Raw genomic sequence first — 72,089 nt, forward strand, 5'->3', positions numbered from 1 at the left:
GATTTTACTTTTGTTGTAGAAGACGGCCTGTCAGACCTACACTACCCTAACCTTCTGTTAGGGTGTCTGTTGAGCAGATTATCCCCCTATGGTTTAGAAGGAAAAAAAAAAAAAGAAATGCCGACTGGAAGTTGGCAGCGTGTTTTGTTATGAATGAAACATACAATAATTGGATGAATTTTATCAGATACTCTCTAAAACGCCTAACAGTATGCAGTTATGCAATGCGCGTACACCCATTCGTAACTCCACAGAGAACAGACATTCAAGTCTGTGCAGAAGCGTCCAGAGAAGCACAACTTACCTCGGAGGCGGTCGTCCAAAGAGTGTGACTATTCATTGCACGTGTCTTAAGCCTCCCCCAAGCCGACGCGACTGTCGCCGGCGACAGCGATTTTTCAGGTGAGTAAACATTTAAGCCAGGAAGCGCATTTTCAAAAGCACAACTTGGAAAAACCAAACACCGCCTTGAGCTGAAATTTTGAACGGTTGATCCACAGACAAACAGACGTAACTCTTAGAGGAAATTCATCAAATACTTTTGCCCGGTGTCATTTTCATGAGCACACTGCCACCTGTTGGTAGAACCGCGCGCAACACTGTCGGCCATGATGGATTTCGATTTGACGTTTTGCTGACACGCACACTACTTCACAAATTGCCTGTAATTTTCGTTTGCATCATTCAGCAACGTGTACACTGGCAAACGTCAAAGCGATCGAACACTAGCGCATCTGGTGGAACGATCGCGCAAATCAAATGAAATTTGAATTGATCGTTAAATGGATGTGCCAAGCCGTTTTGAAGAGTGTTACGTCTGTTTGTCTGTGGTTGATCACTTACTGAGTGTATATAATTGATTAAATTGTCAGCACGATTTGATATTTACTTTTTGTAATTTGTGCTTTTGAAAACGCGAGGATCGGCTTCAAAGTACCTTCGCCTGAAAAATCGCTGTCGCGGTCAAAAATCGCGTTGGTTTGGGGGAGCGGTAAGCACAACTTAAATACCTCGGAGGCGGTCGTCCAAAGAGTGTGACTATTCATCACGGAGAAAAATATTTGGTAAGTACAAACAAAATTTAGCATGATTCAACCAAATTTCAAGGTTGATTTTTGCACAAACAAAATCTTAGCTTCATTGAACTGGTGGCATTGGTTAAAGCAAATTAAAATCTTAGGTAACTGTTTTGAGGGTTCGATACTTCACGGAGAAAAATCAAGCTTATTTGAAGCAACCAAAATTTTAGTTGATGTTCAAAGTCTGATCTTGGTTACTTCAAGGTAAACAAATATTCATTGCCACGTTGGGGTTCCGTTTAGAACAAATGATTTTTTCAAATATTTTTAGCCTATGTGATTTTATTCTTTCAAAGCAATGTTTACTTAGATTCAAACTAAAAAAATACCTTATATCAACTGCCGGCCTGCTTGTTAATACCAAAATTTAGGTTGACAAAAATCTTCATCATTGGCAAATTCAAACTTGATCTCAGGTTGGAATGAATCAATTACCTCAGTAAAAATTATCTAAAAAATTGGTTGGGTGAAAACCAATCTAAAACATGGTTCGAAGCAAACTTAATCATTAGTTTGTTCATACCGCCAGCTGCGCCGCGTCAGCCGTACTCATCATACAATAGTCCCATTGTTGTCAATTTGCTGCTGCTTGGCTCCCTCTTGTTGGCGTTGATTTGGTGATTGAAAGTTAATTTGACTAGTGATCTGGACAAGTGTTTGCGGTCATTTCGCAGCTCGGATCATCCGAATTTCACGATCTCCGGAAGGCAAAGAGCCACATAAACCATCATCAGCATATGAGTAAGTTTTTTACTTCAAACATACTGTTTTTCCTTATTAGCAATGTATTTTTTTTGCCTTTCTCGTACACCAAAGTGTACTGAAAGGCTATATGTTCACTCAAAAAACGAATTTTCGATAGAAGGCTCGGAGGGTCAAGTCACATATACCAATCAACTCAGTTCGACGAATTGAGATGATGTCTGTATGTGTGTATGTGTGTATGTGTGTATGTGTGTATGTATGTCTGTGTACAAAAAAGGTCACTCACTTTTAAGGCACTTCCCATTGGCCGATTTTTCGGATTGTAGCTCGAATCGAACCGGAATTTTACCGCATTGTTTGCTATTTAAAATGGTTCAGATTGGTCAAGGCGTTCCGGAGTTAGGGACAATTTAGTGATCTGGACCACCATTTTTCACCCGAGCGACAGGTGTAATTTGGTTAAGCAGGCTCTTGGTGGATGACTACCGCGACGACGCGACGGCCGCCACAGCACACCACGAGAACGAGAGTAAGAGAGAATGTGAGAGAGACAACGACGACGAAAGAGCGGCGCTAACGTGCTACAACCTACAGAGGCAGAGGCGGTTCGGTGGTTCATCGATTATGGTTACGTTTACGTTGTACCCTGGGCGGCGGTCGTCAAAACCGTTCTCGAACACGCGTAGGTATGCCAGGGTATTTATTTACGCGCTTCAAGATTCTTATCTGGCTACTGTGGAAACGGGTAGCTTCAGATTCCGCCAGAACGCAAACATAAGATCTACGCAAACTGATTTAGAGAATTACAAAAGGCTAACATTATGAAGCAGCAAAAGACATATTCATTTCATACAGTTTCCATGCAGTTCATAATGGTTTTCAAAATATTACCTGATAATCGTGGTCTAAGCTTTTTTTATTAATAAAGAGCTCGAAATTCATAACGAACTACATGAGCAGTTCCACCACGTCGGAAGTTTAGCCACATGCCTGCAACAGCTGGTATAAATCAGTTCGGAAAGCCAAACCTGTAAAAGATACCTATATCCGTATGTATCTAGGACATTGGAAATTCTCGATACTTAACATAATTTCTGGCATTTCTCGGATTTTTAAGGTTTCAGAAGTTTTGAATTGTCGCGAATATTCAAAGAAATTTAAAGGAAATTCAAGCTGAGTAATTTAAGGAAACTAATATTCAAAATTACATTTTATTTAAACCACGTGGCAAATGCGATTCTAGTACATACAAATTCAGAGTCAAATTAAATTTAGATAAAAAAATAATTGGTCCTTGTATTCCTTTGATTGTCATACTAGGACAGTTTTAAATGTCATCATTACATTATATGAATTGATCACATTATATATATGATTCATCTATTGATCCGGTTCTAGCGATGGCTAGACCCACATTCAACGGCGGCCGCTGATTTGCTGCGTTAAAAAAAAATCTAATTCGTGCATCACTCTTACGAGAGGCGACTTCATGTGCAGCAAACTTAAAGTGATATCACAAGAGAACGTCCATAAATTTCGTCACGCGAATATTGCCGATTTTCAAACCCCGTTCCCCCTATGTCACACTTTTTGTATGAGAACTCTATAAAAATGCTCACACTTTCACACTTTGCTGAACCACCCCTCCCCATCAACGCGTGATGTATACGCTCCCCAAGAATTTTTTGCCATGTTCCCAAACGTGTATCTGGCGAACAGTCATCATGGAGCATCCATTAAGTACGTCACGCTTAAATTGGGAATGTACATCCCCACCCCCTCTTGCACGGGTTTTTCCTTGCGTTTTTACGTGACAAACTATCCCAAACCCCCCTCCCTCTGCAAACGTTACGTTTTTAATGGGTACTCCTTCATATAATTTTTCTTATAAGAGAAATAATGTTCTTATTGGCCGTTGGGTTTTAAGAGGTATTAAGAGAAAAATTTCTACTCAGTTACTGAGATGGACTTATTCCAAATTATTTTTTTTCCTGCTCAGTTTCAGTTAGAAGTGAGACAACTCATTGAGTTGTCTCAGTTTTAACTTAACGGAAATTAAGTAAGAAAACAAAAGTCTTTTCTATTTCTGATTAGGACCAACTCAGTGACTGAGTAGAAATTTACCTAGGTGTATGAATGTAGTAAGGCAATGGCACGTCAAGTAACGGTAAGTAATAACGCTAAGTTGCATACATCTGGGCGTTAAATTGGGTATAAAGTAAGACCAACTCATTGGCCAAGTGGAAATATTTCTGCATGAGTGCACGTTTTCATTTTCAAAAGCAAAGGCATAAGCCGAATGTTTTCTATTCCACAGGTTCGGCCCATCAGACGAAGTGGTATTTGTGATGTGATATTTCAGGCCAAACATTTCAATAGGTCCTATCTGCATTTGAGAGGCTCTCTTTGTTCACTTTCTCTTTCAATTATTGCAATGTAATGGTACACTTTTCAACTATTCTTACAGTACAAAACAAAAGACGATTGTTTCGACCATCGTTCAATGCAAGGAGACAATCATAAAACAAATAAACAGCTGAGATATTAACGAAAGAGAGGTAAACCAAAGAGAGCAGATAGGACCTTTAGACATGTTTGGCCTGATTTTTTAAAGTGGCGCAAGGCATTTTTTTTAATTTAAGGGTTATTTAAGGGTCATGCGCCAACAGGCATAACGGAGCCGAATTCAGTTAAAACTTTTTACAATTTCATGTTTTTGACTTATAAACTATGATAGTTTTGGCGGCTCCGTGGAAGAAGCCAAATTTGGGTTATCTTGACTAAACCCAAATTTGCGTCAAATAAGGCCTCCGCTGGGTGAAAATAACTTACCACACCACTGGGTGAAAAATTTTGCAGCAATTAAACGAGAACTACCTAGTGACCACTATCGGTGTTTGACGCAAATTTGAGTAATTCTACACAGCAAATAATTTTGTAATATCCAGGCGCGTAATTTCTGGCGACGTATCCAATTTCGGACGTAATTTCACTCGGTTACATCGTTTTCCAACAATTATCACACTCACCATGCACACCCTGGTTGGCACCGGAAAGTATCAACAAACCCATTCCAGCAGATACCTAGAAGCAGTATCATATTAATCACCATCCTTCTAACTCGGTGAAATAGCCGAGAGGTAAGGGATATGTCTCACAATCAACGGATCAGTGTACGAATCCATGCCAATATTTTACTTATATATGATTCAACTATAGATCCGGTTCTAGCGATTGCTAGACCCACTTTCAAGCTGCGGCGGCTAATTTGTTGCATGAAAATGATGTAATTGTTTACATCACTTTTACGACGCGACTGATGTGCAGCGAAAATGATGTGATATCACAAGAATTTTTTTGCTGTGTACGGAGGTGCGGGATTGCGAACTTAAACTTGGGTTGATTTGTAGTTCCGTGAGTAAACAAATCTGTGTACATTGTACACAAGCCTGTGTTGTTTCGTTTTAGGGTATAAGTGTCATACGCCAACAAATAACGTGATTTGGGTGTTGCATGCATCACGGCGTTTACTCGACGTTAGTGCTGCAGCTAATAACGCAATTAATGCACATTTGAAAAGTTCTGATTTTCGTCTGTGTTACTGCAGTCATAATTCAAATACACACAGTAAATCCGCCATAGCACTAAAATGTGACCTTCTCATAAATGCAAAATTTCCATACCACTCATGGAATGTGTAAGAGTTACATTTTCACAAAATCTGCTCATGCGTCCACAAAATCGTTAAAGTTGCATTTTTTTGTATGGCTACCTAGCTAGGTTTACTAGTGACCTTGGCGAACCATATAGCCACCCAGGTAACCACTAAGCACTGTTGTAAGCACTACAAAGGACATTTAACAGCTTTTCAGTGTCAATAAGCTCTGCACGAGATTTTCAAATGCATAAAGGCTTTGCAACCCATGAGCACTAGAGTAAACCGTATATAGGTATATAACGTTATCTTGTAGGGCTTGCAGGTCCTGTGCCTATAAGTCGGATAAGACAGCTGTCAGTGCTGTTGGACGGCTTGTCGTGCATGACATTTATGTCAATGGAAATAGATGCTAAACAAAACAAAACTAAAGAGGAAGGATGGGAGTAAAACTCAGTGGAAATTGTATCGCTAGCTGGTGGCAGCATTAGATTAAATGACTAGCAGCATCTAGGAGTTTCACCGAGGATGCATGAAATCTGCCTCAAGTATAACTAGCTGCCTGCGGTCTGAAACTGAAATGGAAGGAACTGCAATGGCGTGGGTGTTTCCTGCATTCCGAGCTTCTAACTAACAGCTAGGAGTTTCACCGAGGATTTTATTTTTCTGGTACCGTCATGGATTCCCCAGGAGATTCCCTTTAATAAATGAATCTGTGCTAATAAATAATGCATCCCACCTTGGTTCTCTCCTCCAACCGTTCATGGCTATTTTTGATTTTCAGATTGATTATGCAGGTTGAGACGAGAATTCCGCAAAATATCGTGTTTTCCCCGTGTTTTCCGACCGGATTTTTAATAAAATCAGGCAACATGTACGAAATTCGAAGAATCATGGAGTAAAGGCCATAAGTCTGATCTCCGCGGATGTTTTGTAAACGATTTGAGTTCATATTCGAAATATAAGCTATATGATAAGAATGAATTTCTGACAATAAAACAATGTTAACACAGATTCATCAGTTTATTTCCATATTATTTATTTGCAATTAAAAAAAAAACATGATCAGAAGAAAGAGGAGGGTTGGGAGGGATGAACTATCAAAGTAATTTCAACAAACTCTTTGTTTATTTTGAAATACTGTGTTTGTATGTTTTTAACCATCTTTTGTTAAATTGAAACTAAACAATTTTATTGAAATAACTAAAGTTTAAGTTTGTTTCCATAGCTGTCAAAACTGAATAACCAAAACAATGATAAATTTAAACAAAATGTGGTTGAATTAAAGTATCGAACCCTCAAAACAGTTACCTAAGATTTTAATTTGCTTTAACCAATGCCACCAGTTCAATGAAGCTAAGATTTTGTTTGTGCAAAAATCAACCTTGAAATTTGGTTGAATCATGCTAAATTTTGTTTGTACTTACCAAATATTTTTCTCCGTGTTTAATTCAACCAAATTTTGTTTAAATTTATCATTGTTTTGGTTATTCAGTTTTGACAGCTATGGAAACAAACTTAAACTTTAGTTATTTCAATAAAATTGTTTAGTTTCAATTTAACAAAAGATGGTTAAAAACATACAAACACAGTATTTCAAAATAAACAAAGAGTTTGTTGAAATTACTTTGATAGTTCATCCCTCCCAACCCTCCTCTTTCTTCTTATCATGTTTTTTTTTAACTGTAAATAAATAATATGGAAATAAACTGATGAATCTGTGTTAACATTGTTTTATTGTCAGAAATTCATTCTTATCATATAGCTTATATTTCGAATATGAACTCAAATCGTTTACAAAACATCCGCGGAGATCAGACTTATGGCCTTTACTCCATGATTCTTCGAATTTCGTACATGTTGCCTGATTTTATTAAAAATCCGGTCGGAAAACACGGGGAAAACACGATATTTTGCGGAATTCTCGTCTCAACCTGCATAATCAATCTGAAAAAAAAAAATACATTGCTAATAAGGAAAAACAGTATGTTTGAAGTAAAAAACTTACTCATATGCTGATGATAGTTTATGTGGCTCTTTGCCTTCCGGAGATCGTGAAATTCGGATGATCCGAGCTGCGAAATGACCGCAAATACTTGTCCAGATCACTAGTCAAATTAACTTTCAATCACCAAATCAACGCCAACAAGAGGGAGCCAAGCAGCAGCAAATTGACAACAATGGGACTATTGTATGATGAGTACGGCTGACGCGGCGCAGCTGGCGGTATGAACAAACAATAGAGTTAATAAACTATAGAGGACGAATGTCGCTGCTGTTCCCTTTGTTCTCGTTCGCAAACATGTCGGGTACCTATCTGTCAAACTGCATACTTTTTCGCTTTGACACTTATAGCCCGGCCTATCTCCGCCAGCAAGAGATGTTTCGGCAGCGACGTCAGCGACATTCTTCCTCTATAGTTTATTACCTCTATTGAACAAACTAATGATTAAGTTTGCTTCGAACCATGTTTTAGATTGGTTTTCACCCAACCAATTTTTTAGGTAATTTTTATTGAGGTAATTGATTCATTCCAACCTGAGATCAAGTTTGAATTTGCCAATGATGAAGATTTTTGTCAACCTAAATTTTGGTATTAACAAGCAGGCCGGCAGTTGATATAAGGTATTTTTTTAGTTTGAATCTAAGTAAACATTGCTTTGAAAGAATAAAATCACATAGGCTAAAAATACTTGAAAAAATCATTTGTTCTAAACGGAACCCCAACGTGGCAATGAATATTTGTTTACCTTGAAGTAACCAAGATCAGACTTTGAACATCAACTAAAATTTTGGTTGCTTCAAATAAGCTTGATTTTTCTCCGTGAACTTAATTCACCACTTCAAATGTTTCAATTCACTACTGACTGTGGCAATAGTGGTAATCACGTTCAATTGTATGCGTGCCTTTTTTGTAGATGTAGTCGTAAAACTGTGAGGAAAACATTTGCACTCCTACCTCGGATGTTAGTTTTATCATTATTTACCCGTTTTATCCAATTTGATTGGGTAATATTTGCATATGCAATCTGAATAGCCTTTGAATTAACGTGTATTTTTGTGTGAGGAAAAACTCGCGCTAGTGTTCGTGTGTTAAAATGTCTCTTATCTCTATTGAGATCTCCAAATGTTATCTCACGAAACCTATTGCAAGCCTATCCATATACGTGGGAACAAAAAATGTTGACAGAGTTCTTACAGTTTTTTATGCACGGGAAATTTGAACACAAATCACTACCACAGAGGCATTTGGATTGATCAATATGGTGTTTGGTGGCGTTAGTGTTGTCACCGTGTATAGGCTTGCAACCTTACAAGTGAAGTTTCAAATTCTTACACTAAATAATTTCTGAATGAAATTTGTTCTAGTCTGGATGTCTGTTCTCTGTGGTAATTCCACGTATACGTATTATAATTCCCAGTATTTATTTCGCCCCTAATCGACTACAACATCAACATTCCTATTTTGAGTAGATTTTGATCGAAAACAAAATACTTCATCCATTGCCAAACCCGAGTGTCTATGCAGATAAGGTAATATTTTTTTATGGCGAAGACACTCAAACGCTCGCAATACCTTATTTACCGTTGCTTTAAAATTGTAAGAAATCTACCATATGAAGAATAAATTTTAATTTCAAAGATATTTTGGTTATTTTGAAAGGGTATAAATGGTACCATTGAAAAATAGAACATTGACTTGTTCCATCAATCTTCTACATTCATTTTTTAACGTAAATTCAAAGGTATACAACATGCAAAATACATGCCTGACGATCATGCACATGAACCAAAACATCTAATAAGAACAAGCTGTTAGGTACATTTATCGGCAAAAATAACCCCATAGGTCACTACACGATCAGACTTACTCCACACGCATAGGTAGATTCATGTAGAATCTACCTATGTACCTATCTTCAAGCAGTATAAAAGCTAGACGAAAAATTAGATCTCCATCATAATCGTGTAATCGTTTGATTGACTCAAAGCTAGCCAAATAATACCTGCTCAATATACGCCATGGCTCCAACAGTTCACCGCTACATTTCTCGAAGCACTTGCTGCTCTATTACCGAGGATGTTTGTAAGCAAAAACGGAATAATTTGCATTCAGTTATTCGAAGGATCGTCGAGGGACCGGACGCTAAAAACAACGAACCAGCAGTACGATCACCTTCTCCAACACCTAGCACCACCAGTGCATCATCAGCGACTTCGTCAGAGCGATTGGTTCGCAAGAGGGTGGATCGACTGCCTGAACGGATGTCGCACTTGTCGCTTCCACCCGGAACGGAGCTGGTTGTTCCCGTCTGCTATAACCCGAAGATGGCACGATCGTTCCCGGAGCGGCCGAACCAAACGGAGAAGCAGAAGGCTCGTCGTCTCCGGAATACCATAGCGGCGCGAGAAAGTCGGGCCAAGATGAAGCTGTTGAATGAACTTCTGCAGAAGGAAAGTAACGAGGCTGAGCTGAAGTATGGGGAGCTGAAGCGAAGTCTCGCTACTAGAATGACTTATGCAAGACAACTTCTGCAGAAGTTGAGTTTCCCACAGTATGATTTTTACGACTTGTGGGAAAAGGCGAAGGAAGGTAACACCGGTGTTCAGCCGATTGATGAAGACATGGTTGAATGTGTCCTAGACGAAGGTTGTCTAGCAGATAAATGACAATCGTAGTATGTCCGAGGCGGAACTATGAAATTCAGTTTTATTATTTGTAATCCAAGTTCCTTAAAAATCAATAATGTTTAGCTGTTGTTCGACGAATATTGTAAAAATATGAATAAAATTTCAAATAATATGTTCAAAAATAAACATGTTCTTTTCGTTCAAATTCAGTTACTAAAAACTTCGAATATTCATGTGGCTTCACAGCGTTTTCGGTTCACTTGTGGTCTCAAAAATTCTTCTTATCTCTTCCAAGTTTTTCAGTTAGGTATATTCATACGTATCGTGTAGTTGGCGATTATCTAACTAGGAGGAAGAAGTTACACCGTTTCTATCTTAAGCTTTGCTGATTTTTTTTTATTTGTTGCTATAGCATTGCCAGCTTAACGTACGAATTGCGTACTTACTTTTAAGTCCTGGGCACCCACGGTGGTGCAGAAAGCCGAATTGAAAGATTTCCATCCTGGGCGATTGCCAGCCATCGCCTTGGCCAGGTCAAATTTCTGTCCACATGCTTGATTTCGTTGTGGAGGCTGCGCCGCCATGAGCCTCTAGGTCTGCGATGATGACACCATGAGGGGGTTCCAATCTAACGCTTGCTTGCAGATTTCGTTTCCGCCCCTGCGTAGAGTATGGCCGACCCACCTCCACTTTTGCTCCCGAATTTCTATCGCTTTCGGCTTCTGATGATTCATGATTTCGACGATGGAGCTCCACGTTGGAGATCCAATTGTGAGCTCACCATGCACGAATTATATACCGCAGGCATCTATTGATGAAGACCTTCAGCCGTTGAGTGTTCTCCACTGATACACACCAGGTTTCACTGGCGTATAGCAGCAAAGATTTCACGTTCGAGTTGAAAATTCGGATTTTGATGCGTAGACTAATCTGGTTGTTTTTTCATACATTTCTTAACCTTAAAAGGGATACCTGGGGTCCATTGGACCCCAGGCGCCTTTAAGAGCTCGTCTTTGATGAAACACACTCAGCGAGGTGACGAAACTGAGGCCATGAAGATATCCCTTTTAGGGTTAAACTCGCAAAGGCAGCCCTCGCCTTTTTAATCCATGCACCTAATCGATCTTGGTGCCACCATTTGGCTACCAAGACATTGGAAGCTTTCACCATTCTCCACTGATTGCCCAGCTACCGTAAAGCCACAGAGAACAGACATCCAGGCTAGAACAAATTTCATTCGGAAAGTTGTGTAAGGATTTGAATCTTTACTTGAGTAAGGTTGCAATCCAATACACGATGACAACACTAACGCCACCAAACACCATATTGCCACAGTCAGTGGTGAATTGAAACATTTCAAGTGGTGAATTAAATTAGTATGGGAGATTAACCGATTGCAGCGCCACGCTATTGCCACTTCTGTTGCCGATTTTAAATGGTCGTTAAATTCCTTACACAGTTTCGGAACTGGATTTGGATGTCTGTTCTCTGTGGTAAAGCTATTGACAAGATCATCGAGCTTGCTCTGCATAGCAGAGCGCAGTTGAGCTAGGAGAGCAACGTTATCAGTCAGTTCAAAGTAATTTAGGTTCTCCATGGTAATGGGCTGCCAAAGTAATCCACGATTTGGTTCACGGTCAATCGCACCTATCAGGATCTCGTCGATTACGATGAGGAACAGTAGCGGTGATAGGATAGGATACATCCTTGCCTCACTCCAGGAACGACCCGGATGGGATCGGACAAAACACCGTCGCACAGAGAACAGACATCCAGGCTAGAACAAATTTCATTCGGAAAGTTGTGTAAGGATTTGAATCTTTGCTTGAGTAAGGTTGCAAACCAATACACGATGACAACACTAACGCCACCAAACACCATATTGCCACAGTCAGTGGTGAATTGAAACATTTCATGTGGTGAATTAAATTAGTATGGGAAATTCACCGATTGCAGCGCCACGCTATTGCCACTTGTGTTGCCGATTTCAAATGGTCGTTAAATTCCTTACACAGTTTCGGAACTGGACTTGGATGTCTGTTCTCTGTGACCGTCGTGCAGTACTCTGCACGAAAATGCTCTGTACTGTGCTTCAATCAGGCCGATGATTTTCTCAGGGAGACCCTTGCGCCTGAGGGCTTCCTACATGTGTCCGTGATTGAGACGGTCGAAAAGTTTTTCGTAATCAATGAACACCAGGTAGAGAGACTCTTGGAATTCATTGATTTGCTCCAGCATGATACGGAGCCGGAGCGTGACATTATGGTCCACACAGGATCGTCCGGCACGGAATCCTGCTTGCTGCCGTCGAAGAGTTGCGTCAATCTTCTCCAGTATCCGGTTTAGGATCACTTTGCAGAGGACTTTGAGATCGATATACAGTATCATGATGCCCCGTCAGTTATTGCATACAGTCAGGTCACTCTTTTTGGGAACCTTTTCTAAGATGCCTTGCATCCAATCGACCGAGAATATCGCGGTTTCCCATATGTTGCAGAATAAAGGATCATTGAGGCCGACTTTTCTGCTACTCACCGCATCAAAACAAAAGCACAGAGAACAGACATCCAGGCTAGAACACAGAGAACAGACATCCAAGTCCAGTTCCGAAACTGTGTAAGGAATTTAACGGCCATTTTAAATCGTCAACACAAGTGGCAATAGCGTGGCGCTGCAATCGGTTAGTTTCCCATACTAATTTAATTCACCACTTGAAATGTTTCAATTCACCACTGACTGTGGCAATATGGTGTTTGGTGGCGTTAGTGTTGTCATCGTGTATTGGTTTGCAACCTTACTCAAGTAAAGATTCAAATCCTTACACAACTTTCCGATTGAAATTTGTTCTAGCCTGGATGTCTGTTCTCTGTGGCTAGAACAAATTTCATTCGGAAATTTGTGTAAGGATTTGAATCTTTACTTGAGTAAGGTTGCAAACCAATACACGATGACAACACTATCGCCACCAAACTATAGACACTATAGATTCCATAGATTCGCGGAGACATGGTTGAGCAATACGATTTTAGTGTGTTTTGCCGTGAATTTAGAGTGTACCGAGCGAATATGACGTCACGCAATCCACTGTCCTTATTGGAATCGTGACGTCATGCTCGTTTGGCTACACGAACTGACAGTTCGTTTGGCTACAGTTGTCTTCACCTCCGCGAGTCTATGGAATCTATAGTGTCTATACACCAAACACCATACACGCTAGTGGGTTAAGCCACTTTAGTTCGAAATGGGTATTAAAGTACTCATTAATGGGTATTTCCACAGAGAACAGACATCCAGGCTAGAACAAATTTCAATCGGAAAGTTGTGTAAGGATTTGAATCTTTACTTGAGTAAGGTTGCAAACCAATACACGATGACAACACTAACGCCACCAAACACCATATTGCCACAGTCAGTGGTGAATTGAAACATTTCAAGTGGTGAATTAAATTAGTATGGGAAACTAACCGATTGCAGCGCCACGCTATTGCCACTTGTGTTGACGATTTAAAATGGCCGTTAAATTCCTTACACAGTTTCGGAACTGGACTTGGATGTCTGTTCTCTGTGGTATTTCCGAACTAGCGTGTATAGCCACAGTCAGTGGTGAATTGAAACATTTCAAGTGGTGAATTAAATTAGTATGGGAAATTAACCGATTGCAGCGCCACGCCATTGCCACTTATGTTGCCGATTTCAAATGGCCGTTAAATTCCTTACACAGTTTTGGAACTGGACTTGGATGGCTGTTCTCTGTGACAAAAGCACCACCGTATATGGACGGTAACACAGTGACAGCAGTCGAGTTACGTCAAACACACAAGGCTACGGTAGCGCAATCTGTTCATTTCATAGCGGCCGTTTTAGTTATTCTTGTGATCCATTGATGCAGTAGTTGTGCTGATACTACGTGGTCAGCTTTGAGCATCTCGGATGATACGAACGGACGAACACAGTTCGCTAATCGGGGCGCAGTCAAGACCCAACCAGCGAATCCAGGCTGTACCACAGAGAACAGACATCCAAGTCCAGTTCCGAAACTGTGTAATACCCCGGACAGACATGTGATACGAGTGTGATTCCTGTACAACGGTACGCAGTGTCAAGAAAATTCTGACAAGAATGACTTGAACTGAGAGAATTTTCAGTATGGCACTCATTTCAAGCGCAATTGTACAGTGATTCTTGTATCACATGTGTGTCATAAGTATAAGGAATTTAACGGCCATTTGAAATCGGCAACACAAGTGGCAATAGCGTGGCGCTGCGATCGCCTTATTTCCCATACTAATTTAATTCACCACTTGAAATGTTTCAATTCACCACTGTCTGTGGCAATATGGTGTTCGGTGGCGTTAGTGTTGTCATCGTGTATTGGTTCGCAACCTTACTCAAGTAAAGATTCAAATCCTTACACAACCTTCCAAATGAAATTTGTTGTAGCCTGGACACAGAGAACAGACATCCAAGTGCAATCTGAATTGTGTGTAAAGAATTATTTCATCGGCAACACAAGTGGCAATCTGGTGGCGCTGCAATCGGCGAGTTTCTCATACTAATTTTATTCACCACTTGAAATGTTTCAATTCACCACTGACTGTGGCAATATGACGTTTGGCGGCGCTAGTGTTTTCGACGTATATTGGTTTGCAACCTTACTCAAGTAAGGATTCAAATCCTTACACAAGTTTCTGAACGAAATTTGTTCTACACGCTAAGAAAATGTTACTCTAAAATGAGTAAGATTCACACAAAACTGAGCTAAACTGGAACAGCTCAAAAAATGAGTAAATTGCATTTCCAGCGATAGCGCTGGCCCAAGTGCAAAAATCACACTGGTTCAAGCCGTATAATATTCTTCGCATCATCAAGAATATTATACGGCTTAAATTGATGAGATTTTCGCACTTGGGTCAGCGCTATCGCTGGAAAAAAAATTTACTCAATTTTGAGTTGTCCCACTTTAGCTCGAAAATGAGTGAATTTTCTGACCGTGTAGCCTGGATGTCTGTTCTCTGTGGCCTGGATGTCTGTTCTCTGCACGCTAAGGTCAGTTTACCCAAATATGGGTAAAGTTTACCCATAATCGCCGAAAAGTGCACATTCGCATTTTATGGGTAAATGCCCTTTACTCATAAATAGGTAACGACGCTTTACCCATATATGAGTAGATCCAATTTACCCATAAATGAGTTATTTTGCCATGTTTTGATTTGCATTGGAAATATTTAATTAAGATTGAGAATTAAAATATCTGTTGTCTTATAATACTTAATAAAAAATATAAACTACGGTAAAAATCACTTAATTTATTCAACATATAATTGGATACCAGTGCCACTAACTGTGCCCCACCCTAAGACGTTCAATAACTTTCAAAGCAATAGCTGGCACATTCCGGTCCGATGCTTGGTCCGATGTAATGCCTCGAAGTTCCACGGTTCCATCGTCATCTGTTGATTTCGCCTGCTTCTTTCCGGCGGTTCTTCCAGCTCGACTTCCAGATAGTTTCTCCCCTCAACCACATTGCTCAGTTTCGTCGTAGAAGCCTTTCCTTTTTCTCACTAGGTTCCAACTTATCACGGATTCTTCAACGGATTCTCGGCATACTTGTCGCTATTTGTGGCCACATACTGAAACTCCTCTTGTGTGGAAGAGACATAGACTTGGACATAGATGATTTGCCTGTGGGAGAAAATTTAATAACGGTGAGGTCGTGAGGTGCTCTTTTGTGAAGAATCATCACTAAACTTACCTTCCCATATATTGACAACACTTCTGTCGGTTCAAATATTCCTAGGCCAATTTCCCTGCGCTGAGAAAGCTGATGGTTTTGTCAAGAATATATTCCTGAGTCCGCAACGTATTTTTTTCACTATTCGCTATTGAGCACGATCGTCTATCGATAGAAAACTTGAAAATTAGTGGAGTCGGCAGTAGTCACTCTTTTTTTTCTATCGCGATGTTGCCAACAAGGAATATTTTTCATCCAAATATGGGTAAATCACTTTACCCAAATTTAGGTAATCTCTGTTTTCACATAATATGAGTAGACTTTACTGTTTTTTCTTAGTATATTTTACCCATAATATCCACTTATACGCGAGCGGTAATGGCGGCGGCGGGCACAAAAAACCGATTCGAATTCTGAAGTTTCGTGGGGATCGCAATCGGTTGGCGCCAACAAATGGTGGGTGAAGGGGTGAGGAGGAAAATGAAACTGTTTTGACTTTCCCCCAAGAAACGTCAAAATTCGAACCGGTAGGACATGCCCGCCGCCGCCATTACCACTCGCGGATGAGTGGATAGGTAATGCATATAAAACTCATATATGGGTAAATAAATTACCTATTTATGGGTAAACTGATCTTAGCGTGTGTGGCTATACCTATGCGATCGACCCCTGGCCCTGGGGCCCTGTTCGATTTCATGCTACGGATAGCTGTTTCTATCTCCTGATTCTAGCACTGATGGAGCTTCGGTGTTGACACGGTAACTGTCCAGACGTGTCTTTCAAGGACATCAGTATGCAATTGACTACTTTTATTTTTTAACTGAGCATAAAGTTAGCCGTTGTTGATTCGTATTCGCATAGTGTCGCCTGCACTCCCCCGGATTTATTCATTGTATTTTTTTTTAATTTTTAAATCTAATTAATTTAATTTTAATTTTTGAATTTAATCAGACGAAATGATTCAGTGTTAAAATAAAGAAAAGTTGAGGGGTTGAAATATTTCTCGCACACAACAACATCCACCTAATCCACAACTTGCACGCAAGTACGAAACATATCCAATTTGACAATCAGCTGTTTCTGGTTGAGTTGTCTTCGTCGCAGTTTCTTCTCTCCGCTTCGCTGCTGTTGGTGTTTTCAACTTTTCACTAAGGTGAAAATTCCTCAGTTAGTGGTTGAAATACACCCGAAAAATGTTAAAATTGTTACTATCGGGACCACGAACATGTAATTCGCTTCAGAGGTAAGAAATTCTGTTGGATTATTGCTTTCTTTTGCCCGATTAAAGTGATCCTTGTTCCGGACGAAAACTAACGTTGCATAACCTCAAATCAAATTAGCCGAGGAAAATGAGTCCGATTTTCAAGGTCAACTTTGTTTTTGTTTTGCAGCCAACAGCAGCGGAGCAATCTGCTGAAACAGTCTCTTCATACGTACGTGTTTCGCCGGAATGAACTACTGGACGCAGGCAAAAGTGCCCTTCGGCATCGCATTCGCTTGCAGGGGCAAAATTGGATGACGACGGGGGCCCACCAGCAGCAGCAGGTCGTTCGAACCGGAGAAAGAAGCTCAAAAGTGCTGCGATTGCTGCTGGGCGGAAGTGCTGTAAGTGTCACCATAGGATACCAATGCCGCCGGTGGTTTGTCCACTGCGAGGCTCCCGCCGTCGCCGTCAACAATCATCGCCTGTTGGGACAGAAGGCGGCGGGAGCTGGAGACGGAATTAAATTCGATTGGATGAAGTTCTGGAGCTACTTGAGGCCGCACCTGGTAAAGCTGATTGGAGCGATTATGGCGGCACTGGCGGTGGCCTACTTCAACATCCAGATTCCCAATATGCTGGGCGTGGTTGTGAACACGCTGTCCAAATATGCCAGAACGAATTTGAGCGAGTAAGTAACTACCTACTCTTTAAATATAAAACTACCTATTAGCTGAAGCTAATGCATAGTCGCAGAATGCTAAAGATCATGCCTACAACATTTAATAAGTTTCTAATAACTCTAATTTGCAGGATCGATACCTCAACGTTCCTGCAGGAAATGAAGCTGCCATCGCTGCGGCTGTTCGGCATGTACCTTGCCCAAGCCGGATTCACCTTCGTCTACATCCTGCTGTTGAGCCAAATCGGTGAGCAGATGGCTGCCCGGATCCGGCAGGACTTATTCCGGCAGATCATCATCCAGGATTTGGAGTTCTTCGACGAGAATCGAACGGGAGAGCTGGTCAACCGGTTGACCGCAGATGTGCAAGATTTCAAATCCAGCTTCAAGCAGTGCATCTCGCAAGGTTTGAGGTCATTTGCGCAGCTGATCGGCGGAGGGGTCTCGTTGTTCCTCATTTCGCCGCAGCTGGCTAGTATCGCTTTGGTATCGGTTCCGGCGGCGGTGGCGATGTTCTCGTTTCTCGGCAAGTCCCTGAGGGTGCTGAGTAAGAAGAGTCAGGCTCAATCGGAACGGGCCACTTCGGTGAGCGAAGAAGCGCTGTCTAATATTAGAACGGTACGGTCCAGTGCATGCGAGTTTGCCGAAGTGGAGCTGTTCCGACAGGAAACAGAGAAGGCGGCAGAGCTATCACAGCAGCTGGGCGTTGGAATTGCCGTGTTTCAGGCGCTGACTAATTTGTTCCTGAACGGAATGGTTCTTACGACGCTAGTCCTCGGAGGACATTTCATGTCAAACAACTCGATTAGTGCCGGAGATTTGATGGCGTTCCTAGTTGCTTCCCAAGGTGTTCAGCGCTCTCTTGCCCAAGGTTCCATTCTGCTGGGTTCTGTAATCCGTGGAATGACCGCCGGAACTCGGGTATTCGAGTATCTCTCGGTGCAACCCAAAGTAGATCTCAAGCTGGGACAAATCATTCCCGAGTCGGAGATTCGAGGTGAAATCCGATTCGAAAACGTGTCCTTCACATACCCCTCCCGACCCAATCATCCGGTTCTCAAGAACTTTTCGCTGGTTCTAAAACCGGGTCAAACTGTAGCTCTCGTTGGCGCCAGTGGATCCGGAAAATCAACCATTGCTTCCCTGTTGGAACGGTTTTACGAGCCGACTGGTGGTCGAATCACCATCGACGGTTATGAGCTCTCACAACTATCTCCCTATTGGCTCCGGGGCCACCTGATAGGGTTCATCGAGCAGCAACCAATCCTGTTCGGAACGTCCATCTACGAGAACATACGCTACGGCCGGCCGGATGCATCGCAAGCAGAAGTGCTGGAAGCGGCCAAGCTTTCCCAGTCGCACCAGTTTGTGGCCAAGTTGCCCGAAGGTTACCAAACACCAGTGGGCGAGCGGGGAATCCAGCTGAGCGGCGGCCAGCGTCAAAGGATAGCGATTGCACGGGCTTTGCTCAAACAGCCCTCGGTTCTGATCCTGGACGAGGCGACAAGTGCATTGGATGCTTCCAGCGAAGCTATCGTGCAGAAGGCGCTGGATGCAGCGGTGTTGGATAGGACCACCCTAGTCATTGCCCATCGATTGTCGACGATCCGGAACGCGGATGTAATTGTGGTGCTGGAAAAGGGTCGAATAGTGGAAATGGGCAATCATGACGAGTTGCTGCGAAAGAAGGGCTACTACTTTGAGCTGGTAAAGCAGCAGGAGCGTGAGCAACGGGAGGAGCAGCAGCAGCAGAGGGCATATGGATAAGGTAAGTGTCGTCTAGGGCGGGAATATAGGAATAATTTACTGAAGCAATCAGTATAAAATTGTTTAGGGGCTATGAAATTCACTGCGTTGCGATGATAGTTGCTTAGGTTTGTAGGAATTGAAAAGACAGAACCAATTATAGGAACACAATGTGGACGATCAAATCGATGAAATATGCGTGTGAATTATTTATAGAGAACATTCCTTGCCCCAAAATTGGAGGGTTAAAACATTACTAATAGTTCCTGAACAATTTTAATAACCCCTTCAGGTCAACACATATTAAACTAGGGTTCTAAGAAAATGCTTTTGGCACTCTGCTTCCTTTACTTCAATACAGAAGTAAGGAAATTTTTTGGCTTTTTTTAATAGCAATCTGTGTTATTTGAAGAGAAATTACTTACAAGAATGTTTTTAGTATTACACAGATACGCATATTTTCGTACAACCTTTAGTTAATCATATCACTTCCTATGGCTGCTAAATTCACGTTTTTCCCTGCCCTACTAACAAGTACTCCTCTTGAAACAACTGCGGGGATGCTGTTGATTCCACGGTTTTTAGTAGCATCGGTTGTCGAGCTAACATTCCTTCTCTTTTCCGATGACCGTAAGGACGTGGCCGGCACAGCTATTAATTTTCAAATGCTGCACTCCTGAATTTTGCGCATTGAGAATAATTCGCTAGTCCCAAGCATCATTCATTGGCTTTGCATGCAACTTCGATTGTTCTGATCAATCACGGAGGATATAGCAACTAGGGGCCATTCATAAACCACGTGGACTTCATGGGGGGAGGGGGGGGGGTCTAGCCAAAGTCTACGCTCCATACAAATTTCAATTTTTTTGTATGAATAAAAGTCTACGAGGGGGGAGGGGGGGTCTGAGATGGCCAAAATTTGGTCTACGTGGTTTATGAACAGCACCCTACGGCGTGTACGGTTATTTTACTTTGCATAATCGTGATCGTAAGTTCAATCCTCGCAGTCTACCCCTTAAAAGGTATGAACGCCGCCTCTTCCACGGCCCCACGGTCGATCTCGATGATGTCGATATCGTCCGCGAAGCCCAGGAGTATACACATGTAGAAATCATTCATCGATTTTTCTATTAAAAAGTAATTTTCTCACAGTATAGAGGCTTGCATCAAAAACATAACCTCATCGAATTCTCATACGATTTGTAAACATTGCCCTCAAATTTTTTTTGAGGGCAAGGACGGCTTTATGGACCGACGCCGAAGGAAAGAAAGAGAAGGAGACAATGATGACGTCAGCGTGCAAGCGCTCATATCGTATGAAAACTTAGCATGGCTGGCGCCAAAATATCTGGAGCAACATTTGAAAAGGGCCCAAGAGGTGTTGTGTCTTTTTTTCGAAAATGCTCCGTAGGGCCTAACAGCAGCCCGCCCACGCAAATGAGCACCGTTATCCGAAAGATCGATGTTTGCTCTATCTGATAACGGTCTTAGTTTGTGTGAATAAGCTGATGGGGGCTCAGGAGCGACGTTTGAAGTCCATATTTACCAATGCTTGTATGCCCTTTTGAAATGTTGCTCCAGATATAGTTTCTTCGATCGAGCTGAAAATTTGTATGGTTCGAAGTATGGTTGATATGAGACCAAAATCACAAACAAACAGAACTAACACTTCGAAAATGTTTCGATTTAAATCATACCCAAATAACCAGTAAGCATTTAAAATAGCATTCCTTCAGCATTATAGTAGCCCTTACGACAAGGCATTTAATGCTAATTGACCGTATATGCGCCTATAGTGCTATCCCACAGCAGGTTTTGGCAAAATAACGGGCTGTCTGAGTGCAGCACCTTCAGGAACGTCGTATCAAAATGTCAAAAAAAGCGTAACGCCTCGTCGAGCAAAACAAAACAAAACAAAAATAGATTTACGTCTGCTTCTCGCCCTCTCAGCGTTCCCGCTTCCTCGTCCTCGCACACTCCAGCTGATGTTAGGTGGTACTTTTTTGCATGATTTAGCAGTTATTGGTGTTTGAACATACGATCCGGAGATTACTCAATCACGTTTGCTGCTCCACGTTCCAGGCTATGCTACAGCTGTTCCGATGTCGTGCGCTGATTTTATCCCCAATATAAAGAATGATCTACAAGTTCCAAACCCCAAACACAGACAAACAGACGTAACACTTAGAACAAATTCCTTAAAAATTCATCGCCCAGTTACACTAGCACCAGCTGGTGACGAAATTGCGCGAAGCACTGAGCTTCGCCATATCGTCAACAGCAGACGCTAGTGTGAAACGTCAAACGCGAACAAAAACGATGCGCGCGCCTCTGGTTGTGAAAGTAACAACTGCGGAGATTTAAAATGATCGTTAAAACCGTGGGCGATGGAAATTTTGTCAGTGTTACGTCTATTTGTCTGTGCCCCAAAACTTGTTTTCATATAGATATTCCGTTTTGTAAACAGCACTTTCGTTCCCTCTCCGATCTATAGCATATGATTTCCTCTTGCGAATACTCCATTGCACGGTGACGTCATCAAGAAATCGCTCTCTTTCTCTCCTACGGGAAATTAGAAAACAACAGGACCAACACCTGTCAAATTTGACAGGTACTGGTCCTGTTGTTTTCAAACTCTCTGAAAGAGCGAAAGAGATAGAATTCCGCCGTGAGGTGGTCTATAATCTTATGATCCGCCAAGGCATCCACCGGAATTCCGCCGTGAGGTGGTCTATAATCTTATGATCCGCCAAGGCATCCACCAATTCGGTACATATTTTCCGACGAAATGAGAAATTATGATGGTCATGTTCCCAAACCAAACCAGCTGCAGCAATGTTTTCTGCTGAACCTTTGGGTGAGTAAGGGAAAAACGAATAAGCAGCTCAGATGTGCTAATTTGTCAACAGTATAGACACACTGCAAAAACTGCAAATACACTGCGGCCACTTTCTATAGCCGCACCCACGATTTCACACTTCTAGCAATTTCTACGATTCAATCGATATGTGGAACGATGTGTATCAACTAGTGTTTGTAAAATATATGATTTACATGAATAAGTTTTGTAAATTATTTGTTTGTTAAGCGAAAAACACGTTATTTTCATAATTTGGGCGACCATTTTCTATAGCCGCACTACGGGTTTTTCTTCGGTTATCTGATTTTTCATAAGAAATAATTTGATCAAACTGTCTCAAATGACACAATTAAGCTAAATCAAAACAAAACTAACGAAAAGCAATGAAAAAATCAACCAATTAGTTTTCTTAGTACAAAAAAACTACATAATTTTCACTATTTTTACTTAAAAGTTCTCTTAAAATACCAAAAACAATATTTTAAGTTGACAAATATATTTTATTGCTTCCTATCAGCAGTATTTCTTTGAAACATGATTTCTTGTATGCTTTCTATAAGATTTGAAGCTGTAATACCAATTTACAACTGCTTTTCTGGAACTTAAGAATTAAATTTAGCCTAATATTTGCGTTATTTTGATAAATACGCTATGCTTATGACAATATATCACTGAAAATTCAACTAAACAGTCGCTAATGGTCCTCATGAATACAGATTTAATTAATCCTAATGGATAAAAGAGCTTAATTTTGCGCCAGCGCTACACAAAATTTTGTCCAATTTTACAATTTATGATATAAAATCAACCGGAACTACAGGAAGACTACAATCATAGCCCCTTCCTTCTCTTTTGCCCTAAAATCAACAGGAACATCTCTATTTGAAATCTTTTGATAGAAAAACAATATTTTTACTTTACCAAATAGCGTCAAATTGATGGAAAGTTGGATAAAAGCTGTTAGTACAATTCGTCTTCATAATTAAAAATATTCATCTTATGTTTAAATGGTATCGAAGACAATGCTGACCTTCCAAGTTTAGTTTGATGAATTCCCGAAGTTTCTTCATTATGTATTGATGTTGTATACGATGTCTTTTTCAAGTTTCATCAGGATTGATACACAAAAACTTATGAATTTTCCATTTAAAAGCTTAAAAATTCGATTTATTCACAATTTAATTAGGTTTATGAAGGTTATACGAAAAAAAATTGAAACCGAAAGTTTAATGCAATGATTGTTTTGAGTCAATAGCATTTATACTTGAGCATTAGTTTGAGTTTTTTTTAGTTTTTTGGGATATCTTTAATAACTTTTCAATAAAACACCAGTTTACCAATTATGCGTCCTATTTCTCGAATTAAAAGACCTTGTAACTTAAATATTTCGTTAAACTTCTTTGGTTTGGTCTGAATAAGCTTTATTTGGTCTAATAAAGCAGTTATTATTAGCATACTTTATGATAAAGCAGCTGATCTTAGGAATACCCGAAGTGCGGCTATAGAAAATGGTCGCCCAAATTGTTGAAAAACTGTATTTTTTTATATGGAAATATACACATGAAGAAAGTTATGCTCGCAAACATCATATTTTGCAGTAACTAGCAGATGCATATTGTTTTCCATATCGATTGTATCTTAGATATTGCTAGACATGTGAAACTGAGGGTGCGGCTATAGAAAGTGGTCGCAGTGTATTCATTTTATGTTTTGTACACATATATTTTTGCAATTTGTCTGGACAAATGATGTTTATGTGTAATCACACATAACCAATTATTTTTGGTATTTATCGTTTTGATGTGTGATTACACATAAAAACAATACCGAATGACATATAAAATCAATACATGTGCTTGAATGTTTTTTTTTTTGAAAAAAAGTTTTATCAGTGATGAAACATGTATGGATGCAGATAACATGATTTATTAACAAGTCAAGAGCTCACGTAGAAAGATCCAAACACCGTATTGCGCTGGAAAGTTGGTTGAATATTTTCGACCAATGAGTTACCTCGATCAACTTTGCAGCTCCGAATGGATCAAAACTGCGCTCTTCACCCGAGTTTCTAAGTGTTTATCGATGTAAAGCAACTGATTATGACTTTTTCGTACTCCAAGGAATGTAGCTGCGATGATTTAAGTAAAATATCTGAACAATTCCTCCAGCACATGTTTACACTCAGTCGCCATTTTTTCACTTTGCGCATCTCCGGCGGCTGACACAGACGCTAAGCATTGGTATTATGTGTGAACTCACATATTTTTTTGCTATGGGTGTCAACACATACCAAGTATTTGTGAAACTAATCTAGGCCATAAACAACAACTATCATAGTTATATTTTAGGTAATAAAACTTATGTGTGGAAAGACCAATTGGATCGATGTGTATTTTCACATAAAATAAATCTTTGCAGTTTTTGCAGTGCACTATAGATTCCATAGACTCGCGGAGACGAAGACAACTGTAGCCAAACGAACTGTCAGTTCGTGTAGCCAAACGAGCATGACGTCACGATGTCAATAGCGACAATGGATTTCGTGACGTCATATTCGCTCGGTACACTCTAATTTGACGGTAAAACACACTAAAATTAAATTGCTCAACCATGTCTCCGCGAGTCTATGGAATCTATAGTGTCTATAGTCAACAGAGGTATAAACCCTGTAAGAGAGGGACAGCATGCGCTGTCAAACACATAACATATCTCCCATACTCTTTGCTCTTAGCATTTGAAGAGCATGTAAAAAGCATTGTGAATGCTTTCGAGCAAAAACAACTCAAGCAGTTGAAATGCTAATTAACGGCCAAAAGCTTTTGAGTAGCACAGCTTATGCTAATTCAAGGCAGCTATGCATTCGAACTGCTTTTGTAGGGCAGGAAGCAGTTGAAATGCTTAATACGGTCTACTGTACGGCTTATTCAAATGCTTAGTGGTTACCTGGGTAGTCACGGAACTAGGTGGCGGTAGTGGACAAACGTCCAACTGGACAAAAACGATGCGAGCGCCACGACAGTTGCCCAACTATCATTTTTTTTTAATAGACCGTTAAATTGGTGTACGATGGGAATTACAGTAGACGTTCGCTCGGTGCAAACGGTTTAACTGCAATGCTTTTTAACTGCAAGTCCGCTAAGTGCAACAATTTTGCAGTTATCGCACCGCTATCCGCCAAAATCAAACGTCAAAAGCGATGCGATGTTTTTCAAATGCACTTTTGTTGCAGTGAGATGTTTTCTGAATGCACATTGGGTGCATTCTGCAGCGACTGACAGTTCTTTGACGTCTGTCAGTTGTTGCAGTTATCGAATTTCATTCGCTAAGTAAAACCATAAACATGTTGCAGTTATCGAACGTCTACTGTATCAGAGTGTTATCATACTCGTGTTCATCCCCGCTCTCCTTATTTGTACACCCTCTAAAGCAATGTCATAGTCTAGTATCTACCCAAAAAACTAAAACAATTGGCTTTTTAAGCGGTGTTAAGATAATTCCATATTCTGAATCTGCACGCCAAACTGAGCCGAAATCCAAATTTTCATGAATTTTGGAGCCCGGGAACCTATTTAAAAATCAATTTGAAGTTTGTATGGGAGCGATTTGTCGAATCACCCCTCGTCGGATTTTGTACTGGGCGGAGCTGTCAAAAGGTGATTTGAATAAATCTTTTTGAAATTGATTTTAGGTATAAAAACAAAGTTCTAAGGCTTAGAAAAAGGTGCTCTTTTGTTTAAAAATATAAAATCATTGAATTTTTCTAAATTTAAAAACCCAATTGTTTAAAAGTGACTGAATAAAAGCCACCTGCATGAATGATCCCAGGCCCCATAGGCCTTTTCATGTGACAGATCCGTGCATGCATTTGTTTACAAAGCTTGAACAACAGCTGCTAACAAGAACGTGTCATCTTCATAGAAGAACTGTCAAACGCCCGAACAATCAGCTGATTTAAGACGTCAAATGAAAAGGCCCATTGAGTATACTCAAGAAAAAAAATAATGAATATCTTTGAAATGGGTACGAATTTATTCATTTTCGGTATTTTCCAATTTACGTGTTGCATTTTTTATTTTCTCTGCACTCTGACAAATTGACACTACTATTTCACAAGAATATGTACATGCATTTTAATTTCATTGTTCAGGTTCAATATTGTTTGCTAATTCCGACATAAAGTATATTCAGGTATCTTGCATTTTGATCAAATAATTTATATGTGAATAGCTGAAGAAATATTATATTATATAAGATCCAAATACCAAGATAATATCAATGAGATACGAAAGTAGACGAGAACTATACATGTTTTCAGCTGGATTTGGTAAGAACATTTTTCAAAGTGTTCAAAATTCGCGAACAAAATGACGCGACGCGGTCGGGTCGACAGTGTTGACAGTTGACGCGCGACGCGAGCGAAAATTGTTTGTAAAATGTAAAGTGAGTGAAATCAGTGAAACGATCAGAAAATTATTGATTTATTTAATAAAAAAGGTCAATAATCATTATTAAATCTATTGTCTTGTCAGGAACGAGCAACATTATGCACAGTGCAAGGGAACCTTCAATAAAGTGATTGTGATTGTGTTTTGAGTGTGGTGGAACCGACATTGACATTTTCTGCATTCCTGCCGGCTATCCGGAAGAATCGACCATGACTGCTACGCTCCTATTCCAACAGGGCCAATCCGTGGCCTCCATCTGCCGGTTGTGTTTCATGGAGCGGGACCAACTAGAACTGATTTTCGATCCGGATCACGGGTACGTCACCGAATGGATCGAAAAACTGACCACTGTGAAGGTACCTACCGTGGATTATACGCATCCTTGTCTGTCGATTGTTATGTTATTTGAAGCTAAAGCAACTCATATTTTTCCTCAGCTTGTGCATGTCCCGAATGCTCCCGCGTCGCTGTGTGCCGGCTGCAAATCCACCCTGGAAACCTTCGACGTGTTCCGAGACATGTGCATCACCAACGATCTGATGTTCAAGGAAACGTTCTGTCAGGAGCCCACCCCGGAAAGCTTGGCTGCTGATGAAATCAAAATCGAAAGCGTGGAAGGAAATGTTGTGGATGTTGGACAAGATGTAAAAGTGCCGGTTGTTGTCGGTAAGATTCCTGACACGCAGGAAGGCAATGATGCTACGGTAACGAACATGGTTTTCGACAATTTCGAAATCAAAGTTCATGATATGGGCGCGGGTGTTGGCATTGATATGCCAATGATGGCGATGGTAAGGATCGGTGAAGGAAACGAAATTGCTCTAGATGAGCATCATGATACTGCTGCCATGCTACAACTGCCGATGAACGATAGCACGCTAGACATAGCCGGTAGGGAAATTGATATAGATTCAAGTGTTGAATCCGAATCGGAAACGCTTGATGATGCACAAATTGCTTATGCGGCCAAAGAAAATTCCGATGTCTTAGCCATAATTGAAGACGCTCTAACGGATGTCTGCAAATATTACTGTGAAGTTTGCAATATTCATGTCTCGAAACTTCACATACTGACCCACAAAGGTCCACAATACTTCCGGTGCTATGTCTGTTTGAAGGAATTCCCGCGCTTCAACTATGTGAGCAAGCACACCGCTAAGTGGCATCGAAGACAAGTAGGGGAAGTTGTGAACAATACCGAAGGTATCCGAAATGAGGATCAAATTAACAGCGACGAAAACGAACATGCCCAGCTGGATAGTTATGATCTCGTTAGTGCTTTCGCACCAACATCCGAAGTAGCTGTCGTAGGCGACTACAAAATCATTATATCAGGTCAGTTTTCATTTTATTTAATTGAGTTAGATGATAAACATTTTAAAAATTAAAAAAAAAACACGTATTTTGAGAACTATACTTGTGTTCATCAGTGTGTTGTTATCGACCGAGGGATGAAAAAACAGCTTTGGCAAGTTTAGGTCATTTTTTACCCAAACTGTACACTATGTCCGCGAGCTGCTGCCAACGTGATGCAAAAAGAATGTTAAGGAGTCCTATAACACTTTCCAGTACCAGTACCCCGAATTCCAATACCCCCAATGACAGTGCCCTCAATAGCCCATTTCCCCGAATAGATTATTACACCGAAAAAAATATGTTTAATCATTGTCAAAGAAAACTTATGTCTGTGGAAAAATGGTTTAAATTTTCATTATGTCTGGCTTAGACTGTTCAACTGAGATGAGCATCTGACTTGCAAACTTCTCAAACATGTTCAATCCAATGGAATGGCGTTTTTAGACTGAGCAAATAACTCAAGTCAGTTGCTCAAGTGAGATGAATGGTGGTGTTTACACGTTCAATTCACATTCAATTGGGCACATTCCATTGACTTGAATCAAGTCACTTGCACCATGTGAACCAGGCTTTAAAGAGTTTGCCTTCTTTTGTACATAGGTTATTCTTTCTAGACTTAGGCGTTAATAATAAGAATGAGATGTAGAATAAATACATGTAATACATATTTTTCTTCCTTTTATCATACCTACACCTTGTCAGCCTTGTCACAAAGAACAGTTTGAGTTAATCAAAGCAGCACCAATCAAATTGTCATCTACTTTTTCTATTTATTCAAAATGAACTATTGCTTTATACCCTCAGTATTCCAAGGCACGAAAGAATACCCTAATAAAAATATATTATACACTGGCGATTTAGTGAATGATTGTATCATTCCATGTATGATCAACGTAATAGCCCGAAAGGGTTGTTAAGCACGTTGTATCATATTTTTCTATTAGGGTAGCAATAGAACAATAGAACGAAAAATATCTTATATACATACATATATACAGAAATTAGCACTTCATACTTACTACATATTTGCATTCAATGTCAATGCTGTGCGAGGAACAAATACAGTCATACCTCGATATAACGTAACTTTTTTTTAATTCCAACTTTTCACTATTTAAATAATTAGAGTGATTTACAAAATTTTCTATATGATATTACACCCCTCCTACAACCACCCTGGCCAAGATCACAGGGTTCGACGGTATTAAAGTGAAGGATGTTAATTGTAATTCTTGTAATGAAAATATCACCTTTAACACTTTAATGCGCCTCCAACGGTTCATTGCGAACCGGCTGCTACAGATGGAGTATGGCTGATTTATCAGAAATGCTCGATAAACAGGAGGGACCTGCTGGGGCCTAGTAGTTTCTATACCCAGAAAACAGTTCTGGTCTATTGAGTCTGGGAAGGTTTCGAGAGTCGTTGTGAATCATAATGCAATTTTTTGTGTTTTGTGACGAGTCTCGGAATCTTTTTTGAGTCAGCAGGCTTTGAACTGTTTCCTGGGCTTCCCACTGTTCGGTTAATTTTAACAAATACACTATACAAATACAAATTTAATTCGAACATGAAATAATTAGTAGTATCTCGCGTATTCAATTTGCTAATACATAGTCCTCAACATTTGATGTGCTTTCGTGATTCAATTTTCTCTATAATTTTCAATATCAATTTAAAATAACTAAGTAACTAATAATGGGAAGTGCAGCATTTAACAGTGCTTGCTTATAGATTCGAAGCTAACGTGTGATCAAGACGAAATCGAAAAAACTGACTACTTCGACTTTGACTAACGTAGACTATTTATGACAAATTAGATTTTTCGACTGAGTGTATGAAAGGTTTTCTTTAATATGGACTTATTTGGACCGATGCTGATAGTGCTGATAGGGATGTGGACGAAAGACAACTTTCAAAGATAATAAAAACAATACTAAAATGAGGATCAACGAAAATGGACATAACAAACACATCGACTATCTAACAGATCATAGGCACACCAAAGATTACTGAATTATAGGGCACAGCATAAATATGAACAATAACATTCTTTAAAGCTTGACATGACAAAAAAAAAAAACAAATACAAAATTGACCATATGACAAAACCGAAACTTTCACACCTTCTACCGTAACCTTCTGAGTCAGTACGCAACAGTGTCTTACTGGACGACATGTTCCGTGCACGGCTGGTGAACTGCTTCTGAAGGATTACGTACTCTATCCTATCCAAAGGCTTAGTGAACTGTCATTGTCCGCGCAAACGCGAGACGCTTGTGCGTACAGTGATGGGAGAGGTTTCTACGTCCGTCGGCGTGCCGCTAGGAACCTTTCAAAAAAAAAAAAAAAAAAAAAAAGCTATTACACCCCTCCTACAACCAAGTCTGCTATCCAGTTATGGGTTATACGATCAATTTCAAAGTTTTATAAGAATTTTCGGTGTCACTGTTGATGAGAAATGTTAGCTCTTCACGGAACAAACATTACAGTAACAAATTTTGAAAACGACGTATAATCAATGCTACACCATTGATAAACGTCGTTTTCAAAAATTGTTACTGATTACATCTTCTACTCATTATTGACATTACATCCCTACTGGAACAAACTCCAAACGAGATGACAGTAGACAGCATTGGTAGTGAACTCGATTTCATGTGATACTGGGTGTAAGAACGCCAGTAACGGTCCGCTTTGTCTTAGAGTGAATTTCGCAGAAGATCCCTAGAGGAATTCTCTGATAAATCCCTGGAGGATCTTCTTGTGAAATCACCGGAGAAATTTGCGAAGAAATCCTCAGAAAAACTCTTGAAGGAATTTCTAAAGACATTCCTGAATAAATGGTGGAACTCCTGGAAGAATGCCTGGAAAAAAGTGCTTTATCTGGAGGAATTTCTACCGCAATAAACACAGTTATTCCTGGTAACATTCAGGAGCAGTCTTTAATTACATAAGGAACTTCTGTATAAATCTCAGCAGGAACTTCTGGAGAAATTCGTGCACTGGTGGAATCCTCGTTGGATTTTCAAGAAGGGTCACAATGAGAATCCATGGAAATAACTCAAGTTGAATTCCTGAAGTAATTAAAAAAAATCCTCAATGCATTCCAGGAAGAATTCCTGGAAAAATCAAATAAGGAATATCTGGAGGAATCTTTGAAGAAATTTCTAGTGGAATTCTATCTGTTATTCTTGGAGAAATCCTTACAATATTTTTTTAAAGAATTACTTCTGTATCTCAGAAGGAAATTTCCAAGAAATCTCTGGAGAAATCACAGAAGTTTTTCTAGCGGGATCTGAAGAGGAAATCTTTTGGAAACTCCGTCAAATTGGGCTGGATGAGTTGCAGCAAGAATATCTGGGTGAATCTTGGCAAATACCCCAAGTAACACACTTGTCATAGAAGAGTCATAGCGGCGCAGGTTTTCATGACGCACAAGTCACTGCGATTTACTTCTAGCAAGTAAGAATTCATTTGTTCGAAGTAAGTCACAGTGACTCCTGCGCAACGAAACCTGCGCCACCGTGAGTCTTCTGCGACAAATGTGTTACTTGGGACTCTTCGAACAGGAATAGTTGAAATATTGGAACTTTTTGGAGGATCCTTGCAGGAGTGACTGGAGAAATCCTAGTAGAAATTTTAAGAGGAACGACAGAATTATACATTGGAAAAATCTTGGACAGAATAAATCTTGAAAAGCAAATCTGTTTGGGGAATCCTACAGAAATCCCTTGAGAAACCACTGGGAAAATTCGTGGAGGAATCACATCAAGAACATCTGGAGCAATTAAATCAGGCGTTCCTAAAGATATCATAGCAGATAAAAAACTCAGTAAGAATTTGTAGAGGAATCATAGAAGATAGAAGGATCCTTGGATAAATATCCTTAGAGAACTTCAGGATGAATCACATGAGGTATTTCATGAGGCACTCAACCAGGAACTCCTGGGTGAATACCCGAATTATTTCTAGAGGAATCCCGAGAGGAATTCCTGGAGGCATCATCGGATTATAATTTTGCCTGTGTCACATAGATTTCTTACTTATAATTACACCAATAGATAACGCTTGACGTTTGACCAGTTCTAGATGCAAAAAAGGAGAAGAATCTTAAATAGTTAAATATAAAGAGACATGCTAAGTATTCAACTTATGTATGATCTTACAAACTTTTATAAATATATAAAATTCAATGATGAAAAAAATATATATAAGAAAGGCTGGAATCACTGTTGGGTGATTAACATAATCTTTTTGGTAATTTTCTTTTCAAAATATGTATTTGAAACGAAATTCGTGAAAAAAACTTTTTGCTTCGATATAACGTAACTTCGATAACGTAACGAAAAGAAAATTGCAGTTACGTTATATCGAGGTATGACGGTATGACTGTATTTGGTGGAAACTATTTATGCGCATTCGAAATTCTTTGGAAAAAGTGCTATCTATTGAAAGACATTGCACAGTGGTCCAGGATTTACGAGTAAAAATGCATTCAGTGCTTTCGATTCATAAAGAATATCTAGATATATTCTTTGGCAAAGTTGTAAATCTATCAATTTTGAGCTAGTTTGCTGGACAGTTTTTATGTAGCTTTGAAAATGCCCGATCGAGAGATATTTTACTGAATTAGCTTAGGGTGGTTCAAGAAAACCGTTTTCTGGCTGTAGTTTCAGTTTCCCACCAAAGTCGCCCAAGAAACACTTATAGAGCATTCGATAACGTATAGATTTGCGCACGGAAACGATCGTTATCTTTTTTGATTCAATAGTAATGGGCGTTTTCCTTCAAAAATTATAGTTTATTAAACAGGCGATATTATGAGTTAAGGCAAAGATAAAAAAATATATTTTTCTAGCATTCAAAAGAAAAAAAATATTGTTATAAAACATATCAAAAAAATATAGAGCTGTTATTTCTGTAACTCAAGAAAAAAAACAGTTGAAAAGTGCCCGCCCATTGTTTCTAGAAAATCATAAATATCTTTTAAACGGAATGACGTATTAACATTCTTCGCGCACGAAAATGTGCGCTTTCGAAAGCTCTAAAAGTAGTTCTTTTACGACTTATGAAAACTGTGGCAAAATGCTTCAAATTTGGTCAAAACAGTCATATGACTTCTTCAATAAATTTCTGCATGGAATGTCTCCATGAATTTCTCCAGAAATTCTTTCATGATTTGGTTTAGTGATACTAGCAGATATTCTTCCAGATATTTCTGCAAAAAATCATATAGAAATTCAATCATTAGTTTCTCCGGGGTTTCTTCCATGTAAATTCCTCTAGGATTTCTTTCAAGATTACCTTTAGAAATTTTTACTAGGATTCCTTAAGATATTGAGCATTTTTAAGAAATAATTCATAGAAAGTTTTACAGACATTCCTTTGGAAATTTCTCTTGACATTTGAATCTTTACAGAAGTTTAAGGTGAAACATCAAGAAATCCCATTGCAATTGTGCATACAAACTTTAGAGGCACAAATCTGACGAACGAAGCATCAAACCAAGTCGCACTTGTTTATCCTGGCTTTGCTCACTTGCAAAAAGAGGCAGCTTTTCCAAATTGAGAGCATTTGTTTACGAATTTTCAAGATTGGTGCTCTTGAAAACGTGAGCAGGGGACCAACTCGGCCATTGTGGCAGCCATGTTTGTGTTCTCTGAAGTTTCTCCTTAAGCGTTCCTCCCGACAGTTTTTCAGGGATCTCTTTAAAAATTCGTTCACTAATTTTGATTAGAGATTTATTTAGATTTTTTTATTTCTAAATATTTAATAATAACATCCCAAGTAACAATTATACTTTTGTGGCAATCCTGAAGTAATTTCTAAGATAGAATAATAAAACTTAGCAATAAAGCTCTTTGTTCTGCAAATCCGAGATAAAATAGGCATAAAACATCCATAAGACTAATCTGGCCCACTCTTCAGGAGATCTTCAAACCTGCTTTCGAAGACTGCTTTGAAACTAGTTGTATTTATGTACTTGCACTGATGATTGATTATAAGAACTTCATGAAACTTTAACAAAAATAGCTTAAAGCATGTTGATCTTATAGCTGTCTTTCTCAAAAGTGTCAACAGTGCATAATAAATGAAATTTTTTACCCAAGCATTATGCAGATGCAAACAAATTTTGTTTCATGGATGAAATGTTAATTGAACTGCAAATTAATTTTCATCAAATTGAAATGGCTAAAGCATTAAAATTGACTGACAGATCATTGATGACAGGGAATCAAAATTTTCCGTGCCATACCCACTTTTTCGTTAATATGCCGCCCAAAACATATGAAAATAACAAAGCGCCCCAAAAATAATATCAATTATTAATATACGAAGACATAAATTTCCTATAAAAACAAAAGGCTACGCCACTTTTTCAATTCTATCTAAACATGGCTGCCGTTCCAAGCGAACAAAACTCATGTAGCCGCCATCAATTGTTATTACCTTTAATCCAAACCCCCTCAAAAAAATGATGGAACCAAGTTGCCTTGCATGAAAGCTACAGCCTTTATTGAAGATTGTTTTTACTAGTTATGATCTTAAGGCAGATTTGTTCGTCTTGAATGAAACTTATGACGTTTTTCTTTATTATCCAGTTCCAACCTGGGTTGGAACTGGATCAGATCACAGTTTCAACCCCAACCCGATTTCGGTTTCGCTTGTACTAAAGTTTGTTTGACGTTAGTTGTTTACACATTTTCCGCCAATCCAGTTCCAACCCAGGTTAAAAAAGTAAAATGGCATTATTCATTTTATTCAAGAGTAACAGCCTTTGACAAATGTTTGTTTACGTTTTCGAAGCTAGAAAGTTGTCTCTGTACATTTCGCGGTGTTTCGCGTCAAGGTGTGCTATTTCTATTTTGTTTCCCTGTAGTTTTACAATTAATAATGAAGTGAAACTTACTAAAACTACACTATTTGGCATGAGCTTGAGCAGAGTCACAGTAAGTACCCATTTCATTTTCGATTCGCATAGCTGTGGCCTGTGTGAGGAACTGGTTGAAGGCAGGACGACAGCAGCCAGCTACTCGCATTTTTTATTGGCCGTAAAATCATTATTTCGTTGACATGATTACTTTTTAGCACAAGAATGGCTAAATTATCAGTGAGCAAACATGTTTATGTGTTTATATTTGCATGAGAACGAGGTATTTCAATCAATTTGTTACATTCATTATTTGGATTGAAAAATAGTTCGTTGTCTTATTGTTATTTCGCATAGTTCTTGTTCCAGAGTAATGGCTCTAGCTCAAGAATAGAAGGCTTCAAGAAGTTTTTAAAGGAGGATTAGTCAGATGAAATGCACTTGAATTAACGAAGCATAAACTTTTAATAAAATATGTTGATGTTATGTGTTGAAAATAACTTCAAATACGCCTTAAGGTGAAACGTCAAGAAATCCCATTGCAATTTTGCATACAAACTTTCGAGGCACAAATCTGATGAACGAAGCATCGAACCAAGTCGCACTTCTTTATCCTGCCTTTGCTCACTTGCAAAAAAAGGTAGCTTTTCCAAATCGAGAGCATTTGTCCACGAATTTTCAAGATTGGTGCTCTTGAAACCGTGAGTAGGGGACCAAGTCGGCCATTGTGGCAGCCATCTTTGTATTCTTTGAAGTTTCTCCTTAAAACTTATTATAAGATTCAAGGCTCTTGTAAATTCAGTTGTTTTATGCGCGAATTTCAAAATTAACTTGAAGACAACTTAAAAACCGCAAACGAACGAAGATTGTTGATAAAAACAGCTACAAATGTTCAATGAATTGGTCATGCTGTGATAAAGCTTCCATAAAAATAGTCAAATCTAAAAGGAATTGAAATTGTTACTTGGGATAAAGTGTTAAACAACAGGCTTTCGTTTTACTAAATAAATAGAAATACAAATAATAAATTCTTAAAGGAATGAGAGAGAGTTGCCAGGAATTTCTTTAGCAACTCCTTCTAGAATTCATTCAGGAAATTCCCTGGGATCCTTTTACATATCTGGAGGAACTCTTTAAACTTGGAGAGGAATTCCCAGGAGAATTTTATGAGAAGCTTCAAAATTTAAGGTTAAAATCCCGAAAAAGTTTCTGAGAAAAGCCCTAAAGGGACATCCTTTAAAGTTTATGAATTAAACATCGGAAAAAGTTCTGAACGAATCCTTGAAAAAAATCTGCAGGAATCCGTGCAGAAATAGCAGACGAAAACCAGAGACATTCTTGAATAAGTATCTTATTTAATTTCTGAAGGGTTTCATGGAGGATGATCTGAAACAAACCTCAGAAGAAATACTGAAGATGCCTCTGAAGGTATTCTTGAAAGAATTTCTTGCAAAATGTCGCCAAGGAGTTAGTGGATAAAAATCTCTCACGCAATTTACCTGGAGACATTTTCGATGGGTAAATTTAGCAGCAGAAATTTTATTTAAATCTGAAAGAAAACCAATCACCAAGAGAAATTTCTAAGAAAAACATATTTTTAAGGAATCTCTGAAGCAAAAATGCAAGGAAATCTGGAGAATTTCTTGAGGTATTCCTCAATAAACGCCGAGAAATAAATTCTGAAGTCTTGTCTGAAGTGATTTCTGAAGGAGCTCCTGAAAGAATCTCTGAAATGATTCCTAAAGGGTTCCTGGAAAAAAAATCTAATAGAAACCCTGAAGAAAAGTTTCAATACATTCCAAAAGATCTGATGTATGATGCATCTGCATCCCCTGGAGGAATAGCTGAGAATGACCTGGAAAACCCATAGAGGAATTTCGAGAAAAAATTCTTCAGAATTACCTAAATGAATTTCTGAAGAAACGCCTGAGAGGATCCCTAGAGGAATTCCTAAGAAAATATACAGAGATTCATGTAGGAGCCCGTCGAGAACAAAAATTTTAGAAAGCATTCCTGGTCAGTTTTTATTGACACCTCTGATTTCCATACGTTCAAACCTTTGAATGTATTGTATGTAATGTATTGATGAAAATTGTACTTTGGGTAGAGAAAACAAATTATTATGCACAGTAGACGTTCGGTTGGTGTAAACGGTTTAACTGCAATGCTTTTTAGCTACAAGTCCGGTAAGTGCAACACATTTGCAGTTATCGAACCGATATCCGTCACAACGGTGCGCCAAGTTCGCTCAAATGAATGGCGAATGAATTTTGCGTTCATTCAACGTCAATTGATGGGTTGTTGACGCCTGTCTGACGTTGCAGTTATCAAATTTTGTTCGCTAAGTGAAACGTAAACATGTTGCAGTTATCGAACGTCTACTGTATTGGCGTTTTTAAGGACTAGCAGTAGAAATTTACGATAAAAAATATAAAAAAAAATAGTTTACGCATATTACGCCGCCGCTGATTAAGGACTTACGGCGTGTCGCCGCCGCCTTGAATTACTATATACGCCGCCGCCGGTGAAATCTGCTTCTGCGCAAATGTCTAAATTCGGGGTAATGTGTCAATCGGAGAAATGGTTTTCGGGGTAACGATCTATTCGGGATAATGGCTTCTGGGGTATTGGTTTTCGAAGAAGTGTTATAGGATCTTAAGGGGCAATATAAAAATTGAATTTAGTTTTTCACTCAGTTCTGATGTTGCAGAAATTCTACGATGGCGAAGTATTTTTTTTTTTTTGTTTTGTATAATAGGTACACTGCAGGAGAACACAAGTAGGTACCTAGTTACGAAATACGTGTGTCGAAAAGTTTAAAAAGTGGTATTTAATGAAATAATTAATTGTTTCAGGTCAGGATATGAAAGTAGACCCGGATGTAGAAGAGGATATGGTAGTGGTAGGGCAACAAGCAGCAACAGCCCCTAGCATAAGCAAGGCGGATATGTCGGACTACAGCAAGTATCACTGCAAGCTGTGTAAAAAAAACACCACCAAGCTCCATAAAATAACTCACAAGGCGAAAGGAGTTTTCCAGTGTTATGTATGTCACAAAAAATTCAAAAAAATGGACTATTGTAGCAAACACATCAAGACGCATTTGAATAAGCAAAAAACACAGCCAACGACACAGACTTCCACAGAAGGCATCTCGTTTCACACCTGCAAAATTTGCATGAAAAGTGTATCAAAAATGCACGCAAAGACTCACAAAGCCAAAGGATTGTACTTGTGCTACATCTGTCGAAGGAAGTTCGATACAATGAAAGACGTAGCTAAACACATTAGAAGCCACATGAAGTTGCGAAAGCAACAAGAAGAACAAACCACACTCGGACACTTGTACGAGGAAAGAAAAAGCGATTCAAAAATGACCCAAAAATCTAAAAAACCAACTCCGTTCAACCATAATTGTCAAATATGTCACAAAATAGCCTCCAAATTGCATCTTATGACCCACAAAGCTGAAGGACTATTTGAATGTAGCTTCTGCCCTAAGACGTTCGACAAATTTCAGTACGTTAGTAAGCACATCAAGCTGCACGCAAGGAAGGAAAAAAATGCGTACTTTGATTCACGAAAGGAAAACACAAATCAGACTACCACTGGAAGCGAAAAGTCGGACAGTTCTAGAAAATCGCGTGAAACCAGCTCCAACACATACGACATGGACGATGACGTCGTTGTAGTAAAAGTCGAAGAACCTGTCCTGCACATTGACTCGGATGTCGAAGATGAAGACGTTGTGGCCATAGATGACGAGGACGATATTAATGAGGACGATGTCGTCGTACATAACGATGTTGTCATAAAGGACGATGTGAATCAGGACGATGTCGTCGTAGATGACGTTGTTGTCATAAAGGACGGTGTTAATGAGAATAATGTCGTCGTAGATGACGATGTTGTCATAAAGGACGATACTAATGAGGACGATGCCGTCGTACATAACGATGTTGTCATAAAGGACGATATTAATGAGGACGATGTCGTCGTACATAACGATGTTGTCATAAAGGACGATGTGGATCAGGACGATGTCGTCGTAGATGACGATGTTGTCATAAAGGACGATATTAATGAGGACGATGTCGTCGAAGAAGATGATCTTGCAAAGAACAAAGAACATCATCGGAAGGTCGACTTGAAGCAATTGGACGACGATCAGGACATGCATCTTTGCAAAATTTGCAACAAAACAGTGTCTAAGATGCATGCAAACACCCACAAAGCGCACGAATTGTTCAAGTGCCCTTTCTGTCGGAAAACATTTGCCAAATTCAGTAACACCAGTATGCACATCAAATGTCACATAGAGAGGAACAAATGCGTCTGCGGAGTTTGCAAGAAATCCTTTTCGGGTCCATACAAACTTAATTTGCACAAAAAGTGGCATTCTCATTAGGATTAGGCAGCATGTTTATTAACACATAATCTAGTACTACGGCTCGAATAAAATGTATCACACTTTGAATTTGTTTATTTCTTTTGCATTTAGTCTTGACAGACAGCCATAATAATTTTTAAGCTTATTGATGATGATGATTGTTACTACCATCTATTGTAGCAAGGCAGCTGCCTATAACACTGGAATAATCTGCAAATCGATTTGATCAAGATTGTACAGTTGTTAATTATCAGGCATTCTCCTGTATGAAGGGCCAAAAACGGATTTGCGGACCCGCAAGCAGAGACACTTGCACGAAACCCGCTGCAGGGGAAGATAATCTCCTTCCAGAAGAAAGTTTTAACTAACAACCATAAAATCAAGCCCACGATTGACAGAATACTCCCAATAGATGGGGTCGAAGAGCCCGCCCTTTTTCCAAGAAATATTAACAACATGAAGGAGGCAGTTCCAGGCTCCCTGTCCAAATCGTTTCAATCGGGTGCCCTGATGGTCCCACCCAACCCATATATGTACATATAGAGCTTGCTGACGTTTATTCACCTCTCTCTTTCAAGCATGCAGGCGGGATAGGATTTGTTTTCATCGGGAAACCTTTCCTGATGACAACAAATCCTATTCCGCCTACATGTTTGAAAGAGAAAGGTGAATAAACGTCAGCAAGCTCTATAGTGTTTAATACAAAGGTATACAATGCCGACATAAAAAGATCTCACCAAATAAAAGGATGCGTTCCAAAGATGTGTCTGCGTTGTTCTTCGAAACTCTGCTTCCACCGTTGGCTCCTCTGGCGTATACATTTCTTTTTCACTTAAGGTGAATCGGGACGCTGTGTTATTTTTCCTATCTTCCCTCTCTTTCTAACTATTTGCCTCGCGATTTTGAAGATGGTAATCTCGATTTCTATCGCACAGATGAGGCTGAAAAACAATCAGCGTATGCACTGCAAGTGAGCATACACAATGATAGATTTTTGTTCCATTATATGAAGTAGAATCTGAGATTACCATCTTAGAAGAAACAGAGCAATGGCGGATATTTCCTAGACCGTCCCGTCCACCCTTAAAAATCTTTCACTTTAACCCTCTCTTTCCCATGGTAGCACAGGTGATCCACTACTTTGCACTGTTCATACAAATACAGGATAAGTTAGATCATTTACATTTTTTCGTCAGATGTTTGTATACGTTTAATGAACTATTATGCCAAATTTGGTAAAAATTTCTCTGTTCGTTTTTGTTCTAGAGCTAAATGATTTAGCGAAAGTCGGTATTTTTTCTATTTTGATTCTGCTGTTTTGCTATTATCAACGCATCCTCTGGCTTTCGCCCATCTGCGTTGTCTTTTCACTAGGCAATACGTCTACCAATTGATGTTTATGGGCTTGTCGGACCAAGTCATGTAGCTAAGCCAAACACCCCACCTACAACTGTTGGGTAGGCACCATTGTCCCGCCCACTGGCCTTTTACAGCTAGTTGTAGGTGCATGTGTGCGTGTAAGTATTGGTGTATGTGTGTTAGTGTTGGTGTATTGTAGGCACCAACTCGTTCTAATCCACTCTGATTGCTAACACCCCATTGAACCATTACCCTTACATCTGGCAATCTATGAAATAGAATGAGTTAAGCGCCTGTACATAATAGTCAGTTAATCAAACAAGGAATATTAGTATTAAAGCGAAGATACAATGAAGCAACGCTCCGAACCTCGAGAGCACAAACCCCAAGAACCAAATGACAGGCTGCGCCGACAGTCGATCGACTGGTCACCACCAGTGAATAACCAATCGAGCAAACCCTCCAGCACAAACCGCCACCAGCTCTCCCGACCTGCGCCCAACAAATCCGAGGCACAGCCCAGCTATAGCTTTACCTTAAAACCAAAATGTAGATTGCAGAGCACAATACTTCCCAAGTAACCACGCAGATCGGGCCGTAAATCACGCACAACACGTCACAAATAAGACAAACACTACCCCGCCCGTACAACCGAAACCGATCTAGGGTAGAGAAGGGTCTCTTTCCACTCCAACCCGGACTCAACTGCACACACAGGGTAGCGCACCCCACACACACTGCACTCATGCATCACGACCAGAGCTGCACGGTCACCTGGGTTGCTTCTATCTGCATGACCTCACCCAACCCGTAACGCAGAGTTTAAATCCCTCTCTTGGTCACTTGAGTATCCCTGGGATTTTGATTACATGATGGTCAGGGATCACAGCCATCAAAACGTTCCATCTATTTTGCGCCGGCAATAAGTCACAGATAAATCCAGGAGGGTTTATATTGTACGAGGAGAGAAGCCATAGATTCCATAGATTCAAACCATGTCTGAATAACTAATTATGATAACTGCAAGAAGTCCCACAAGTCTCATTAAGTTTTACAGAAGGGCTAGATAAGAATCTCGAGATAAATTAAAGGTGTAATAGACGATTCATAAATATATAGTTTTGAAAAAAAAATATACAAATTTAAAAAAAACAAAATTTATATATGTGTTGTTATTGTATTTTTATTTTTACAGTGGTGTCTATTGTAAAAATATGGTTCTAAAAGGTTCTAAATAGTACTGTTACAATACAACTTTCGGTTTTTCTACAGTATTTTTTATTCGGGCGCCGCCGCTAGGGTTACCATCCGTACTGATTTAGCTGAACATGTCCTGATTTTGGACTTATTTTAGTCAAAGTTTCTTGACAAATAATGTCCATTTTCTATACTAGGTAGATCTAAGGTAGATGGGAGCCCTATCCGCTGCTGATGGAGATGACCTTTGTTTTGGTTTACCGCTTGTAAGTAAACATTCTTAGTTTTGTTGGTTTTGTTGCAATAAGTGTTTACCTCATTTTACCTCTCAGTTCCTTTCCAAACTTTTAGGTTTTTTTCTATAAATTGTCCAACGAAACCGAGAAAACTAACTAAAATAAGCCTACCTAATAGTCAAGATCGGAGTCACGACGTGAAAAATGTCTTCACCATCGCTACTCCATCAGGGCCAATCGGTTGCAGCAATCTGTCGTTTGTGTTTTATGGAACAAGTCCCGACCGATTTGGAGCCGATTTTCGACGACGATAGCGGTTACCTGAGCGAATGGATCGAGAAGCTCACTTCACTGAAGGTTGCTGAGGCATTTAACAGGTTGTAATGTTCATGAGATAATAAAATATCTTCTCTTTTAGATTACCAATGTACCGAACGCACCCACATCACTGTGCTCCAGCTGTAAATCAACGTTAGAAGCCTTTGATTCGTTTCGAGAGATGTGCATTACCAACGATCATGTGTTCAAGGAAACATTTTGCCAGGATACCAGACGGTGGGGGGAGTTGACTGATGGAAATGAGGAGCAGACAGATGGTGATCAACAAACGGAAGACGTCGTTGAACGAAACCTAAATGCATTGAGTAAATCAGGAATACATGCAGAGCAAGAGGAAAACGATGTTTCTGTAATACAACTATTGGTAGACGTCTACGAATCTGATACGTGCGATGAAACGGATGGTAAAGACCGAGACATCAATCAAGAAGGAAATTTCGACGAACCAATGGAGGCGGCGTTTGCTGAAGACGCAATCCAAACCGAGTATGAGCAGATGGACGGAAACATTGGTTCAGATGAACACACAGTGCAGATAGATGTTGCGAATAGAACAGTAAATAGCTATCCTATGTCAGATTGTCGTCAATACCCATGCAAAATTTGCAAATCATTTGTATCAAAACTTCACATACTGACACACAAGGAAACGTATTTATTTGAATGCTATATTTGCTCGGGGAGAGTTCAGCGATACAAGTATATGAGCAAGCATTTTTATAGATGGCACAGAGAAATTATGATTGGTATGCCGGCTGAAACCGATATCGACAATATTAACTATCAATATAGTAATGAGAACAATTGCCAAGTTCAAACTGGAAACAACAGTGTGCCTTGTACAGGACCAGAAAATTTCGATTTCATCACGGAATCTGCGCCAATTGCTTATATTTGCAAGATATGTATGCAGGCTACATCCAAATTACATGCGATATCTCACAAGGCGGTAGGAGTGTTCCTGTGCAATGTCTGCAATAAGACTTTCGACAGAATAGGACTGTTAACCATGCACGCGAAATCACATTCAAAGAACCAAAGCAGTCTCGTTTGCAAAGATGCATCAAACGAAATTATCGATCTATGCGACGATCAGCCAGAAGGAACCCCAGTTTCAACGGAAGGAGACTTCGAAGCACAAATCGTGGGGCATACCATACCCATAGGCCGTGGCGCCAAAAAAGATGATTCTCGCTTGAAAACCTCCGAAGAATATGGCAAAAATTTACGCACGGTAAACGGGGAACGGTTCTTCTGTAAAATTTGCAACAACTTTGTATCGGAACTGCATCAAACGACTCACAAGGGGAAAGACTTATTCACGTGCACTTGTTTGCAAACGTTTCCCAGGTTCGCTTTGCTCAGCAAACACGTTCAAAGTCACAGCCACAGGTCTTACGAATGAACGTCCCCCTAACCAAATACATAAGTGACATATAGCCATTTTGTGGGTTACGAACAGCTCCCATAGTCCCATTACTATTCAGCATTTATTCAGCGCCAAAGAAAGTATCAACGCTGTTAGTAATCTCAACTAGGTATAGGTACGTTATAGACATTCGGAACAACCTGTTATCAAGCAGAAAAAATAGGTTTGTCTAATAAAGTGGTAATAAAGTTGCCAAGAATTAACTTCACAATGTTAATTTTCAGTCGGTCGAATAAATGTAAATATATTTTATGCTGGTTACACGGGTGTCTAATCAAGCTTGGAAATGAAATTCCCTGACTTTTATAAACCACGTAGGCCACGTTTTGGTCATCTCAGGAACCCCAATAGAAATACACTAGAACTGCAATGGCGCTGTAGTTGGCTGTAGTCACTTTTCTCATTTAATTATTTTAATAACTTGAATTACAATAACTTACTATTTTTAAGTGGCCATCTTGTAGAGGACCTTTTGTTTTGGTAAACAAATTTAACTAGACACTTCTAGTACCGCTGCTGACGCTGTAAGGGCGTGGCAAACTAGATGTTAGTCACATGAACAGTCGCGACATTGGACTTCTGTGGCTAGTTATTGTACTGGAACCCCAAACCTCCCAACACGTAACGGTGGTAGATCACTTTAGAATGTTGCGTTGCTGTGCATGAGCAGCGTGACGAATGGGCTCATTCTGCGAATGGAGTGACGTGACAAAAGTCGAAGTCGTATATCGAGTTGAGATATCTCGACTCGAAGCAAGTGACTCGCCGTGTAAATCAAATGGAAAGTAACCTCATTCGAGTCAAGATTTCTCACCTCGATATTGGAGTCAAGCTGCGTCACGTCACTCCATGCGTAGAATAAGCACCGAAGTCTAGTTCCGACGATGAAGCTTCCGATAGCACAGCGTAACAAAAAATAACTTTTTGTCTGCCTCAAGAGCAAACTTATGTGTCTCCGAAGGATTTTGGGCCGCTGAATCTGAATCTGGGCTCAGATTTGCTCTAACACGTCACAATTTTGAGCTATACCTCAATTTATAAGGCAAAATATGCGATTTTGGGCTTTTTTGACTGCAAGCCATTAAGCAAGGAAACATTTTTTAAGCAATCAAAAGGTTAATTGATCAATTAACATCTAAATTAACGACTCATGCAAAATATTTCGTTTTACCAAATCGAATTTGATAATTTTTAGCGATTCATGATAGGTACGATATTTCCCATACAAGTCATCCTCCAAAAGTATTCATACTAACATAAAATGCTTAAATCTATCAATTTTGATTTGGTATAACGAAATATTTTGCATGAGTCGTTAATTTAGATGTTAATTGACCAATTAACCTTTTGATTGCTTGAAAAAAAAAATCCAAGCTTAATGGCTTGCAGTCAAAAAAGCCCAAAATCGCATATTTTGCCCTATAAATTGAGGTATAGCTCAAAATTGTGACGTGTTAGAGCAAATCTGAGCCCGGATTCGGATTCAGCGGCCCAAAATCCTTCGGAGACACATAAGTTTGCTCTTGAGACATAAAAATGTTGCGCTGTGTAGCCAGCCTAGAAGAAAGCAGAAGGACAAAAGTGCTTCAATTGGGGCATTATGCATACGCATCCGAGTGCAAAGAGCGAAGGAGAAGAAATCAGTATGGAGAGTATGTGAACCAAGAAATGGAACAACTTCTGTGAAGTGCGAGTATTCACCATGAAACGACGGTCCCCTGATAGTGGATGATGCAGTTGGAGTGCCGTTCATTCATTTATTTAATTCAACATTAAATTCATGACAACACTGAATCAACAATTTATCGCTATAATACTCGATTTGCAGCTGCACCTCTCCAACGTCGATCACGCTCAACGCTCGCCTGATCTCGCTCCACCTGGTCCGCCCATCGTGCTCTCTGCGCTCCACGCCTTCTTATACCAACCGGATGGTTAACAAACACCAAATTTGCAGGGTTGTTGTCCGGCATTCTTGCGACATGCCCTGCCCACCGTATCCGTCCAGCTTTAGCCACTTACAGGATGTTGAGTTCGCCGTAAAGTGCAGCGAGGTCGTGATTCATCCTTCGCCGCCACACATCGTTCTCCTGCACGCCACCGAAGATCATCCTTAAGCACGCGTCGCTCGAAAACTCCGAGTGCTTGCAGGTCCTCCCCGAGCATCGTCCATGTCTCGTGTCCGTAGAGGACTACCGGTCTTATTACCGTTTTGTACATGGTACATTTTGTGCGGTGGTGATTCTTTTTTGACCGCAGTTTCTTCTGGAGCCCATAGAAGGCCCGACTTCCGCTGATGATGCGCCTCCGAATTTCACGACTCACGTTATTGACAGCCGTTAGAAAGGAACCGAGGTAGACGAATTCTTCTACCACCTCGAAAGTATCCCCGTCTATCGTAACATTGCTGCTAAGGCTTGTCCTGTCCCGCTCAGTCCCACCTACCAGTCAAACTACAATCTTAGCCGCATTCACCACCAGCCCGACCTTTGCTGCTTCACGTTTCAGGCGCGTGTACAGTTCTGCCACCGTTCTAAATGTTCTAACAATAATATCCATGTCATCCGCAAAACAGACAATAGATCGTACCCCGGCTGTTGAGTCCGGCTCATCGCATAACACCTTCCAGAGCGATGTAGAATAGTAGGCAGGAAAGTCCATCACCTTGTCGTAGTCCCCGTCGAGATTCGAATGAACTGGATAGTGCATCAGAAATCCTTACGCTGTTCTGCACATCGTCCATCGTTGCTTTAATCAGTCTAGTCAGCTTCCCAGGAAAGCCGTTTTCGTCCATGATTCTCCATAGCTCTGCGCGGTCGATACTGTCGTATGCCGCTTTGAAGTCGATGAACAGATGATGCGTTGGGACCTGGTATTCACGGCATTTCTGGACGATTTGCCGTACGGTGAAGATCTAATCCGTTGTCGATTGGCCGTCGATGAAGCCGGCTTGATAACTTCCCACGAACTCATTAGTTTTAGATGACAGACGACGGAAGATGATCTGGTATACTGCCCATGATCGCATATCAGTCCCATCTTTGCTGGGTTTCCTATTCATATGGGACAATTATGCGATCATAGGCAGTATAGCACTTTATAGGCAGCATTCAAGCACTGATGATGACAAGAACGCACTCTATGCGCAGCTTTAACGCGAGCACGTTCGCCGTTCAAGCCACAACCTCAAGATCATCATGGGAGACCTATACGCTCAGGTAGGCCAGGAGGAGATATTCAGATCGACGATTGCCCACCAACTGACGATCCAAAATAGTCTACATTCAGGCCCGGATTAAGGATTGTGGGCCCCGGGGCCCGAGGGCCCTTCTGAGAGATGACCAAAAATGTTTGTCCTTATTTTCGAACAGTACTTGAGCAATATGAAAAATAAAGCTAACGTTAGCAACCAAAAAAGGTTTTTGTGGGGGCCCCTAAAATGTGGGGGCCCGGGGCCCGCCTCCCCCCTCCCCTTAAATCCGGCCCTGTCTACATCTCATTAATTTCGCCACCTCTAAGAGCATGGTCATACGAAGTACGTTTTACCAATAGTCTTCCTAGCTAGGGCGATTGAAGCAACCGGATGTCACCGCTTCACAATTCAAGGCAGCGTTTACAGACGAGGGCGAGTTCGATGTGCCCCCTTTAGATGACTACTGGTCTGGAGTACAGTAAAAGCAGTTGTCAATGACGCAACCAATAGCACCATCGTGTACGTGAAACAGAGTCAACGGGGCGAGATTAAACGATGAGTGCAGAGCGAGGAGAAGGAACACAGTGTGGGCAGTAAATGCTGCAGCATGGACCCCAGTAGAACGGGGAACGACACAAACAAAGACGAAAACAGCAGACTCGCCTCTTTCGGGAGAAAAAAAACATCGTCGATTAGATAACTATAGCATGAATATTTTATTCAATCACTGAAAAACAAACAGCTCAAGTCCGATTCATTTAACGAAGTGCAAACTTCGGTGCTCATTCATTGCACTTACACTGGTAAACGACTTCTTACAGACATCGCACACACTCTTACCTTTGTGCAACCTGAGGTGCCTCCCGAAACAATCAAATCGCTTGAAAGCGGTGTAACAAATCGGGCACTTGAATCCATCGGGTTTATGGTATATTGCATGCAAGTTCGACACATTCTTAGAACACACGGGACATGTATGATCTCGATTCGCCTCCATGCCATCGTCGTCGTTCTTATTAGCTGGTGCTTTACTTTTTTTGCTGTCGTCTTTGTTCTGCTCTTGAGCTTTCTTTTTCTTTCGTAAGTGATCATGGACGTGCTTGCTTATAAGGTCGTATTTTATGAACTCTTTCGGGCAGATATAGCACACAAACAAATCGTTAGACTTGTGGGTCATCATATGTAGTTTTGATACAGATTTGTGGCATATCATGCACGCAGACCGTGCTCCGGAAAATCCGTAAAGGACTTCATCCTGTTCCTTTTCATTTGAAACCACACTTTGAACACTGGAGTCATTTTCGATTATTTGAACTTCTTCGTCATCGTCGGATGAAGCTGGAACCTTTACTTCCAATAGTTCATCATTTACGTAGTTTTTCTGTGCTTTGGAATGCCAAGCCATGTGCATTGTCAGGTACCTTACGTGATTCAACGTTTTCTTACAAATACGACAAACGAATACATTTTCCGCTTTGTGGCACATCACATGCATCTTTGATGTATTTTTCTTGCATATTTTGCAAAAATTAGAAGTAGATTCAGAAGATTGCTCCTGTGGCATCACATGGAATTTTATGTGGTTCCAGCACATGTCGTATGTGTTGAATTCTTCATGACACATGTAGCATTTGTATATTCCTTCAGCTTTGTGAGTCAGAATATGCATCCTCGATTCCGTTCTATTGCATATTCTGCAATCATATTTGCCTCCGTTCGTCTTCGACGAAGCAGTATCATCCACTTGCGACGAATTAGCAGCAATCGTCAAGTCCATTGTTGCATCAACGTTTTCGAACTGTTCTTCATCGTCGCTCACCTCCAAAATTTCTGTTGGCGCAGCACAGCTTCCGTTCTGCTCGGTATGTACTTCATACCCAATCAATGCATTCAAATCTTGAACACCTTCAATTGTCTCCGACTTGTCGTCTCCATTCTCTGGCTCGAGACCAAATGTGTCTTTGAATACCACGTCGTTAGTGTGGCACATTTCCCGGAACGAATCGAAGGCTTCCAATGTAAATTTGCAGTTTGAACACAGTGATGCGGGAGCATTGGGAATGTTGATGATCTGGAAATTAATTTGTGTTAGTTTCATTCGGCACAGCATCTCATCGTGAAAGCTGATATAGGCCTACCTTCAAAGAAGTGAGCTTTTCTATCCATTCGCTCAGGTATCCGCCATCGCCATCGAAAATCAACTGCACCTCTTGCGGGTTTCGTTCGGTGAAACACAACCGGCAGATCGAGGAAACCGATTTACTTTGCTGGGGCAACGACGTTGAGGCCATCTTTCACGATTTACAGTTGTTGGTTTCTAAGTGAACGAGTTGAAAATTCGACAGAATTTTTTGTTTGCTCTTCTTCTTATTTGTGGATATCGACACCCGTTCGGTATCGGCTGTAGTTTCAACGTCGTCTATGTCTGGTACTAAGGGTACTAAGCCTGGACGTCCAGGTAGACATCCACACGCACCTGAGATACTCTACATATTGGATCGATCAATACATGGGCTGTGACCTACGACATTACTTCCCATCCGAAGGAAGGCATAATCAGATAATTTTGTCCCAGGAATACCGACGTCGTCGAATAGGATAGAACCTAGACCTAACTAGGGTGAGAGGCATCCCCACTCACCACTACACCACCGAAGCCACTATTTTGTTTCATAAAAATAGACGAGTGACAAACGACAAAGCGCTGTCAAAAATCAACTAATACTGAAATAACGATACATATGATTTTCATGTGAATGTTCTGATAGATAAATCCAATTAGATTCACAACACCACACAGAGAAAAATTTCTACTCAGTGGCTGAGTTGGCCTTACTCAGAAATCGAAAAATCCTTTGTTTTCTTACTCAGTTTCCGTTAAAAGTGGGACAACCCATTGCCAATGGGTTGTCCCACTTTTAGCCGAAACTGAGTAAGAAAACAAAGGAATTTTCGATTTCTGAGTAAGACCAACTCAGCCACTGAGTAGAAATTTTTCTCGGTGCAGCTAAGCCGATGGAGCTACAACCTTGACCTTGTGAGGACCATGGGTTTGGTCCTCACAAGTTCCTGCCTCATGCTCCACGAGCCAATCGATGACAAAGACCGCCAGCTAAAAGAATTGTGTGCTTAGCTGGCAGTGCAGCCTGGGCACCGTTGTCCTTCTGACTTCAACTACAGATTGAGCAGATACGTCCCGAGAATAGAAATACACTAGAACTTCAATGGCGCTGTAGTCAGTTTAACTATTTAATTATTTTAATAACTTTAATTGCAATAATTTACTATTTCAAAGTGTCCATCTTGTAGAGGACCTTTTGTTATGGTAAACAAAATTGACTTGACACTTCTAGTACCGCTGCTGACGCTGTAAGGACGTGGCAAACTAGATGTTAGTCACACGAATAGTCGCGACATTGGGCTTCTGTGGCTAGTTATTCTACTGTCCCGAGCGTCTGCTCAGCAAGGAAGTGCAGCTCAAACAGTGTCTGTTCTGGCATCCATCGGCTCCTCCACCGGAAGCTATACTTAAGGTGGCAGCCCCACCACGGTGGATAGGGGACGTTAGACCAACAACCTACTGTTCTCGAAACCCAAAAACTGTTACAGAAACAGAAAATGAAAGATTATGTAGGGGTTGTGTGCTAGTAGTGGACCCTGCGCCTATAGTGGACCCCCCACAGGAAAACTCGAATATAAATGCCCAAATCAACTATTTTCAGGCAACTTCCACCGGGGGAACATCAATTACATTGCTACACAGCAGTTCCTGGCGAACGAAATGCCCAGTGGCCACAAAAATCGGATATTTTAACTATTTAATGAATGTAAACACTCTAAAGGGTCTACTATAGGTACACTCAGGGGGGGGTCCACTATAGGCTCCATCGGCAGCGAGACAGATAACATGGAAATCAAATGGGGGGTCCACTATAGGCGCCGAGATATTTGTAAATAATTCTATAGTGGACCCCGGTGGTGTCCATTATAGGCAACATCGATGCATATTTTTAAATGTGTATTTCACTGGAATAATTTATTAATGTTGTATGTTTGACGGCTTTAACATAAAGAGGGGACATGAAACTTGTTATAAAATTACACTTTGGAAATATCCACTGACGTAACATAGCTAAAAAGCCGCGGAAGTAAATTTCGATGGCTTAAGGGGTCCACTACTAGCACCCAAACCCTACTACGAACTGATTTAAAGGCAATGACTTTTACCGACAGGGTTGCCACATTTAAATCTGTATATTTTTCGTAAAAAATCTGTATATGTATCTGTATTTCAAAGCAAAAAATCTGTATTTTCAATCTGTATCAAAAATTATTGAGAAAGAGGCAAAAAATCGACTAAGAAACAAAGAAAATTCAAGTATTTTTCACGAAGATTTTTTTTGTTGACAGCAATATCCAAAATTTGTATTTTGACCTTGGCTCAAAAATCTGTATAAATCTGTATTGTTTTTCAGAAAATCTGTAAACATATCTGTAAAATCTGTATAATTTCTAAGTTTTCAAAAAATCTCTAATTCTGTATATAAAGATTCATTATCGGAAATTTTCCGTAAAATCTGTGAAATACAGATTAATCTGTATGTGTGGCAACCCTGTTTACCGCAATACAACATACAAGGATTGGTACTTGTAATGTATTGTCGGGCCACCACCAAACCGGACGTTGCACAATCAAGTCGCGACGCGATTCAACTCGCGACGTTTTTGAATCAAGTCAAAAGTAGTGCGTATTATAGACACTACAGATTCCATAGACTCGCGGAGACGTAGACAACTGTAGCCAAGCGAACTGTCAGTTCGTGTAGCCAAACGAGCATGACGTCACGATTTCAATAGCGACAATGGATTGCGTGACGTCATATTCGCTCGGTACACTCTAAATTAACGGTAAAACACACTAAAATAAAATTCCTCAATTATGTCTCCGCGAGTCTATGGAATCTATAGTGTCTATAGTGCGTATCCTTCCCGTTGTTGTCAGCAACACAGCACACTAGATGCGAAATAGTTGCGACACTTGTGGACCAAGAAAATGACAATTTTTTATTGAATGGCTGTCTTGATTCCAACCGGATAGACAATACTTATCTTAACCCAGCAGGGCTAACTGGTACAACTAGTCAATGAGGCATGCCGTATGAAGCTACGGAGTGCTTGCTGTTCAACATTGCTTTAGAGGGTGTAATTAGGAGAGCGGATTCTTTGCCAATCGATCATTTTTCAATCGTATATTGTATAACCGACTCGCGCTAGTGATTCGACTCTCTAGTGGAAGGAACGAAAATCCGTGTAATCCTGTATTTATTGCGTTGACAGCTGAGTCGACGTTCATACCTTGCGAGCTGATTTCCTAGAAAACTGGACATATAAAAAAAGGAGTCGGCTAACATCCAAAAATTACATTTTTCATCAAGTTACGGAAAAGAGTTGCTGAATCGGTCAAATGAGTCGACTCATTTTTTAAAGTGAATCTGTTGTAACGGTAGCCGTACGCGGATCTCACTAAAGAGACGCCATTCACGAACTCGAATCGAAAAGTAAGCAGAGTTTACGGAAAACGTGTCTGATTAGTTTTATTGTTCGATCTCGACTGAATACATGGAAAACATCTGTCAAACTGTCGCAAGGTATTTTTACAGTGCAAGGTAATGAGAACTAGCGTAAATTATGACAGCTCTTCCCTCCTCACAAATGAAATTTGAATTCAATACAAAGTGTTTGTAATAATAGGAAAAATATTAAAGATCGAGTCTTTCTGGAGGCCGAACGACTCTACCTGATCTCCTCGGTGATTCTCGGTAGTCCTTCTGGTTGGGCCGCTCTCTGGAGATCGTTGGCGTCCTTAGGTCAGAAGCACCAGCTGTAGGTTTCTTCGTTGCACCTCCTGTAGTTGGTTGTTGAACTTCAATCGTTGGTGCATCAGGTTGTGCACCGGCTGGTTCTGCTTGTTCCGGAGCATACGGTTGCATAGCTTCAGTTGGAGAGTTATCGACCAACACTGGCGAAGTCGGGTTCTGTCTGCTTGTTAGAGTTGGACCAACTTCCCTGAGCTGATCGATGTGTCGCTTCCAAGTCCTGCCATCGTCGAGTTCAATATGATAGTGTAGTTTTCCGAATTTCTCGGACACCACACCATACTTCCACTTTTCTTTATCGAGGTAGTCACGCGCCGCGACTCTCGTCCCCTCAGGAAGGTCGCGCACTTTGCCATCTACTTTCTTGCTCGCAGTAGCTGAGTCCGGCACCAACAGATCAAGACGTGAACGTATCTGTCTGTTGTACAACATCATCGACGGCGATTTCCCCGTTGCAGGATGGATGGTCTTCCGATACGCAAGCAGAATGTTGCATAGTTCTGCGTGCATGGTACTTGTGTCGCACTGAAGACTTTTCAACTTCGCCTTGAACGTCTGAACAAATCGCTCTGCCAGTCCGTTCGTCGCAGGATGATACGGCGCCCCCATCTTGTGGTAAACGCCATTCATTTTCAGGAACCTTTGGAACTCCTCGGAGGTGAACTGCACTCCGTGGTCAGTCACCAGAACGGATGGAATTCCGTACGTTGAAAAGTACTCTCTGCAAACTCGAATTGTGGTAGCGGTCGTTATGTTGTTCAAAATTCGAACCTCTGGCCACTTCGTGTAGGCGTCCACCAGCACTATGAAGAACGTGTTCTTGAATGGCCCAGCAAAATCCACGTGCACCCTTTCGAACGGTCTTGTAGGTGGCTCCCAACAGTGCGTCGGTACTTTGGCGAGTTCAGCCCTGGTTGATTGGCAATAGCTGCAGTTGCGTACCATGTCCTCGATGTCCTTGTCTAGCTTCTCCCACCAAATATACCCTCGAGCTAGCGCTTTCAACCGGCTGGTGCCGAAATGAGTCGAGTGCAATTCGGCTAGCACTTTGGAACGCAAACTTGGAGGTACGTACACGCGTATACCACGCATGACACACCCCTTTTGCAGCGCAAATTCTCCTTGGTCAACACCGAAACGTTCCCTCGCATCAACATCCTTACCGTTTCGTAGTCCTTGCATCAGCACTTTCACGCTCTGATCCGCCGAAGTTGCCTTAGCGAGCTCGTCCACGGTCAGCGGCAATGTTTCGATAATGTTGACCTCCAGGTAGTCCACCTCCTCAATTACATTGTCTGGCCTCGTTTCCCTCAGCGGCAAACGCGAGAATGCGTCCGCGTTGCAATGTTGACTCGTTGGTCGGAACTGTATGTCGTAGTTGAACGATGCCAGAAATGTAGCATAATGCTGCATTCTTAATGCGCACATCTTAGGTAGGCCTTTCGTATCGGAGAAGATCTGTTTTAGCGGCTTGTTGTCTGTCAGTAGCGTAAACCTCCTCCCGTAGAGGTACTGGTAGAAGCGACGAACTCCAAATATAATGGCATATGCTTCCCGATCCACTTGCTTATAGGCCTGTTGCGTAGCATTGAGGGTTTGAGATGCGTATTGGATTGGTCGCTCTGATCCGTCGGGATAGACATGACTGAGGACCGCACCGACTCCGTACGGCGAAGCATCAGTAGCAAGTACCAAGGGTAATGTGGGATCGTAGTGCACCAAGAACGTATTCGACTGCATCTCAAGCTTGACCTTCAAGAACGCCTCTTCGCATTGTTTCGACCACACGAATCGCACATCAGATTTCAGCAGATTATTGAGAGGGTACAAGGTAGAACTGAGGTTCGGGAAGAACCTACCGTAGTAGTTCACAAGACCCACGAACGAGCGAACTTGGTCCTTGTTTTCCGGCACGGGCATGTTCTGGATAGCAGTAATCTTCTTCTTGACCTTGTGAATGCCCGACTTGTTGATCAAGTACCCACAGTACTCAATCTCGTTTGCGAAGAATTGGCACTTCTCCAGATTTATGCGCATGTTGTACGAACTGAGACGCTTTAGTACCTCCTCGAGCCTTTGCATGTGAACGCGATCATTCGGGCCAGTAATCCGAATGTCGTCCAAGAAAACGGTTACGCCGGATATCCCGTTCAGAATTTGCTCCATCAATCTCTGCCAGATAGCAGGTGCCGACGCAATGCCGTACATCAAACGTGTAGGCCTGTAGAGACCCTTGTGCGTATTCAGGGTAAGCACTTCCTGATCACCCTCCTCAACCTCCAGTTGTAAGTAGGCTTGAGTCAAGTCGATCTTGCTAAACTTCTCTCCTCCTGCAACGTTGGCGAAAAGTTCCTCGATCGTCGGTAATGGATGATCGTCGACCACCAGGTTCGGGTTGACCGTCACCTTATAGTCGCCGCACAGTCGCACCTTATTATTGGCTTTTAGAACTGGAACAACGGGCGTCGCCCATGCACTGTGGTTGACCTTGACCAGCACTCCATCGTTAACCAACTTGTCGAGCTCGGTTTCGACTGCTGCTCGCATTGAAAATGGAACAGGTCTGGCTTTCATGTAGACAGGATTTGTATTTGGCTTGAGGCATAATTTGGCAGATAGTCCCTTGATGTGGCCAACAGATTCGTCGAAGAGAACAGCATACTTCTCCACCAACGATTTCACTGAAGAGGGCGTTGTGTTCAACGAAGCAGCAGCAGCATCGAGTTTGTTGACGTCAGCATAGGCGATCTTGTTCAAATCAACTCGCATCGCCTGCATCCACTGACGCCCCAGTAACGGGTGTTTCTTCACGTTCGACACGTATAGCGGAAGCAGCAACGATTTTCCACCATAGACCACATTCACTTTTAGCATTCCATCAATTTGGATCTTTGTGTCGCAAAAACTCACTAACTGCAAATCCGACGGCAGCAGATTGTCAGAAGCAAAATGTTTCTTCTTGTACTCAGCACTGATTATCGTCACAGGAGCACCCGTGTCGACCTCGAACCGGATCATGGCACCATTCACCTGAACATCCAGCCAGAACTTGGTGGACGGCGGCTTGGCCGCATCTTCCAATACGCACACTTCGTCCAACGATACCACCTCCGAGTCACACTTGTCAATTTCGGGTTGCTCCAGTAGGTTCGCTTCTGATTTCTTCACTTTTGATTGAACACTTTTCTTCTTCTTAATGCACACTTTTTCCAAATGCCCAGCGAGTTTACAGTAGTTGCACTGCGTGCGAATGTGAATGCACTTGTCGGCATAGTGCGCATCACTGCCGCAACGAAAACATTCACCTTTCTTCTTCGGCTGCTCGGAATTGTTGCACTTCTTCTTCTTCGTATTGGTACGCGCAATCTGGACTCTGCCAGCACTTCCCCGGGAACCTTCTACCAAATTCACTTCCGATTTTCCTTGCTTCGACTGGATTTCCCTTCCGCCTTTGTTTGAGAGCTCCATCGAAACCGCGATTTCTCTTGCACGATCCAGAGTTAGGTTCCGCACTTCTAGCAGCCGAGATTGTATTGCCCTGTCCTTCAACCCGAACACGAACTGATTACGTAGAGCTGTATTGAGATAAGCGCCGAAGTTGCAGGTGATCGCGAGCTTGCGAAGTGCAATCAAGTACTCGTCGATCGTTTCTTCCGGGCGCTCATCTGCTTGCTTTCGGCACTTAAAACGAAAATTCTCTAGAATCTCCAGCGGCTCGGGATTAAAATGGGCTTCCAGTACAGCAACAATCTGGTCGTACGTCTTCTGTTGTGGTCTCTCCGGTGCGAGTTTGTCACTCAAGATATCGTATGTTTCTCCCCCCATGTAGTGGAGTAACATATACAACTTAACGTCGTTCCGCACGCCGAACAATACAAACGCACCCTCCAGCCGCTCTACCCATCTCGACCACTTCATCTTGTGTCGGTCGAACGGGTCGATGGAAAAAGATGGCGGCACGGCTGCTGGGATTATTCCCGGCGGCGCAGCAGCTGGAACGATTCCCGGTGGCACAACCGGAACAGCATTCGGAACACCGTTTTCCGCCATTTCACGTAGCGTCCGAAACCGCTCGTCGCCAAAACAACTGTTGTAACGGTAGCCGTACGCGGATCTCACTAAAGAGACGCCATTCACGAACTCGAATCGAAAAGTAAGCAGAGTTTACGGAAAACGTGTCTGATTAGTTTTATTGTTCGATCTCGACTGAATACATGGAAAACATCTGTCAAACTGTCGCAAGGTATTTTTACAGTGCAAGGTAATGAGAACTAGCGTAACTTATGACAGAATCGGTAGCGATTCACTCTTAAAATTGAATCATTTTCGCATCTCTAACCCGTATAGTATATTGTAAAAATCTTATTTACAATTTACTGTATGGTGTCTACATTACATTTTATTGTTTTTGTATTTTTATTCTTACAGTGCTGTCTATTGTAAAAATATGGTTTTAAATAGTACTGTTACAATACAACGTTCGGTTTTTCTACTGTATTTTTTATTCGGGCAACCATCGTCCATATCGCAAATATTGGAAGGCTACACTCTAAAGAATTTTCACGTCTAATTTACGTGAAATTTCACGTAGCTCATTCTTATTCTTAAAACCTCAAAAGTTACGTGATGTCAGTAACTGTAACTCGAAAACCACGTCGTATGCACCGCCCTGTTAGGTTAAATCCACCTTATTTTCACGTAAATCGTTTCAATGCGTTTGTGTTGGTGTACTTCCGATTTGGAAGTTTCCGCGAAACGAAACTTACGTGAATTTCAGGTGTGAAAAAAACAGTTCAATATGGCGTCGAGAAGTAGGTTGGCGAAAGAACTGCATGCTGATTAAAAGTTTCTGTGCAAGTATTGAGGTAATTGAATCGTTCAGGGCAATTGATAGTTATTTATTATAAGCAGTTTTGCATTTGTCTATTTTCAATACTTTCGGGAGCTGGAATAGGTGTCTGACGGTGACGAAGGTCAAGTTCAACGAAAGTCTGAAACGGTCTGAAACCTTGGGCTGAACTTCGAAGATTTTACGTGAAACCCCCGAGATTTGTTTAGTGTTATTCAATCACAGACGATCAGATAATAATGTAGATGTATAACTTTGAATGTAAGTGTACATTTATTAATTACTTCAAAATAAAAACCTAATTAGGATTTTTCTTTGGTACCAGCTTGTAGCGTATTTGAGGAGGCAAGAGTTTTTAAATCCCTACAAAATAAAACGACATATTTATTTGACGGCAGGCTTTTGCTTTCAATGCTCGGCTTTTTTATTGCATTTTTGAAGGATTTAAAATCTCTTGCCTCTTTAAATACGTTGCAGGTTGATGCGCTGCTTTATTTTCATTCAAAAACATGAATAAATTACGTGAAATTCGTGTAGAACTTATCATGTTTTGACGTAAAAGTTACCTGATATCCAGTACCACTCACCCACATTTCACGTTAACGATACGTAAAATGCCTGTCAAATTTACCTGACTCATCACGTCGACTGGCGAAGCTCAAGTTTGTCCAGCTACCTGACATTCCGGCGAAGGTTACGTGAAAAATATGGTGGACGAAAACTACCTATCTTTTCACGTAGATCGGACGTGAAAACTTTTCAGAGTGTACGTTGGGCGGGGCACGTCATCAGGATGTCGGATAGCAACCCGACTAAAATGGTTCTCGAGAGTCATCCGACCGATACAAGAAGACGTGGAGCACAGCGAGCTAGGTGGGTCGACCAAGTGGAGGACGATCTGCGGACCCTACGCAGAGTGCGGAACTGGAGACAAACAGCCATGGACCGAGTGGAATGGAGGCGGCTACTATGTACAGCAGAGGCCACCCCGGCCTTAGCCTGATCGGTAAGGTAAGGTATGAAGCTTGAGATCCACAGATTGGGTACAGACAAACAGACGTAATACTGGTGAAATTTCCATCGACCACGCTTTCAACGATCGTTTTAAATCTTCATGGTTGTGGCTTTCACAACCAGAGGCGCGCGCATCATTTTTATTAGCGATTGACATTTCACACTTGCGCCTTCTGTTGACGATATTGCACAACGCAGTGTTACGAGACACATTTCCACCAGGTGATGGTAGTGTGAAATGGGTGAGGGATTTTTTATGAAAATTGTTCTATGTTACGAGGCGAACACGCTACTCGTCATCATGGAGTTGGTTTCCTGGGTTTTATACTCTGCGCTCATGAAGTGCACTTGCCCATGGGATCATAAATATTAATCAGTGTGTAATTGTGTGCCATGATTCAATGCTACGCGCCAACCGATGCTGCCGAAATGCAAGACAACGAGAACTTTTATATAGCCAACTGAATGCAATCATGGACAAAATTCCGAAAGGTGATATCAAGATCCTCATGGGAATACAACCAATTCATTCGATTCCTCATCGAATTCAACGCGAAGGTTTGTGGCGAAGTTTTGTGACAACAATAATGGCATGGTATGTGGGGACCGGTTATTCCCCATTGACCAGTGCATAAAGTGGCATAGGTTTCATACCTATGCAAATACCAAAGACATTCGTCTCCTTTACGATGGGTCACGTCGCCTTAGTGAGACTAAGATGAATGCTACGATGCACATGAAAGACACATCTGGACAGTATTGTGGATTTACCGGCTACTTGTATTCTACCGGTTACTTAAGTAGCTGTTATAAAGTAGCCGTTTTCATATAAAACTCAACTTGATTGTCAAAAAATAAATGTCGCTGAGTAGCTAGTGGCAACGAGGAATAGCGCATGCAAAAAAATGTTTAAAATCATTTTTAAGTTACTCTATTTATAAAACAGCTACTTTGGAGGCCATACTGAAGCGACCGGTAGAATACAAATAGCCGGTAAATCCACAATAATTGACTGACACGGGTCGAGCACTTTGGAAACCTTTTTCAAGTATCGGCCAAACCACCAACACCTCAGCATTATCCGCGAAGAGTTCGACGCATTACCCGTGTCAACAACACCGAAGCTCTATCACTGCAGGAGATAGAAGCAACCATCTGTAGCATGAAATCGAACAGAGCCCCGGGGGTCGACAACATATATGGGAAACTGTGACATTTCCGGCCGACTGGATGCAAGTAAAAGTACTCCAAAAGGGTGGAGCACAGAGAAACAGACGTAGCACTTAGAACAAATTTCATTAAAAAACATCGTTACGAAAACGTAATCGCCCAATGCTAAATGTGCTGTGTTTGGGCGGGCCGCCACTAGATGGCGGTAGTGAGCAAATGTCAAACAGGAGCAAAAACGATACCAGCGCCGAGAGTGGTCAATCGACCTACTACTGAATATTTGAATCAACCGTTAAAAAGCTGATCGATGGGAAGCGATGAGAGTGTGACGTCTGTTTCTCTGTGGGTGAAGTGTTACCATAGACTGTTACTGTGTATCGTTATCGTTGTCAAAGTTCAGTAAGCAGGAGAAAAAGCTGTTGACCCGTCGCAACCACGAAAATATGTGGGGAGCCCTCAGGCGGAAGGGTGTGCTTGAGCACTAGCGTGCACAGGGGGGGGGCAAGGGGGGGCACTTGCCCCCCCTTCTATAAAAAAAATCTATGCACCATTTTTGCAATTCTTGAACCTTGGATCTTACCACGCAATGTTGAGAATCACTGAGCTATGGTGCACCATTGACACATACAATTTCTTAGTATCTCATGCACAACTATGATGTTCTCAGAATCATCTAGGCTAAACTCACGCACCATTTTCTATCTAATCAGTGATGTCAGCACCACATTTGAAAAACATGCACCATTTTAGCATTTCGTATTCCAAAACTGTATTCCATGTACGTGAACCATAATGACTTCGGCACCACATTGAATTCTAAGCACCATTTTTGCAATTCGTGCACCTAGCCATACAAAATAACAAGTTTCACTGAATAACAGTGACGACTAATACAGCACACTAACATCATGCACCTTCTTCAAAGCTTTCAATGCACCATCATGATGTCCACAGAATGATCTAGGTATCTACACATTATGATGATCGCATGAAATGTCTTTTTATCAATTAAGTATCTAATACCTCATACTGATATGCACCATCATGAAATTTCATGCACCATCATAGCTCTTCAAACACCATTTCAGCGTTTATCATATCACTGAGCCGTGAGCATCACTTAAAATACATTTTTTTGTATGATATGCACCATTTTTTGCAATTCGTGCACCTAACCATAAGCTTTGAAAAACGGTGACAACTAATGCATCATCTAGTATCATGCACCTTCTTCAAAGCTTTCCAACCACCATTTTGGCATTCACTATATCATCTTGGCATTTTATGCACCATTATGATGTGGTTCACAAGTGAATTTGATGCACCATTTTGGCATTTGGCATACAAAATAGCATTCCTTGTACGTGGACTATGTTGATCTCTGTGCCGCATTGAGTTTCCTGCACCATTTTTGCAATTCATGCACCTACATATGGAATATGTTGAGTATAACTGAATCATGGTAAAACTAATGCACCATACAGACATCATGTAGCTCCTTTGCATTCCATGTACCACCATGATGATCACATTAATATCTAAGCACCATCTCACGCGTCATTTAATTCACATTTGAATTTCATAAGCTCGATTTTGCCATATCGAACACCCAATTGTATTCCATGTATCTGATCCATGTTGACTTCCACACCACATTAAATTCTATGCATCATTCTTGCAATTTTTAATTTTGGATCCAACCACCCAATGTTGAGAATCACTGAATCATGGTGGCAACAAATGCACCCCTGATACATACAATTTCTTAGTATCTCATGCACCACCATGATGTTCTCATAATCATTTTAGGCTAATTTCACGCACCATATTTTAACTAATCAGTGATGCCAGCACCACATTTGAAAAACATGCACCATTTTGGCATTTCGTATTCCAAAACTGTATTCCATATACGTGAACCATGGTGACTTCGGCACCACATTGAATTCCAAGCACCATTTTTGCAATTCGTGCACCTAGCCATACACAATGTCGAGTGTCGCTGAATAACGGTGACAACAATACAGCACACTAACATCATGTACCTTCTTCAAAGCGTCCACAGAATGATCTAGGTATCCACGCATTATGCTAATTTCATGCACTCTTGCATCTTTTCATCAACTAGGAATCTAATGCATCATACTGATATGCACCATCATGAAATTTCATGCACCATCAAAGCTTTCCAAGCACCATTTCAGCGTTTATTATATCATCTAGGCATCTGATGCACCATTATGTTGTGAGCATCATATAAAATTCTTTTATTTTGAATTCTATGCACCATTTTTGCAATTCGTGCAACTAACCATGGAACATGTTGATAATCTTTGAATAACGGTGACAACTAATGCAGCTCACAAGCATCATACGCCTTCTTCCAAGCCTTCCATGCACCATTTTGGCATTTATTATACCATCTAGGTATATTATGCACCATTATGATGTGGTTTACATTTGAATTTGATGCACCATTTTGGCATTTCGCATACAAAATAGTATTCCACGTACCTGGAACATGTTGATTTCTGTGCCACATTGAGTTCCCTGCACCTTTGCACGAATTGCAAGTGCACCTTAATATGAAACATGACGAGTATAACAGAATCATCGTGAAGCTAATGCACCATACAGACATCATGCACCACCATGATGTTCACAGAATCATCTAGGCAACATCTCACGCACCATCTTTGAATCAAATATGTGTCTAATTGCGAAATAATGCACCATCGTTAAATTTCATGCATTACTAAAGCTTTTAATGCGTAATCGTGGCGTTCACTATAACATCTAGGCATCTATTGCACCATTATTATTGAATGAAGTTTCGTACATCGAAATATCATTTCTTGTACGATGTCAACTCTAATGCATCATACTGACATCAAGCACCATCTTTGAATGACATGCTCCATTTTAGCATTCAATGCACCATACCAATGAACTCAGTGTTATCAGAAGATCCTATACACCACGGTGACATCATGCACCTTTATTGCCTCACGCAATTTGATTTTTATGCAGCACCAACATTTTTATGTTTACACCATCTCCAAATCTCATGTTTTACCTTAGCATTCTATAAATCAAAATGCAATTACTTGCCACGCATGCATTATCTCGACGTTCCCTTGATCATTAAGGTATATAATGAACCATACTCACATCACACACCTTTTTAAAATTCTATACACCTTCTTGGTGTTCATTGTATCATCCACAATTGAATTTTATATACCATTTTGTGATTCGCGCATCAAAATAGCATTCCGTGGATCATTTTGAGAATCACTTTACCAGCTCGAGAAATATCTGGAGTAATCCGTGGAGGCATTCTAGGAGAAATCCCTGGAGAAATTTCAGGGGGAATCCTTGAAGGATTTTCTGGAGGAATCCCAGAAGGCATTACTAAAGAAGTGCTTGAAAGAATTCTTAAAAGAAGCTCTTAAAAACTGGAAGAGGAGTCTAGAAATTCCTGTGGAATTTGCAGGAGAAACTACTAAAGGAATTGCTGGAAACATTATTGAAGGAATTCCTTGGAGGCATTCTTAAAGGAATCCTTGAAGAATTTCCTGGGGGAATCCGTAGAGGAATTCGTGAAAGAATTCATAGAAGAATTTGTGGAGAAATATTTTTCGAAAAACTCCTGGACAAATTTCTTGAAGAGTTCCAGCAGGGGTCATTGACGAACCCCTGGAGAATTTCCTGGAGTAAACTCTGGAGGCATTCCTGGAAGAAACCCTGGAGGAATTCCTGGATGAATTTCTGGAGGAATCTCTGAAGGCATTCCTGAAGGAATCCTTGGAAGAATGCCTGGAGGAATCCTTGTAAGAATTCCTGGAGGAACTTCTGGAAGAATGTCCGGAGGAATTTTTGCAGGAATCCCTGAGGAAATTTCTGGAGGGACATTTGGAGGAGTTTCTAGAAAAATTCCTGGAAGAAGCTATGAGAAATTCCTGGAGGAATTTCTGAAGAAATCCTTGAAGGAATTACATCATGAAACACTGGAGGGGTAACAGAAGGAATCCATGAAATAATTCATGGAGGAATTCCAGGAGGAATTGCTGGAGGAATTCTTGAAGGATTTTGTGGAGAAATTCCTGCATGAATTTGTGGAAGAATTACTCGAGAAATTCTATGACGAATCCTTGCAGAAATTACTGAAGAAATCTCTGGAGAAATTTGTGGAGCAATTTCTGGAGGAATCAGTGGAGGCATTCCTGAAGGAATTTTTGGAAGAATCCGTGAAAAAAAAATCATGGAGGAATTTCTGGAGGCATTCTTTCGAGAATTATTGGAAAAATTTCTGGAGACATTCACAGAGGAAATCCTAGAGAAAGCTTTGGAAAATTCCTGGAGAAATCCCTGTTGAAATCCTAGGAGGAATTCCTGAAGGAATCCGTAAAGGAATTCAAGGATGAATCCCTGGAGAATTACTAGAGAAATTTCTGGAAGAATCCCTAGAGGTTTTTTTGGAGAAATTCCAAAAAAAATGTAGGAATTCCTGGAAGAATTTATGGAGGATTCCCTGAAGGAATTCTTTGAAAAAAATCTGGAAAAATATTTGCTGCTTCCTGGAATGATTAAACGAACTCCTCGAGCAAAAGAATTCATAGAGGGATTTTTGAGGAATTCCTGAAGAAATTCTTGAAGAAATTCCTGGCGAAATCCATGGAGGAATACCTGAAGGAATTTTTCGAGGAATTCCTGGAACAGTTCCAGGAGAAGTTTTTTTTTTCTGGAGAAATTCATGAATTTATTTTAGAGGAATTCTTGGAGGAATCCATGAAGAATTTTTTAGATGATTTTCTGGAGCAATTAATAGAGAAATTTTTATAGTTGTCCCAGGAGAAATTTCTGGAGAGATTCCTTGAAAAATTCCAGAAAAAAAATCCTGAAAAAATGTCTGTAGAAATCCTTGGAGAAATTTCTCGAGGAATTCCTGGAAGAGTTCCGGGAAAAATTTCTCCAGAATTTTCTGGAGAAATCCGAGCAGGAATTCCTTTAGGAGTCGTTGCAGAAATTCCTGGAGGAATCTCTGTAGAAATTCCCGGAGGTATTCAAGATGGAATTAACGAAGAAATTTTTGAAGGTATAGTGGAGGAGTTCCTGAAGCAATTTGCGAAAGAATTCTTTGAGGTATTTTTAGCGAAACATTCCTGGAGAAATTCCTGGAAGATTTTCTTGAGGAATCTAGCATAGCATAGCATAGTGTGCCATCATAATGTGATAGCGTCTGTGCCTGTGTAGTCGCATTGTTTTGAGGTCCCCGTTTTCGAACGTCCAGTAGTGCATATATGACCGACTAAAATACCGGAGAATCTAACGTGTTTGAGCATAAGCGCCGGGAAATTTCACTGAAGTGCAAATTCAGACAGACTGTATCGGGTATTCTGCGCAAATTACTAAAAATTGTGTGCATAGTTCGACATCCACAATGGCTAAAACCTGCGAGAAGTGCTCACATTCTATCGACGACAGTGATTTGGTTACAGTTTGCGAAGGTAAATGTGCCAAAACGTTTCATGCCGCCTGTGTTGGTGTCACCGAAACCGACTTATGCGCCCTGTCGTGTAACATCATCTGGATCTGCGATGCCTGCATGGATCTGTTCTATAAGATGCGAGATAGAATGTATGCCGATGCAACAACGAACACGACTATCGCCCAACCATCCCGATCAGTTGACGACCAAATCAACGAACTCAAATGCGCTGTGACCGAAATCGCCAACACTCTCGCACACGTGATACAAAAGCAAGATGTAGCTGCTCCGTTTCTACACTCCACTCCCGTATCATCGCATGTGCTGCTAGATGGAACTCGAGAGGATGAGATGAATGAAGACCTATCCACCGAAGCAACAGAGAAACAATCGTCGTCGCTTCTCCAACCGCCTGAATATTTTTCGTTGTACCTGACAAACATTGATAAATGCGCCACCGAAAGTGATATTAGTATGATGGTATCCCGTTCTTTGAATGTCCCATTAGCGTGCTGTACTGAAATAGTGAAGCTTGTTCCAAAATCCAAGAATAAAGCATTGTCCAGTTAAAATCCGGACGCAGATAATCACTTATATCTCAGAGGTGGAGTAACAAACAGAAAAGGTGAAGCCCTCAAAACAAAGATAATTTACTGTAGTTTCATGGAAAAATATCATTAAAATTATTTAATTTAATTTTTTATACATTTTCTCATTTTTTCCGTGATTACTTCCTTAAAAATCTGCACAATGGTAGTAAATTTTAACATCAACCCCTTCGGCGGATTTGTTTAACAATCAGGTCATCTCTGTAGTGTCCTGAGACCCTCTACCAATCTGATTAGGATTCCAAAGAAACTTTGCTAAATATTTCTCTTCTTGTGAAATTAAGGGCTATTCAGTGAATTCCAAAGAAGCGAAATTTGAGTGTTTTTTCGTTAATAAACACTATCCAACATTGATGACACCACTACACATCTCAGGCTGTCGTGATAGCTCATCAAATTAGCTCAAACCTCTACAGAACCCTTGTGTGCATTTTTGAAAAGCAGCACGCGATTCTTGAGGTTATCATCTTTGTACACATTTGGTGTCAAAATCGTGATGTGAGAAAACGATGTCCAGAGCTCGAACTTCCTGGCAAATGTTGGAATTCCAAGCAGATTTATCCATGAACATAAACTTCAATCTTCCTTGGGCACTTCCTCATGGCATGGTTAACAACATCTGTGCACATCACACATAATGGTTATGGAGACATTAACATTTTTCGCGACTGTCGTACCTGACCACGCTTCATTTTCAGCGTGTTTGTGCAATATTTTTTTCCTTCACTTGTCTTCAATCTGAAATAACTTTTCACTCGTAGCAAGAAAATCGATGAAATTTTCACCATCAATAGAGGACTTGTTTATGATCAGACTGCTGTAAGAAAATATGATTATGATCATTGAGAGCGTCACAATAAATTATCCTTTGCATCCGGATTCTAACTGGACAATGCTTTACTAGCCTGTTAGATTTTGTGTCATTTAAAGTTTTATTGAATACGAATTTGAAACCACTAGCGATGTGCCCATCAACATGGCCCAAGGGAATAAGATATAGAGAGTTTGTGAATCGAGTGAATGAAACATGGAAGCCTCAGACACATGCGTAACTGCTCAAATAGTGCTCGTTTAAACTATGTCATAAATGTTTTTATTACGATTGTGAATTGAAAAAAATGCTTCTGGGTGTAGTGTGTTTATTATTATGTTAATTTTTTGTAAGCCACTATTGAAATGATATTTGCGTGAGTTTTTGTATTCATATGATATGGAGATTTGTTGTTAAATGTATACTAGTCTTAAGATATTCAATAAGACCTATAAGGGTCAGTTGGATTAAACCAAACAAATAAATAAATAGCATAGCCGACCGTACACATCCTGGGGTGGCTGTCGATAGAGAAGTTTAATGCGCCAGAAAAGTTGCCTGGGACTTGACAAACCTTTCATTTAACGAACTCTCGACACCTGGCCAGGTCCTTACGATCAGCGGGGATGGGGAGGAGATGTTTATTAGATATCTACTCAGAATATGTCCAAGAACTTGGCCCACTTCATAGATATCTGGAGTTGGAAATTGGATAGGGTTTAATGGGATGCTTTCCTTGGCGAAAAAGCGTACGAGAAATTGTCATGGTTTAATCATTTACTTGGTTACCACTGAAAAAGTAAAAATAAGCATTAATCAAGTCGCACAAATTTCGTATGTAGTACAGCCATAGACCACAGTTGTGAGGATTGCCTCCTTCCCGTCGGATACCAAAACACAAAGATTGGAGACTTCTCTCTGACTTCTCAACAAGACTGACGTAATCCTCCAACAGTCTAGAGTTGTTCTGGCCTCGTTCTTGCGACTGCTGAGGAATATGAAAGGATGGTTAGTTAGACACCTAAAGAAAGATGTAGAAAGTTATACGACCTCTCGGGCCTAGGTGTCAAGGGGATATGGGTGTTGTTTTAGGTGTTGTTAGTGGAAGGGTACTCCAAAGGATGCGGTTGGTCAACGTTCAGGTACACCACTATTAGACTGCTCCGAAATAGTTATCTGCCCAATACGTCTTGGTTTCCTCGTCATCTTAATGGCATTTATTTGTATAACTTGATTTTCGGTTGAGAATCTGAAATATTACATAATATTAACATTGACGCCGAATAAGCTACATATTAGTGATACGCTCGCCACAGTTACATATTTTTATAATATAATTTGTATCATACTATAAATTTACCTGAATCCTGCTGAAATAAAATATTGATTAGCTGCAAAATTGAAACAAAAATATTACATAAACATCAAAAAAGTGCATCAAACTTTGATCTTGGAATATTTGTAAACTACTGCCTGATTACTTTAGGCAGGAAAGTTTCAAGATCAAAATTTGATTTTGTAGATCTTACACCGCAACGCACCATTCTGAGGTGATCTACCCACGTTACGGGACAAATTCCTGGAAGATTTTCTTGAGGAATCTTTGAAGAAATTCCTGGAGGAATCCATGTTTGCATTCCGGGAGGTATTTCTGGATAAATTCCTGAAGAATTTTTTGGTGGAATAACTAGAGAAATTCCTGGATGAATTCTTTAAGGAATTTTTGGACCTTAAATCTTGGAGGAATGTCTAGAGGAACTCCTCGAGGAATTTGTGAAGGATTTTGTTTTGAGTGATTTCTGAAGAAACTCATGGATGAATTCCTGGATGAATTCCCGAATAAATTCCTGGAGGAATCCATGGAGAAATCCCTAAAGAAATTCCTAGAGAAATACCCAGAAAAGATCTGGGAAAAATCCCTGCTGTAATCCTAGGAGGGATTCCTGAAGGAATCTGTGAAGGAATTCAAGGATGAATCCCTGGAAGAATCCTTAATGATTTTTCTGGAGAAATTCCTGAAAAAATGAAGGAATTCCTGGAAAAATTTCTGCAGGATTTCCTAAAGGAATTCTTTGAAAAATTTGTGGAAAAATATTTGCGGCTTCCTGGAGGAATGATTTAAGGAACTCCTCGAGCAATTTCTGAAAGATTTCCTAGAGGGATTTTTGAGGAATATCTGATAAAAATCATTGATGGAATTCCTGGCGAAATCCATGGAGGAATCCCTGGAGAAATTTTTCGAGGAATACCTTGAGGAATTCCTGGAACAGTTCCGGGAGAAGTTTTTTTCTGGGGAAATCCGTGGATAAATACCTAGAGGAATTCTTGGGAGTATCCATGAAGAATTGTTTTTAGGATTTTCTGGAGCAAAAACTAGAGAAATTTTTATAGTTGTCCCAGGAGAAATTTCTGGAAAGATTCTTGGAAAATTTCCAGACAAGAAAATTCTGTAGAAATCCCTGGAAATAAATCTCGAGGAATTCCTGGAATAGTTCCGGGAGAATTTTCTATATTTCATTTTCTATATCATTTAGAAGGTGATACATTCCGCAAAACATGTCGATCTTGTTTTTCAATGATGTTGCTCAAATCGTTCAAAGACATGAATAAAACGTTCTAGTAGTCCCTATCATTTTAATCAACAGATAGGACGATAAAAATGACGTCACTTGTCTACGTCCAAAACTGTTGTTTAGCAATAATAGCCTACCTTGTCTTTTTGTATGCCGTGTATGTGTTATGGTAATCAAATTGTTCTAACCTTGGATAACATTACGTTAACTCACTGGTTCATCTCATCCCACTCGTTTCAATTTGCCTCGGTGTATCTTATTTTCGGTGTTGATAAGATAGTTCAAATCAGTAGATGTAAAAAAAGACATACCCTGCTTTTCAAGACATTCTGAATTGGAACTTAGTATCTAAAAATTGGTATTCTTACGTAAGATGTTCGTAATCGCGATTTGAATTTGGCATGGATCAACGTATTCGCCTTTATTCACTTTGCCACTGTTTCCTGGGCTGTTTCACTGGTCCAGGACTCATACGTCTTCATGAAGAAAAATAATTGAGAATATCGACAGGAAAGTAAGATAAACGCGAAAATATGGCTCAACATTTTGTAGAGAATATCTTTAAAAAATCAATAGACTGTACGAAGCTTGTCAAGAGAACTAGCTTTTTAAGAAATCATTGCTAGTTAATTTCCACATGAAGGGATTGAATAACAAAAAATAAAAATCAAATAATGATGTCACCATAATTCCATAACACAATCAAGACAAAAACTTGTTGAGCACATGTGATTTTTTACTTTTTAGGCGTTTTTGGGCAGTTCTTTTGTGCGATTTTTAGAAAAATACCTAAAAATTCAAATTTCTCCAAATAGTAAATTGTGAATAACTGTAAAACGGATAGAAAAAACGCCATGCTGTCTTCGGCAAAGTTTTTCCTCATGAAATTTCCTATCTTTTTATGGAAATTGTTTGAAATTAGCATTAGGTTCAGATACTTTTTATGATGGGTAAAATGCAAAGTATATCAAAAAATGACAAATTTTAGTAAATTCAAAAATTCAGTATCAAAAAGTTACCTGCAAAACATGTCGTTAATTATTTTTCCCAAGAAGTTCAAGCTGTAAAAAATATAAAAATAGTGGGTATTGCCAATTTTTGTACGGTAAAAAATATTTGTATGAAATTTATTACGAAAAATGGCCGTTTTTCAAAAATCTCGCCGGGGCGACCTCTAAACGTCATTTTTGAAAGTTGCCGTCATACAAAAGTTTGTTTCTAACACCCTTAGCTATCATTTCCATGGTGAGCCCCCAAGTTTTTTGACCATGTGCAATTTTGGGACAACCTAATGAGGATTCCATGGAAGTATCCCTGGAGGTATTCCTAGAAGAGTTCTGGGAGAAATTGATTGAGGATTATGTGGAGGATTCCGTGAAGGATTTCCTGGAAAAATCTCTGGAGGAATGCCTTGAGAAATTTGTGGTGGAATCCATGGAGGGAGGATTTTCTGAAGGAATTCCGGATAAAAATCCTGGAGAAATACCTGGAGGAATCCATGGGGCCCATGGGGGTATCCCTGAAAGAATTCTTGGAAGGGTTCCGGGAGACATTCCTTTTAGATTGTCTGGAGGAATTCTGACAGAAATTCCTAGAGGATTTTCTGGAGTAATTCCTAGAGGTATTTCTGGATGAATTTTTGAAGAAATTCATGAATAAATCGTTGAAGGAATGAAACCCTTAAGAAGTCCATGAGAATGTCCTGTAGAATTTCCTGGAGGAATCCATGGACGAATTGCTCGAGAAATTCCATGAGGAAATCCTGGAAGAGTTCCGGTAGAAATTCGTTCAGGATTTTCTGGAGGAATCTGTAGAGCAATTCCTTGAAGAATCCCTGGAGGAAATGTTGAAGAAATTCTAGCAGACATTCCTAGAGGATTTTCTCTAGCAGAAATTTCATGAGGAACCTCTGGAGGAATTCCTGGAGGTAATTCTGAAGAAATTTCTGGAGTATTTACTAGTCCTTGAGAATTTGCTGTAGAATTTCCTGGAGGAATCCATGGAAGAATTGCTCGGGAAATTCCAGAAGGAATTCCTGGAAAAGTTACGGGAGAAATTCCTTTATGATTTTCTGAAGAAATCTGTAGAGCAATTCCTTGAAGAATCCCTGGTGGAAATATTGAAGAAATTCTGGCAGACATTCCTGGAGAAATTATTTGGGGAAACTCCTAGAAAAAGTTCTGGAGGAATACTTTGAGGAATGCAATGAGAAATCCCTGTAGCTTTGGGGAAAATTCCCAGAGGATTTTTTAGAGGAATCCCTGGAGGAGTTCCTGGTAGAATTTCTGGCGCTCTTCCTTAAGAAATTTCTGAAAGAATTCCCGGAGGAATTTTTGCGGAATTTTTAAAGAAATTCATGGATGAATCCTCGGAGGAATTCCTGAAGAAATGCCTCGAGAATTTCCTGGAGGAATCAATGGGGGAATTTTTCAAGGAATTCTAGGAGGAATTCCTGGAAGAGTTCCGTTAAAAAATCATATAGGATTATCTGGAGGAATGCGAGGATCAATTCTTAGAGAAATCCCTAGAAGAAATATTGTAGGAATTCTGACAGTCATTCCTAAAAGAAAATTTTAGAAGAAATCAATGG

The 72,089-nt window shown here is 40.4% G+C and overlaps 5 protein-coding genes across 6 annotated transcripts; 3 read left to right on the forward strand and 2 right to left on the reverse strand.

The window, feature by feature from the left end:
• The first annotated feature begins 16,886 nt into the window (after positions 1 to 16,886).
• LOC109415747 (mitochondrial potassium channel ATP-binding subunit) lies at positions 16,887 to 19,625 on the forward strand. The gene is made up of 3 exons (XM_019689688.3): positions 16,887 to 17,045; positions 17,194 to 17,694; positions 17,817 to 19,625. Exons 1-3 carry the CDS (start codon positions 16,996 to 16,998, stop codon positions 19,450 to 19,452), a joined length of 2,187 nt encoding a protein of 728 aa, XP_019545233.2. The 5' UTR covers positions 16,887 to 16,995; the 3' UTR covers positions 19,453 to 19,625.
• Positions 19,626 to 26,637: 7,012 nt separating this feature from the next.
• On the forward strand, positions 26,638 to 39,441 carry LOC109416970 (protein suppressor of hairy wing). Of its 2 annotated transcripts, XM_019691083.3 has the most exons (4): positions 26,638 to 26,731; positions 26,821 to 27,092; positions 27,174 to 28,071; positions 37,820 to 39,441. In XM_019691083.3, the coding sequence occupies exons 2-4, from the start codon at positions 26,946 to 26,948 to the stop codon at positions 39,370 to 39,372; spliced, it is 2,598 nt and encodes an 865-aa protein (XP_019546628.2). In that variant the 5' UTR covers positions 26,638 to 26,731; positions 26,821 to 26,945; the 3' UTR covers positions 39,373 to 39,441. The 2 variants fall into 2 exon arrangements, with proteins under 2 accessions (XP_019546628.2, XP_019546629.2); XM_019691084.3 differs by having other exon boundaries at positions 26,675 to 27,092.
• A 2,728-nt stretch (positions 39,442 to 42,169) lies between these two features.
• Positions 42,170 to 44,863, forward strand: LOC109416972 (zinc finger protein 337). The gene is made up of 2 exons (XM_062853651.1): positions 42,170 to 42,503; positions 42,565 to 44,863. The coding sequence occupies exons 1-2, from the start codon at positions 42,351 to 42,353 to the stop codon at positions 43,888 to 43,890; spliced, it is 1,479 nt and encodes a 492-aa protein (XP_062709635.1). The 5' UTR covers positions 42,170 to 42,350; the 3' UTR covers positions 43,891 to 44,863.
• Positions 44,864 to 47,799: 2,936 nt separating this feature from the next.
• LOC109415743 (zinc finger protein 43) lies at positions 47,800 to 49,896 on the reverse strand. Its single transcript, XM_019689685.3, has 2 exons — positions 49,246 to 49,896; positions 47,800 to 49,178 (listed from the first exon to the last, which is right to left on the reverse strand). Exons 1-2 carry the CDS (start codon positions 49,396 to 49,398, stop codon positions 47,862 to 47,864), a joined length of 1,470 nt encoding a protein of 489 aa, XP_019545230.2. The 5' UTR covers positions 49,399 to 49,896; the 3' UTR covers positions 47,800 to 47,861.
• Positions 49,897 to 52,866: 2,970 nt separating this feature from the next.
• On the reverse strand, positions 52,867 to 57,033 carry LOC134286894 (uncharacterized protein K02A2.6-like). Its single transcript, XM_062848592.1, has one exon. It carries the CDS (start codon positions 57,031 to 57,033, stop codon positions 52,867 to 52,869), a length of 4,167 nt encoding a protein of 1,388 aa, XP_062704576.1.
• Positions 57,034 to 72,089: the final 15,056 nt, after the last annotated feature.

Source organism: Aedes albopictus, chromosome 2, assembly GCF_035046485.1.
Source record: "Aedes albopictus strain Foshan chromosome 2, AalbF5, whole genome shotgun sequence".
NCBI lineage: Eukaryota > Metazoa > Arthropoda > Insecta > Diptera > Culicidae > Aedes > Aedes albopictus.

Coding starts and splice junctions, on each gene's coding strand:
- LOC109415747 (XM_019689688.3), top strand. CDS start 16,996: ATGTTAAAATTGTTACTATCGGGACCACGAACATGTAATTCGCTTCAG. Junction 17,046..17,193: donor ACATGTAATTCGCTTCAGAG/GTAAGAAATTCT, acceptor TTTGTTTTGCAG/CCAACAGCAGCGGAGCAATC. Junction 17,695..17,816: donor GCCAGAACGAATTTGAGCGA/GTAAGTAACTAC, acceptor TCTAATTTGCAG/GATCGATACCTCAACGTTCC.
- LOC109416970 (XM_019691083.3), top strand. CDS start 26,946: ATGACTGCTACGCTCCTATTCCAACAGGGCCAATCCGTGGCCTCCATC. Junction 27,093..27,173: donor AAAAACTGACCACTGTGAAG/GTACCTACCGTG, acceptor ATTTTTCCTCAG/CTTGTGCATGTCCCGAATGC. Junction 28,072..37,819: donor CTACAAAATCATTATATCAG/GTCAGTTTTCAT, acceptor TAATTGTTTCAG/GTCAGGATATGAAAGTAGAC.
- LOC109416972 (XM_062853651.1), top strand. CDS start 42,351: ATGTCTTCACCATCGCTACTCCATCAGGGCCAATCGGTTGCAGCAATC. Junction 42,504..42,564: donor AGAAGCTCACTTCACTGAAG/GTTGCTGAGGCA, acceptor CTTCTCTTTTAG/ATTACCAATGTACCGAACGC.
- LOC109415743 (XM_019689685.3), bottom strand. CDS start 49,398: ATGGCCTCAACGTCGTTGCCCCAGCAAAGTAAATCGGTTTCCTCGATC. Junction 49,179..49,245: donor AAAAGCTCACTTCTTTGAAG/GTAGGCCTATAT, acceptor ATTAATTTCCAG/ATCATCAACATTCCCAATGC.
- LOC134286894 (XM_062848592.1), bottom strand. CDS start 57,033: ATGGCGGAAAACGGTGTTCCGAATGCTGTTCCGGTTGTGCCACCGGGA.